This window comes from Salmo trutta, chromosome 12, assembly GCF_901001165.1.
Source record: "Salmo trutta chromosome 12, fSalTru1.1, whole genome shotgun sequence".
Lineage (NCBI taxonomy): Eukaryota > Metazoa > Chordata > Actinopteri > Salmoniformes > Salmonidae > Salmo > Salmo trutta.
Window position 1 is genome coordinate 15358397 of NC_042968.1, and position 70535 is coordinate 15428931.

At 44.2% G+C, this 70535-nt stretch overlaps 2 protein-coding genes across 4 annotated transcripts; one reads left to right on the forward strand and one right to left on the reverse strand.

The window, feature by feature from the left end:
* Window positions 1–8435: 8435 nt before the first annotated feature.
* Window positions 8436–12934, forward strand: LOC115203004 (eukaryotic translation initiation factor 3 subunit J-A). Its single transcript, XM_029767253.1, has 8 exons — window positions 8436–8562; window positions 8702–8793; window positions 10073–10124; window positions 10375–10466; window positions 10550–10655; window positions 10748–10924; window positions 11171–11244; window positions 11503–12934. Exons 1-8 carry the CDS (start codon window positions 8541–8543, stop codon window positions 11632–11634), a joined length of 747 nt encoding a protein of 248 aa, XP_029623113.1. The 5' UTR covers window positions 8436–8540; the 3' UTR covers window positions 11635–12934.
* A 166-nt stretch (window positions 12935–13100) lies between these two features.
* LOC115203003 (cartilage intermediate layer protein 1) lies at window positions 13101–25263 on the reverse strand. Of its 3 annotated transcripts, none has more exons than XM_029767250.1 (10): window positions 25133–25263; window positions 20460–20658; window positions 19172–19336; window positions 17937–18002; window positions 17395–17673; window positions 17024–17221; window positions 16553–16867; window positions 16353–16461; window positions 16080–16237; window positions 13101–15885 (listed from the first exon to the last, which is right to left on the reverse strand). In XM_029767250.1, the coding sequence occupies exons 3-10, from the start codon at window positions 19230–19232 to the stop codon at window positions 13535–13537; spliced, it is 3537 nt and encodes a 1178-aa protein (XP_029623110.1). In that variant the 5' UTR covers window positions 19233–19336; window positions 20460–20658; window positions 25133–25263; the 3' UTR covers window positions 13101–13534. The 3 variants fall into 3 exon arrangements, with proteins under 3 accessions (XP_029623110.1, XP_029623112.1, XP_029623111.1); XM_029767252.1 differs by having other exon boundaries at window positions 17404–17673; window positions 25133–25262; XM_029767251.1 differs by lacking the exon at window positions 20460–20658.
* Between the last annotated feature and the right edge of the window lie 45272 nt (window positions 25264–70535).

A 70535-nucleotide genomic window follows, 5' to 3' on the forward strand; every position in this document is an offset into this window, starting at 1 on the left:
AAATAGGCTGTTCTATGTTCTGAACACACACAGTGTATCTGTGACTGTCAACACACACACACCAGGTCCCAGCTGTCACTATGCGGTGGTGTCTCAGACGGGTGATGGCCCTGCTGCTAGCCTAGCGCTGGTCTGGTCTGTTTCACCACACTGGCCATGAAAGCTGCCCTATAGTCCCGTCTGTTGCTACTAATGGGCCTGAGGGCAGCCTGCCAGCACCATTAAATCACAGCTCCCTCATCCTGCATTTTTATGCACACTGTGAAGTGGCAAAGCACAACAATACCGTGCTACTGAATTACTACACACCTCGAAACACTCAAACCGTATTCCAAAACTGCAAATCACCTCTATAGCACTGCGGGGTATTCTCTCTCTGGCTGTCTCTACGTGTGTTGGGAGATGGTTTGTGATCAATACTAATGATCGCTTCTGGTTTCTTTTCCCAGGCTAAAACTCTTTTTAAAGAAGCAGTGAAGACCATGCCCAATCTTTCCACTGAGACGTTTCTGTGAGCGCATATCTATGTCAACATAGCTGCAGTTGATTTATTACTAACCTCTTGTGAATGTGCTCCCATTCATATTTGTAATCTATTTTGTCTCTATGGTTATACAGTGCCTTTGGAAGCATTGCTCAAGGTGTAAGCTACACAGCCCTGCGACAGCTCTTCCGGGACAAGCCATAATTTTCCTCAATGCGGAGTGTCCTTGCATTCATGAAAGAGCAGTCTGTTCCTCTCCATTCCTCACTGGTAGATGAGCAAATACTTGACCAAATTCCTCTGAGCCAGTTAATTGAGTTAACATCTGGCATGGTTCCACTGTTAGGTATAAAGATATCTGTTATATAAGCGTAACTAACGACCCTCATGCTTTTGTCTTGACTTACAGAAAAAGTGCATCAGCTGTACTACTTTGACTTCTTCTCTGAGCTGCTGGGAGAGCTTGGCGCTCAGATCGCTCTGGCCCTGCCGTGAGTCAGTCTTACTGCCATTAATCATCACTACAGATGGTTTGAGCATCAACAATGCATCACTGTCAACTTTGTGTGTGTGTTCCTGTGTGTGTGTGTGTGTGTGCATGCTCTTGTCTGTGTGCATTTGCGGGGTGAGCACTATTAAGAAGTTCCCTGCTGACATGATGGATACTTTCAGTGACTCCCATCACTTCCTGCTCCTACCCAGTACAAAACAGGATATTCTGGTGGACAAGATGGAGCAGAGACTTGTCAGTACCCTCTCCTGTACCCCATTACTGCCAACACATTAAGCCTGGGGTTTAACTTTGGTGTCTTCGATTTGAAATCTTTATGTTGAAAATAATCTACAGATATAAATTGAAAATGTTCTCTCCCCCAGGGCATGTACACAGGAGAGTTCACTGAGGATGAGTTCCGCTCACTGGGCATCATGGCGACCTATATAGAGGATGGGGTGTTTGTGCAGCTGGTGCCGAGCTTCTTTGTGGAGAGCCTGGAGTTCCTCAGAGTTCTGCTATAACAGCAGCAAGAGGGACATCGTCACACAGATCCTACAGGAGCCAGGCACCTTCGGGTACTGTAGCACCCTCTTAAACAACCACCCCACATCACAGCACACACCCCATTTAACCTTTCGTGCTAACTCCTCTGTTTCCTCAAGTCAAATGAAAAATGAGCCTTTTTGTGCGCTCTTAGCCCCGTTCAAAACTGGACCCCTGAGACACTCAATCAAGTGGACAGATGATTATTTTTCTTCCTTCCCAAAGAGATGCTGCAGCAGATTCCCCAGGTGTTTCCTGCTTTACTTTTCCCTCAGTCTTTAACACATCCATTTCCATTATTTATTCAAGGTCAGTTCCTTTGTAATTGATTTGACCATTGTCATGATTCATTAATTTGGGTGTCCTTAAAGTTATTGAGAGGTGTTACAATTGCTACACGACACCAGGAATCAGGAAAGGATGGATTTGTAAAAGAATCCTGCAGGTGTCCACTGACAGGACTCCTAGAGGTGTCCAGGTGCTATGCTGCCTTGGCCTGTTGGCCCCTAGTCAGGCTGATGACCCAGGGGTGTATAGAGAGGCTGTTTCTGAGTCAGCGCCGGTGGGAGTCGGGTGCTGTCGGAGCCCTCTGCATTCAGGGCCGGGACCAGGTTGAACAGACACAGCTGTTTGAGAGGCAGCAGTTAGTTCTTCAGTACTTCCTGTGTTTTCTCAAAGTGGGGCAGGTCACACGAGAGTGCCACTCTGTCTCACATTGAGACATCTGTCTTACAGTTGAAGTCTGAAGTTTACATACACCTTATCCTGATATAGTTAAACTCAGTTTTTCACAATTCCTGACATTTAATCCTAGTAAAAATTCCCTGTCTTAGGTCAGTTAGGATCACCACTTTATTTTAAGAATGTGAAATGTCAGAATAATAGTAGAGAGAATGATTTGATTTATTTCAGCTTTTATTTCTTTCATCACATTCCCAGTGGGTCAGAAGTTTACATACTCAATTAGTGTTTGGTAGCATTGCCTTTTAAATTGTTTAACTTGGGTCAAACGTTTCAGGTAGCCTTGCACAAGCTTCCCACAATAAGTTGGATGAATTTTTGGCCCATTCCTCCTGACAGAGCTGGTATAACTGAGTCAGGTTTGTAGGCCTCCTTGCTCGCACACGCTTTTTCAGTTCTGCCCACAAATGTTCTATAGGATTGAGGTCAGGGCTTTGTGATGGCCACTCCAATACCTTGACTTTGTTGTTCTTAAGCCATTTTGCCACAACTTTGGAAGTATGCTTGGGGTCATTATCCATTTGGAAGACCCATTTGTGACCAAGCTTTAACTTCCTGACTGAAATCTTGAGATGTTGCTTCAATATATCCACATCATTTTCCTCCCTCATGATGCCATCTATTTTGTGAATTGCCCCAGCAGCAAAGCACCCCCACAACATGTTGCTGCCACCCCTGTGCTTCACGGTTGGGATGGTGTTCTTCAGCTTGCAAGCCTCCCCCTTTTTCCTCCAAACATAACGATGGTCATTATGGCCAAACAGTTCTATTTTTGTTTCATCAGACCAGAGGACATTTCTCTTAAAAGTACAATCTTTGTCCCCATGTGCAGTTGCAAACCGCAGTCTGGCTTTTTTCATGGCAGTTTTGGAGCAGTTGCTTCTCAAGTTAGCGGCCTTTCAAGTTATGTCGTAATAAGACTCATTTTACTGTGGATATAGATACTTTTGTACCTGTTTCCTCCAGCATCTTCACAAGGTCCTTTGCTGTTTTTTTGGGATTGATTTGCACTTTTCGCACCACAGTACATTCATCTCTAGGAGACAGAATGTGTCTCCTTCCTAACCGGTATGACGGCTGCATGGTCCCATGGTGTTTATACTTGCGTACTATTGTTTGTACAGATGAAGGTGGTACCTTCAGGCGTTTGGAAATTGCTACCAAGGATGAACCAGACTTGTGGAGGTCTACAATTTTTTTCTGAGGTCTTGGCTGATTTCTTTTGATTTTGCCATGATGTCAAGCAAAGAGGCACTGAGCTTGAATGTAGCCTTGAAATACATCCACAGGTACACCTCCAATTAACTCAAATGATGTCAATTAACCTATCAGAAGCTTCTAAAGCCATGACATAATTTTCTGGAATTTTCCAAGCTGTTTAAAGGCACAGTCAACTTAGTGTATGTAAACTTCTGACCCACTGGAATTGTGAAACAGTGAAATTATAAGTGAAATAATCTGTCTGTAACCAATTGTTGGAAAAATTACTTGTCATGCACAAAGGAGAATTCCTAACCGACTTGCCAAAACTATAGTTTGTTTACAAGAAATTTGTGGAGTGGTTGAAAAACAAGTTTTAATGACTCCAACCTAAGTGTTTGTAAACTTCCGACTTCAACTGTAGGTAAAGGTGACTCTTTCGGTCAGAAGCATTCGATTTTGCAATGCATACGTTATTTTGGATTTGTGTGCCCATGAAAACTGTTTTTGCCCACAACATAAGGAGATACTAAATTATGTAGTTACACTGCATTTCTGAGATCACTATACAAAAAATTGTCCGACAGCTAGATCCAGGATTCTTACAGGGTTCAAGTGTAATTTAACTGATTAATGCTTAATATATTATGTAACAACAACTTACACTGCCATAAATGCAAGGACAGAAAAGTAATGTTTTATGTTACACTATTTTGGACAAATCAGTCAAGACACCAAGGTTAAACATACAGTAGGTTTAAATAAATGTGTGTATTTTTTTTACTATAGCTATGATCCCCCCTTATCTTAATTAACATAATGACATAAAAAAAATTGGCAGATTATTATTGATTACTTACGAACAGCTGTAACAAGTTGTCCAGTGTAGGAAATCCTCACTGGAACCCTAGTTTATAGAAAAACCCATATAAACCCTGGATTGAAGATTATGTATTGGCCAATGAGCGGCTTTGAAGCCACAGGTCGGCCATATTGGCACTCCCCAGAAGAATCAGTCTGCCAATGGAATTCAAAGGATTTCAATGAAATGTTTCAAATACAAAATTGCATGTATTTTTGTTGTTGTAGTGGGGACAATAAAATGTGTATTTTCTAAAATGTATACTTTAAGGGGAAACTAAACATCTATATATTTTATGTTAAGCTCACATAATATAATTTAAAAGTATGCATTAAGGTGACTAATAGAATAAACATGGAAAAATAAATGTAGACATGAATAAATGTATTTCTATTACTTCCAAAACATTTTTTACTATGATAGGAGTGCCAAGATGTGGGCGCGGTGGCTTCAAACACTATATATAATTCGCTGTAACTCACCTCTCCCCCTCCTGGCTGCAGTAGGCAGTTCTGTGGCTGGGCCATGTGAGGCTGGCCTGTTCAGAAGAGCAGCAATAGGCTTTAACGGGACTGCTGAGCCACAGCCTGGCTTTTGGACCCATAAGCTCCTGGAGCCCTGAGGTCTTCATTGAGGTTGGAGCACTGTGTAATGTACATGAACACACACCTTTTGTAATGTACATTACACGCCTTTTGTTGTTTTGCTACCACAAATATGTCTAGTGCCTGAAATTAGTTTCGACTCCTCTTATAACTGCAGCTGGCCTCCCAGATATGGCCATGTCATCTTTGGTGAAGGTTGAAGGACTTACACCATTCTGGCTGTAAGTGTGCGGATTCAAAATGCCTATGATTCAATAAGACATGTCAGTTTATCTTCCATGTTTTGTATTGCCACCTATCAAATTGTTGTTTTTCTTTGTGTTCATGTGAATTGTCCAGGTGGTATTTGACCTAGTTCTCCTATAAACAGCGCTTGCTTTTGTCACGTGTGCAGCTGACAGTGGTTGGGTAGTTACAGCTGACAGATATGTCTATTTTTTTTAACTAGGCAAGTCAGTTAAGAACAAATACTTATTTTCAATGACGGCCTAGGAACAGTGGGTTAACAGCCTTGTTCAGGGACAGAACGACAGATTTTTCCTTGTCAGCTCGGGATTCGATCTTGCAACCTTTCGGTTACTAGTCCAACGCTCTAACCACTAGGCTACCTGCCGCCCGAAATGGTGCTGAACGTCTGGGGTGACAAAACTGTTGACTTCCGTGGTAAGTAACTTTGACCAGCTGAAATGTTGCGAGTGTACACCATTTTCTTATATGATTTTCATATGTGTGGCGGCCTAGGGAAACCCTAGGAAACCCATATCGTGAAATGTTTATTTTTTTAAAGCTACATTGAACTAATACAATAATTATCTTCTGTCACCTCATCATCTGCAGGTAGTGAAGGCCTGGTAGGTTTTATAAAGTCTAGCTAATACACTGTGTACTTACCTAGCGTAATATACCTTGCTTTCTCCACATTGAAGATGCTCTCATCTCTCCATCCATGATGAGGTGACAGAAGATAATAATTATTGTAAAATAGCTAGCAAGAAATTGGCTGCGGCTCAAAAGGACAGATAATGACGTCCAAACCTACCAAGTTTTAGAATAGGATCTCAATTGCTTTGTTACCTAAAATCAAAATAATTCTGAACGGATGAAATTAAGGCAATACTGTTTATATACTTTGATCCCTTTTCATGTCATTTTGGCAGCGAACAGGCCAACCCACTGATCAAGCAACATCGGAAGAATGTGTGCACTTCTTTTATGAAGGTTCGCTCTGGCGTGGCCTACGGCTACTTATAGACAAAATGAACATCTGACCCACTTGTATTCATAACTACATTGTTTATTGTGAATGACAACTTTATACTATTATATTACTAACTATCTAGCCAATTATTATGTGTCTAAACCAGCCTGATTTCATTGATCTGTTGCGTGTTGTCTTGAATGTGCCAAGTCAACTGGAACACTCTCAGGCAAGTTTAAATTAGCGTTTTTCACATTGGGCACATTGCTGGCTAATGACAAAAAAACAGGGACATTTACATTACAATAAAGTAAAGCGTTTAAATAATCCTAAACAACCAAAATCTCAATTTCCAGATTCGGGCTTTTTCCCAATTATGAGGGCTCGCTATCCGACGGGTTCTCATAGTCAGCCTTACACGTTTCACTGAAGCTAACATTGTCTTGATCTTAGCAGAGGGTAATTAAATTAGATGCGTATTACGTCAGTACATACTTTCAGCATGTATATTTTCTAACTTTGAGTCTGAATAAGAAGAGGAATCAGGATCTAGTGGAAGAAGGACAGCTCAAGGTTTGAGGGAGTGTTGGATGTAGGATGCAATTGTATGCTGCTTTATTGTTGAGTTGATGTTGTTGACTTTGTCTCCATACAGTTAGTGTTGCTTTTGTGTTTGTGTCCCAATGCAGGCAGTTCATCCGGGCTGGCCCTGTGCCCTAGTCCTCTCTGTCACCTTCTGGGACTGCTGATGGTGCTGTTCGTTTCTGCTCTGTAATGGCCTCCCCTTCTGATGTGTAACCCCCTCACCCCCAATGGGCCACGAGGACTCTCTCCCACACAACTACAATGTTAAACAATACGTGTATTATATTTGAGTAGCCCTGCAAGGCTATTGTAATGGATGGCTATTTATTTATATCAAATTGGTCACATACACATATTTATCAGATGTTATTGCGGGTGTAGCAAAAATGCTTGTGTTCCTAGCTCCAACAGTGCAGTAATATCTAACAATACAAACAAATCTAAAAATAAATAAATGTATAAATATTAGGATGAGCAATGCCGGAGTGGCATTGACTAAAATACAGTAGAATAGAATACAGTATATACATACTACATACATGCGATGAGTAAAGCAGTATGTAAATGTAACAGTTTTGCTTCCGTCCCCTCCTTGCCCCGAACCAGGGACCCTCTGCACACATCAACAACTACCTCCCACGAAGCATCGTTACCTATCACTCCACAAAAGCCACGGCCCTAGCATAGCAAGGGGAACGTCACCGATTGAAACGCTTTAAGCGTGCACTCCGCTAACTAGCTAGCCATTTCACACCGGTTACATAAACATTATTAAAGTGACCAGTGATTCCATGTCTATGTATATAGGGTAGCAGCCTCTAAGGTGCAGGGTTGAGTAACCGGCTAGTGATGGCTATTTAACGGTCTGATGGCCTTGATAGAAGCTGTTTTTCTGTCTCTCGGTCCCAGCTTTGATGCACCTGTACTGACCTCGCCTTCTGAAGAGACATATTTGCTATTGACCTATTCTCTGAATGAAGAAAAAAATATTTCTGCATTTATTTATTGCACATTGCCGAGTTGTAGTCTTCAGTTTAGGCTGACAATTATTTTGTTAGGTTTAAGGTTGAATAAAATCTTATTTTAATGATTACATGTAATTGTTTTAAATGGAAAGTGCAGTGATGTTTTCTATTATTTGAGAATGAATATGTTTCTAAATTATGTTTTGAAATTCTTGTCTACCTGTAAAGTATTTTGGCAACAATTTACATGGTGTACTTTATAAAGGGTATGTTAATGGTTTATAAGTAGTCCAGTAGAATACTTTCTAAAGTTGTTAAGGGTTACCAATATTTCTGTAACACCAACATAATCTAGCCTATATAACACTCATTGCAAATCCTTTTGGGGTTTTTATTCCAAGTATTGTAATTGCTGTGAGTTTTGTGTGAATACTCATGCATGTTTTCTAATAAAGAACTTCTACATTGTATTCCTTTAATTTCGATTTTTCTTTTGTCAGCAAAATGTTTAGCTGAAATATGTTTAACATGGAGCTGTCAATCATCTCAGCTTCGTCTACATTTCCTAAACAAAGTGGCAGGGTCACGGTGTTTAAATTACAGATTATGCCTTTAATGAAATATTTAATATTAAAATGTAAGATTGAGGGACAGTGCGATTTTTTTTTTTTTTTTACTCAATAAAAGGCATACTTTTCCATGAAGGGGCTTTCCTTTCTTGAATATTTTTTTTAATTTTTTTTAAGGAGAGCAGCAACTCCTAGCATTGCAGAGCGGTAAAGCCTCGTTGTCTACTCTCTCCATCTGCTTTGCTGCTTTCGGTTCAGAGTTCTGTCAAACCCGCTCACACACACAGCCAAGATGGCGGATGCCGACGATTGGGGTGAGAAGAAAGTTAGAAATGATTTCGTGCGACAGCTATATTTATGGTTTTGGGATAGATGTATAACATTGTGATTGATAATAGCTCGTTTTGAACGTTTAAGATAACTGTTAGTTACCATTACAATGTGTATTTATAGACGCTGACAACTTCGAGCTGGACGTCGCGCCGATCAAAAAGGCGGTAGTGCTGGACAAATGGGAAGGCGAAGACGAAGATGAAGATGTGAAGGTAACCAGACAACTAACTAGCTAGCTAGTTACATGATAAAGGCCATATTTAAGGTCATAATTAACCCATTAGTTGTGTCTAACACAACACGCCTTGCTAGTTAGTCTGTGGACATTAGCTAGCTAGCCGCCAACTAGCATAGCATTATCCACGTTTCTAGCTAGTTAGCCTTAACCGATATATCTTAGCTAGCTCGATATTGTACAAGCTGTGAGGCCGCACATGTGAAACTGTCAGCGTGTGTCACTTGGTTGGAGCTGAGCATAGACTCATTCTCTGGCACTTGTTTTTGAATTGATCTATGTTGGTTCCTTTTTGGGGGGGCTAGTTAGAAGCTAGCTAACGTTAGCTACTGAACTAGCTTTTTAGGTTAGCAGCTAACTTAGCAAGTTAGGTCTGAACTAATGTGTTGACTGGCTAACTTTAAGATAAACAGTAATCATAATCTGACTGCGATTGGTCATTGAAGTCAGTTCAAGGCTTTGTTATGCATTTGATAAATATGCACTTGAATGTAAGTTAGCTGGCTATAACGTTAGTTGCCAACGTCAATCTTCCCTGATGATATTATATGACTGAATTGAGCCTTACTACTAGATGCTTCCAACTATGACATATGCTAAACGTAAAGTGTATTTTCCAGAATCCTCAACAGACTTATCCCGTTGACTCATTTTCACCATGCATATCTAGAAAGTCAACCCGAACGTATAGCGTTACTGTGGGATCATACAGCTGTGGAAAAGGCTACCAAAGCAGTTTCAATTGTTGACAATCGATCCTGTCGAATATAGGTAGTGTTCAAGTCATATGGTGTATTCATGTCCCTAAAACAACACTTGATCAGTACAGTAGGCCTGCAGCTGTTTTTTTTATTTGAAACCTTTATTTAACTAGGCAAGTCAGTTAAGAACAACTTATTTACTTACAATGACGGCCTACACTGAGAGAAACGTTCTGTGTTTTTTTGGATAAGACTTTGTCTAGGTACTTGTCTTATTCCCTTATTAGGGCCTCAGTGGATATGAAACATTTGCCAAATATTGGTTGAAATCCTTTACATAACCACATTTCGTGATATTGTGGCTGTGACTGGTTCTGACACGTCTTCTGATATTTGATAATGCAGTTGGTCTCGACCTCAGATCTTGTTGATTTCCTTGAAAATTAAGTCAAGACCTACTCTAAACAAGTCCCAGAACCAACCACTTAACTACCCAGTAGTTAACTACCCCTCGTCACATAATTTGACTCATTCCTGTCTGTTTTCCTTCTGCAGGATAACTGGGATGATGAAGAGGAAGAGAAGAAAGCAGAGGCAAAGAAATCAGGTGCAGAAATATACAATTTACAACCAATGGTTTGAGAAAGTAGTGGCTGCAGCCTGTTGTCATATAATATGCTGATCTGCACATACCTGTATATACTTTTGTGAATAGATCACAAACATTTTCCTGCATCATACTGGCTGCTGCCTTTTCTTTTTATTATCGGATACTGGCTGAAAATGTGTACTTTCAACTTGATTTGATGGTGGTTTCTGTTCCAGGGGTTTGCTGTAACGTTGCTTTTTTATTTCAGAGGCCAAAGTGTCTGAGAAGAAAAAACTGGCCGAAAAAATAAAGGAGAAAGAAAACCGGCTAAGGAAAAAGCAACAAGAGCTGAAAAAGAATGTGAGTTTTGGAAATGTTGGATTAACCTTACAGTTCTGAATATTTTCTCTCCTATGAATCCTTTACTTTTTTCTTGTTGATAGTTGGATGAAGAGGAAGAGCTTACACCTGAACAACAGCTAGCAGAAAAGTTGAAAGTCCAGAAGATGCAGGAGGAAGCAGACTTGGAGCTGGCAAAAGAGGCGTTTGGTAAGTTCCTGGAATATCCTGTCAGGTTTAACCCACTAGCCGGCCATACTGTTATTGTGTGTTCTCATTAGTATTTGTCCTTGTCATTTCAGGAATTTCAGGGGGTAGTACCACAAACAATGTTTCTGGAATTGAAGCCATGTGCCCGTCTTCTAAAGAGGACTTCACAGAGTTTGAAAAGCTCCTGAAAGTGAAGATATTACAGTATGAAAAATCTGTGCATTATTCAAGCTTCTTGGAGTCGTTGTTTCGAGAGCTTTGTATTTCATGTGAGTTCAACATCCTTCATGAATTAAGATGCATGAAACATGCTTTATTATTTAGTGTTTTAGGTTTGTGCACTTATTACTTTAAAACAAATGCCAAACTACATGTCATAAATACCTCATGTCTAGATATGTTTATATACATAAGCCATTCAACAATGGTTTGACTTGACATATTTGGAGTTCACTAACATTCAGGCTCAACCATTGTATTAACGTGTCTAAGCTGAATGTCCCGTTTCTACACAGTGGAAGTTGAAGACTTAAAGAAAATCAGCTCTTCCCTGACAGTTCTACTTAATGAAAAACAGAAGCAAGAAAAAGTAAGTTGTTGACCGTCTTATTCATGCTGAACAAAAATGATGTCATCCTTCTGGAGTTTTCATGAATAGTAGTTCTCGTTACGTTCAGTGGAGGGAGCCCTCTACCAGTACCTCCATATTGCATTTCATTGGACTCTGCTCAAGGAACTAACTTACACCCTGGTTTCCCCATTTACATGAATATTCACTCAATTCACTTTGAAGAACACCAAGTGTTTATTTGTAGCAATGATTTTAAGTTTTGTTTTGCTTCCACAGGCAATCAAAGGCAAAAAGAAGAAGAAAGGAGTTGTACTTGGTGGCGGTATGAAAGCCAAGGGGAAAGATGACCTTGCAGACTATGGAGAATTCGATGGTGGCTACACCCAAGACTTTGATGACTTCATGTGACGACGGCTATATCCCCACTGCCCTTTCACCCTTTAACCCTCAGAAATGCAGCTGTACTTCTCATGCTATCCGGTGTCATCCTGGAAAAACCTGAACAATGTGTCGCCCTTTCATTTTGCTTCAATGATCCGAGGGACTATACAGGGAGCATCCAGTACCAACACTTCTGTTATTACATAATGAAATGGCCTTTTCTCTCATTCAGCCTCCAAACTTCATAAAGACACAAAACACAGTGAAAAATACTTTACAAGCTGTATGTGATTTGTAGAGCACGTTTTTGATTTAGAGAAATTATATGCTCATGTCAAATTCCAGTTGCTACTGCAGCGACATCTAAATAAAATTAGGTTCTATGCAAATTATTTCACCCAGAATGTCTATAAATATAGGTATTTCACTTTACCTGTCGATGGGTTTCTTACAGGAAAGTATATAGTATCTATAACGTTGGTTGCCAAATACACATGTTATCTTTATCCATCGAAAGTTGCGTTCATGCTTTGAAACTGACACTACATGTTTAGTAGTTGGAGATTTTACAGGGGGCTTATGCATTCACTGTAAAAATGGATAGACAAGTGTAATGCATTTTAGAGTTGGGCTGTATCTAGATTTTCATACCATCATACTGGTCCTGTACGCTCAAAACACATTTTAAGCGGCAGGGATTTATCCAGGAGGGACTTGATTGTCTCTGCTGTAACCAAGAAGCTTGATCTTGCAAGCTAGCCACTGATCTAGTAAGTTAGCAAACCAAATGTATAGCTGGAGATAATTTATTTGGCATGTCTAAGATAGTTGTTGTTCGAAGAAGTTGTATTGAATATCATACCGTCTTTATTTCAAAATTATATGGTTTACCGCCCAAGCCTAATTCATTTTACCATAGATGTGACTCAAACCTCATGGCCATCCTCTGGATACATCTCTTGAATATCCTTGAACAGTTGAAGAAAGAGTGATTTTAGTTAATTTGTGTGCATGACAAATGGAATTTGCTCATCAATTACTACTAATGCAGATAAAATTGTGATCTGGCATGTTCTCACACAACTGGTCTCCTTAACATTGCTTCTGCAGGCTTGTATCAAGTGAGACGAGGAGGGGGTTTATGGGCTGACCTTAGTGTCTTCATACTGGTAGAAAGGGACATGTTTGATCCTATTTTCTAACATTTGATAGTTTTCAAATTGTTAAGGAAATTGGAAATGGTGTACAATATACCATAAAAGATGACCAGCTCTTCAGTGTTTTATATGCATCTAATTTAATAAAATCACTGGTCGAAATGATAAATGATCCAATTTCTTGACTTTTTTTTTTAACCTGAATTCACTGACCGTTATGGCTTTCGTGAATTAGAAGTAGCTTGTCTGTAGTGTGCACTTCACAATGTTGTCAGCTATGTTGTGAATGTGCGCCAACAAAGACCTGTGCAAGCGAATCAGCAATCCAACACGTTCTCAGGTTGTTCTTGTTTTATTTTGGGCGTGGTGCCTTAATCACTGGTTACATTCTTGAATGGCATGTGTAATAAATATCCCATTATTTACAATTTCAAGTAGTAAATATTAATCACACCACAGGTGAAGAAAATACAATATTTGCAGTAACATTAAAATCTCCAAATGTTCCCTGGGTGATACCTGTGTTATAGATAAAATATTTGTTCAGTTATGAATTTATGGTTATGGGCCTTACAATTGATAAACATCTTTCAGTAACAAATCAAATGTTATTACAAACAGTACATTATGAAGACAAAAAACCTGTATCTTTACTAAAGGGCAAAAATATATACATTTGTATCCCATCACCAATACCCACTTTCTTTAGTGATTTGCCAACATGTCTGATGTGATTGTGATGTGGAGACCCTGATCTGTAGTGCTGTGCTTTAGCCTGAGGTGCGCGTGGCAGTGGGATTCCGAGTACTGCGTCTACGGCTGTTGCGGAGTGCATTGGCTCCTGCTCTCTGCTTCCTGCCTCGGCCATCCCTCACTGCGCTCGCCGGAGACTGCCCGGGGGAGTTCTGCAGAGCCTGGAACACGCTTTGACGGGTCACCTCACGGTTGCCACAGGTAAAGGTAAGTGCCACTCCCTCGTTGCTCTTCATGACACGGGAAGTGCCGTCAGAGGTGCCATCAAAGCAGCGTCCCAGTGCGATCTCTTTAGCTGTGCGGGGGTCCTGGTCTGTCACTGTGTAGATGCCATAGTTGTGGCCCAGAGGGTCCAGTGGTGCCAGCATTGTGAACTCATTGGTGTCGTTGTTGACGGCTAGAGGCAGGTGATTAATCAGGTACTCTTGAAGCATGGGGTTAACGTTGTCCCTCTTACAGCTGCCCTGAGGGATCACCTTCACCAGAGTGCGGTCCACTCGGTCCTGGTCGTAGAGCATGCCGCTGCACTTGAACTCCAGGCACACAGCAGAGACGGTGGACTCTGCCATGTCGCGGATGCTGCGGGTGTCACGGAGGCCATACAGTTGACCAACGGTCTTGGGGTGAGTGCCGCCCTGGTTTCGGGAGCGCATGTTGATCTCATGGGGACCATTGATCTTGACCTTGACATAGCAGGCTCGGTACTCCATGGGCTTGGGCCACCAGCTCAGGTAGTCTTCTGTCCAGCTCATAGGATCGTCTTCGTTGAAAGGCACTGTGTTGTAGTCGTAGCGATCTCCCTCCACTCTGGTGAAGCGGAAGTGGCCTGCAGTAAATGGTGCTTCCTCACACTCTTTCAGTTGGTCAAATGAGTACACTGGTCCATTGAGCTCTTCAGCTGTGTTTGGGCTGGGCTTGGCCACATTGATGCTGAAGGCTGTCTTCTTTAACCTGGGGTCATTGTGGTCTGACCGTCTGTAGTTCAGCTTGCCCAGGTATGGCTGAGGGACTCCAATGATGTTGGGGTTAAACTTGGGAGCAGATGGGACTGCCTCGAGTTCTTCTCCTCCCATGTTGGCCATGACGTGGGCAGAATATGCGTCAGCTTTCTGGTCGTCGCAGAAGGCAGGCAGACAGGCACCATTGGGGCCAGTGATGACGCTGTCAAAGCGTCCCCAGGCACGAGGGTTGGAGGAGTAACCTGCAGTGGGCTCCATGTTGATCAGGGTCACCACCACTCCCTCTACCTGCTCGCTGGCCATGAAGCGATCGCTGCGAAAGCCTCGCACCTTGATGTAACACCTCCTGTTCTCTGGGACGTCCAGGTTAAACAGCCTCCTCTCTCTGATCTCCATGTTCCCAATGAGGAAGGTCCTCTCTTCCCTTTTACCACGTTGCTTCTTCTCCATCTGGAAGCTCCCCTCCTCCTCCCACATGCCTGTATCGGGGTTCAAGGACCACAGCTTCATGGTGTCCAGGTGCTCAGGCATTTTCACCTGTGCTGAATCCATTTTCACCTTCACCTCTCCGGCGTTCAGTGGTTCTCCGGCCTCCTCGTCCCTGAAGTCGACTGAGAACATACCGTACGTTCTCAGGGGCAAGGTGTCACCCTCATCTCCTACGAAGTTGAGGTCACTCTGTGCGGCTGCTGCTGTGGACACGTCTCTAGCGTCCAGAAATGTGATGCTAGCCTTCACATTACCCACAAATACTTCTCCACTCTGCTTGTAGAAGGAGTTGGGTGGGATCTGGATCTCAGCAATAGGATCTTGGCCCTCCACCTCTCCCAGCTGAAGAGTGTTGAGCTCTGTTGAGCTGATGGTCACTGGTGCCTTCTTCCTCAAAAGCTTGATCTCATGGTAGACGGCGCCCCCTTTGGTGTTGAATGGAAGAACCTTGGTGGTGTTGACGAACTTATCCATGTTGTCCACAAAGGTCATCACCAGCCTCTCAGTGTCATGGGGGACCTGGATGGAGAAGGTGCCTTTGTAGCCTGTGCGGCTGACTCTGGCTCCATTGATGTAGACGTGACCAAATCTCATGGGCTCCCCAGTGTCTGCGGCCACAGCCCGCCCACGCACAATGGCTTTGGTCTCCACACACTTCTGGCAGCCACATTCGGTCACCACCATGGTGGGGAGCACATAGCCCTGGCATTTCAGTTGTTTCTCCTCCATCTTTGCCACCCCACAGCAGTATGCCACTGAGTCTTTGCACCTGATTCCATTGTCCAGCTGTCCTGCACAAGTCCCCGAGAGGCACTTTCCTACGTCATAATAGAGTGAGTCGGTGCTGTTTTGATAGCAGTCATGAGGTAAGCGAATAAGGTAAGATTCGGGTTTTGGGTTACAAGAAGGTTGATCTTTACCTGTGAGGAGAAAGGGGTAGAAAAAATACCAACCCATATTAAAAGATTTACAATCTGATTATACAATGGAATTATTTTGAGAAAATCTATGCCCTTTCATTCTCCATCTGATCATTGACTGATGTCATGCTAATGGCTGTTCACATAGTAAATATGAATGTGTGAATATCAACCGTGGTGCTTCGGGATCAGACCTAAGACTGTGACTATGGCTGGTTTGGACTTGATGGCCCCAGCCTGGTTGCTGGCTCTGCAGTAGTACTCCCCAGTCTGCTCCATGTTCAGGTTTCTTAAGACCAGCGTGCTGTCATAGTTCAGCTGCTTCCTGTCCAGCAGGCTGCCGTTGTGAAACCTACCGAGTCACAGAAGACTGTTGAACGCTATACCCAGCAAAAACTGTTTGATTTTGCTATGGTATATATATATATAACATTTTTCAAGCTGTCATTACAGATCCATTGGCTTACCACTGGTAATCTTCTGGCTCTGGTGATCCACCCACTTTGCAGCAGAGAGCAGCTGTCTGGCCCTCTCTTCTGGCCTTGTTCTCAGGGTTCTTCACCACATGGAGCTTCTCTGAGGGATCACATTACAGTGTCTGAGACCAATGTAAAACAGAGAAATGTAACAATGTCAGCTTTCATTTCTTTTTTTGTGGCCATTTTACCTGCTCTTTTCAGCATGATACTGAGGACAGAGGTGTGTTCGGTGCTGTGGGGCACGATGACAGTGTGAGGGGCGTGGTTCCGCAGCTGGACGGTCAGTGTGGCGTTGCCGTCGGGACAGATCCCTGGGATGCGGAAGTGTCCATTGTGGTCGGTGAGGGTGAGGAGTTTGGAGCTGGGGCCGAAGCGGAGGATGGTGGCCCCTGGGGCAGGGAGACCTCCAGCACTGCGGACAGAGCCCAGTACAATGTGGTCCTGACACATACAGGCGTCACACTCCGCATTCACCCTACCCATCTCACAGTGCAGTGTGCAACCTGGAACAAAATACAGTTTATCAATACAGTTTAGCATGTCAGACAGTGACTTTGTACATTAGTTTAGATTTCTAGAATAAAATGCTTATGGAACTGTGATTACAGAAGTTTTGATCATATTTAATAGCTGTAATGGAGATGTTGAGAGCAACTCACCAGTCCCAGGGCATTCAGGTCCTTTGCAGGCTCTACCCTCCACTGTAGGTCCGCTGCACTGCTTATCCCACTGCTTAGGCTGGGACTGGCATTTCCTGGAGCGCACCTGCATTGCCACCTGACCACACTTGGCAGAGCAATGGCTCCAGTCTGACCAAGGACCCCAGGCATCCTGAAAGCCTTCTGACCCAGTGTTGCCTGATTGAAAACAGGTTTTTACTCCATTACAAAAGACAGATATAATTGCAGTAGATAGAAATGTTGCTTGGAGAATAAATGAAGCCTTTCACTGTTATAGAACTGTTTTATTTGACGTAATACAGTAGCTACTTCTCAACTGTATTTAAAGTAAGGCTCCCTGCCACACATACCAGACTGACCTTTAGGGCACAGGAAGCGCACAGCGTAGTTGGAGCAGTTGCGGCCAGGGGCCTGCTCAGCGTTGGCACACCAGAAGCCCAGGGTAGGGTCTGCGTGAATCTTCTCCCCCGTGTTGCGAGCGGGTATCCAGTCAGTGGTGCGAGCCTCCAGGGCCCGGGGGACGTCACACACCCGCGCACGGTAGTAGAAACGGATAGCATCCAACTGCTCATAGTCTCCTCGACCTCCAGGGTGGTCCACGTTGAACCAAGTGGTCCACTCATAGTTATCTGGACACAGAATGTCGCACAATGAATACTACTTCAGAATGTTACAGTGTTTCCTCTTTGGCCATAACACAATGGCATTACATTTTTTTTAGCTCTGTTCGCTGCTGCTGTAAACATAACTGGTGCCATTGGGCTGTAATTCTGAAAGTTATAGTATTTCATACCATATTATTACATAGACATTAACCAGGCTGAAAGCCACAATCCGGACTTAAAGCCACAGTAGTGACAATTGTGTAAAGAGATGTATTTTGGGATGTTACCTTCAGAGTGGTACACTGCAGGGTTGTTTTGTCTCGCAACTCTCAAACTGTCTCTCCTCCATGTTCCTGTAAAACATCACACCTCACGATGACTCATGATTGACCTGTTGTGACATCACTGACCAATGCCTTAATGCTGACCAGACTGGCCAAACCTCGGACCAGACAGACCAAACCTCTGGCAACTACTTCCTAGAGTAGTCTGGCCACCGTAAAGCAATGGGCAAGAATCTGTATCTTTCAAATCGTTCAACTTTTCAACTATACTCTGAGTCATGGAACAATATATTACGACTTTGACTTTCTCTTCATGTTATGCCACACTAATCTCTTTCTGGTGATTTGCCCTGTGTACTTTGGAAATAAAATGAATTGCTCAAACACATGAAAGTGCCAATGGCATTTCAAAGTGGTCAAGGAAATATGTTGTGGACCAACAGTGAAAAGGCTACAAGAGTTGATTTCTTTTCCATTGATGTCCCATCGTTACTCTCAGCTGCAAACAATCAACTGCTTTGTGCTAATGTCACTGATCCCAAGAGATTGATACTCATTATTCATTCTCATTGCTGTGTAGTTTACAGACTGACTTTTGTAGTGCACAGTGTTACATAATGCATATTTGGACTTTTCCCAGACCATTGCATTTACAGTACCCACCAAATGCTATAATTGTTCTGAGTTCACATTGGGGCTCAGTAGAAGCATGCTACTGGCACATACTTGTGTGGCCAATTGCAGACAGGTGTCTCCTTAGCCTTGGGCTTATACATATATCCCGCTTACTTAAGGATATAGAGCAGAAACAGAAGCAGTAATGTTTACTTATGGTTTGGGAGGAGCAGCACAGGCTTCTGCGAAGTCAGAAGATCACCAGGCTGCTGTCTATGTCCAAAGGAGACCTCTGTTCTGTCTTCTCAAATTCACATTAGATAATACTCTCAACTGTATAATGGAATTATCAATGATAATCGAATTTCCACATACAGGATATCCTCCTGGTTTACGTTTTGACACAAAAAAAAGTTTTCCAGTTGAAATAATAGTTTCAATTCCCAAGCTGAGCCTTGTGAATGAATTATGGAGTTACAACTCCCAAACCGAGCTGTGTGTGTCTTGCGTGTTCTTGTGTGTGTGTGTGTGTGTGTTAGGGATGTGTGTGTGTACATGTTAGGGATGTGTGTGTGTATTGGGGACAGTAAGAATGTAAATAGTAACTGCTAATGAAGACTAACCTTGTGCCGTAGTGGTGACTCCCAGAGCTAGGAGGAGAGCCCATGTTGACAGGCAGCACATCCTGGCACGCTGCTGTTGCCTCTGACCTCTGACCTTGTGGTAATGACCTTCACACGCCAGGCACGACAGCACTGAGAATAGTCCACCAACACCTCCAGCAACTCCTGGAGTAAAAAATGTAAATACTTAGCCAGAAGCATTGCTGGCAGATTATCACAAACAAAAACAGTAGTGTAACTTTGTGTGCCACAGTATTAAATGTAATTATTTTATTATATATTGCATATGATTCCATGGATGGAATATTAGGTATTTTAAATATCTCAAACATATCAAGTAGAGGACCTCCACCAAAGGAGGCTGGAGGGAGGAGCTATAGGAGGATGGGCTTATTATAATGGCTGGAATGGAATAAATGGAAAGGTATCAAACATATGGAAACTACAGTTGACTCTGTTCCATTAATGGCTTTCCAGCCATTACAATGAGACGGTCCTCCTATAACTCCTCTCACCAGCCTCCACTGATCTACACCCTGGTGACAGTTATTAAATGCATTTTTTTCACTGAGGAGATCAACAGTAATTTAAATAAACATACAGTATATTGGTGGTTAAATATCCCAAGCAGAATGACAGATTTATCAAATAAAACAATCACTATTTTTTTATCCTTCTCACGCTTTGAGGTCTCTCGGAGTGACACTAGAGGCGGGTGCAGAAACATACAAACTGAAAGAACATTATGGAGAACCCCTCTCAAATGACACATCTGTGCTAGCCATCACTTGGTGTCAAGGGAACACAAACATTTCTGCATCCATTGACCAAGCACAGGGCTACACAAGCCAAATAGAAACACACGCACACAAGCACACTTACATACACAAATGATATCCCATGAAAAGCCCCGCACATACTTTTACTTATTTCCATGAACAGGCTACCTCCTTGCACAATCACACACAAACACTCATATCTACACACAGGCAAGCTGAAACCTATTGTCCGTCAATACGTCAAACTTTCTTTCAAGTTCACAAAGACTAATGAGAATGTCTTACAGTATTCTATGAAATGTCTGAACTCACCAATGTGCATCTATTGAACAATTGTATATCATCAATTAGCCAACACTCAAAGAACAGAAGCTGAACTCGCTTCAGCACCCCCAAAACGTCTATAAAAAAATCTGTCTGTTGAAAGAACAACGTTAATAGTAAAGTTCAAAGATGGGTCAACAGGGAACGAGAGGGAAAGAGAAGGTGACTATGGATCTCAGTCTTACCCTGTGCGTATCGCTGTATAGTAGTGTTCAGTAGTCTCTCTCCTCCCTGTATGCAGAGTGCTGTGTGCTGACTGTCCTGCTGCTCTCTCTCTTATACAGCTCAGTGCAGAGCCCAGGGGTCGGATCTGTGCCATTCACAGGAAGCCAGCTGAGAGCGTGAAGACTGGAGTATGACTGAGCCCACTCTCTGCTGCTGCTTCTGGGAAGGTAGGGGGCTTACTGTAATGTTCTGCTGTACCTCTGTCTATAGATGAGGATACCCAGGTCTAGACATAAGTGAGAGTTGACCTCAGTCAGGTGGGTCGTCATTTTAAGTGGACATGGAACCTAGTTAAAGCTGGAATCTGTTGCCCTTTACACTTCTACGGGTTGAAAATGGCAGATTTGGGCACTGATAAACGCCTAAATTGGAACCCAGTATCTTTACAGTAACATGCTATACATGACGTCAGAGCTCTCTACAGAGACTCTGTATTTTGAAAGATGAGACGTTGAGGATGATAATAAATACTGCTTTGATGTCATACAAGCAAGCCAATCAGCTGTGAGTCCAAGTGTGCAGTTCACATTTCCATCAGTGTCAACGTTTATGATCTCTGTGTTTCATGTACAGTTCCAAGATGACATGGAGTCATACTCTCGGTTGTTATGAACATGTTTGTCTATTGTGAAGAAAATGTATCTCAACACGAAAGCACTCATGACCCCTTTCTATGCGCACCAAAATTATGATCTGTTTCCCTGAATTGCATTGTGAAAGCGTAAAACTGTAACATATTTTATAACTTAGCTAGTCATGTTGGCAATAGAATAAGCTTTTAAATTAGGCCCACCTGACCCAGATTACAACAACAGCAGTAATGTGCTTGCTCTAGTTCCTCAATGGCACAGCTAGGAGAGTAAAAAAAAAGCACCTTATAGAAGACTCTTTTTTTAGTCATGAAAGCGCATTGAAATGACTTAGGAACTGTGTACACTTTGGAGAGGTGTGTGACCACGTGGAGACACCAGTTAGTCCTCTGACTCAAACCCTTGTCATTTTGATGTCTTATGTTGCACCTAACCCACATTTTTCAGGAATATTCTTATCATGTTACTGAATGTATCCAGAGTATTTTCAGATGTTGTTATAGACAAGTGCTGTGAGAAGTACAGTAAATGTAAAATGTGCATAAAATCAACAGTGTAATGTTTGGGTTGAGTCTTGTCTGGTCAACTGTTGTGTCCTCACCGTTAGTCTAATCATTTCCCCATAATTTTCTAACTGTTCCCATTTATTTATTTTTAAATGTATTTTTTTAACCAAATACAAAAATGCTATTCCATTTCAATTGCTACCATGGTTATGCATATGGTTTTCATATTTATTCTGTAAGGAACATTTCATTTTAGCACTATCAATATAGGCCAATTCCCACAGGTGATAAAGGTTAATGGTAAAACTGCCCCATCTATTTGGGGTATTACAATAACAAAGAAGCTACTGCAAACAACAAACTTTTTTTGTTTGTTTTAACCATGCTGCGCGAAGCTCCTCAACTCGTCAACAAAAACAACAACAACTGTGCTGGGGCGGCCAGTGGAGCTGTTTCCCCATACTGTGGATTCCATCTTTAACCACCTAATGTACATGCGATGGATGGTCTGGTATTTCCTACCCTTCACATTGGAGTAGGCTCATATCAGTATTCAACTATACAAAAAGAGAGTAGGATACTGCGGTAACTATAGTGAGAAAGAGAGAGTCAAAGACCTTCCAACACAGACAAGAACACAACACACCCATTCCTAAACGATTATATTAATGGTTTCAAGTTGAAATACCATCAATAGCCTCTAATGTGAATTGGTAATTACAATGGCTTCATCCCATGTGGGATTGTCTTTTGATGTGCAACATCAACACACAGTAACATTTCTCTGAAGCTGCTCCCATCAACAGTTTAGATTAGAGGCCATGAAAACAGTTATTATGAACAACACCACATTAGGACAGTAAACAAACAGATTCATGCCCTTTATTATTTGTATTCATTTATCCAGACTTCGATCTGTTGATAAACAGTGTCTTTGTGATTTTTCGTAATGGCGTGCCAACAGCATTATACTGACTTACGATAGCACTAAAAGCTATAAACATGTGTAGCCCAACAACATGAGGTCGTAGCGATCACACATCTAGCTAGTTTGGAGAGAAGACGTGACAGACCGGGTGATGGAAAATCTTCCATGACTCACTGCTTAGATTCTGAACAGAGGTTGCGGTTAACTAAGAATTCTGTGATTATATATATATATATTTTTTAAATGTAACCTTTATTTAACCAGGAAAAGCCCATTGAGACCCTGAGTCTATTTTTCAAGGGAGACCTGGCCAAGAAGACAGCAACAATCAGTACATTACAGAATTAAAACATTCAACAATGCAATACAACATGAGCCAGCCTAAAAAAAAAAGCATTTACACTCCTCTGTAACAGAGTCTCCCATCAATATTTTAAATTCATTCAGTGTCACTAACATATCTAGATGAAGCATGGATTGTAGACTATTCCATGCCTCTGGTGCACAAGACGAAAAGGAAGTCTTGCCTAATACTGTGAATGTCCTGGGGACTTTAAGTAGCAACCACTTAGCAGACCAGGTATGGTAACTGCTTGTGCTGAAGGAGACCAGACTACAGCGGTAAAGAGGGAGTTTATCCAAAAGGGCTTTGTAGATGAACACATACAAATGCAGCTTTCTGCACATATAAAGTGAGGTCCAACCTACCATTTGGTGCAAGGTGCAATGGTGACTTGGCATTTGTAATAAAGTGCAAGGATGCATGATAAACAGAGTCCAGTCTCTGTAAGACGGAGGCGGCTGCATGCATATACAACAAGTCACCATAATCAATTACAGAGAGAAAAGTGGCCTTAACAAGCTTTTTTCTAGCCATAAGCGGGAAGCAAGCCTTATTACGAAAATAAAAACCCAATTTCAATTTAAGCTTCCTCACAAAATTATCCATAGTCATCCAACCTAGGTATTTGTAGGATGACACTTTTTCAATGGATAAGCCACCAGATGTGACATTGCTAACTTTCTCTGGCAGAGTGCGAGCTCTGGTAAAGGTCATTTTTTTGTACATTCAAGACCAGTTTGAGACCATAAAGGGAGGCCTGCGGTGACTGAAAAGCAGTATAGAGCTCTTCAACAGCCTGAACCAGAGATGGACCACATTAATATATAACTGTATCATCTGCATATAGATGCAACTTTGCTGGTTGCATCCCATTTCCCAAATTATTAATGAACATTGAGAACAACACAGGAGCTAAAATGGAACCATGGGGCACACCTCTATTAATCTCAAGAAAGCTAGACTTGTGATTGTCAGTATATACATATTGTGTTCTGTCAGAAAGATAGTTCCTAAACCAATTTACTGCCCCTTCACTGAGGCCAATGTTACTGAGTCTAGCTAGAAACAATTCATGGTCAACAGAATCAAATGCCTTTGATAAATCAACAAACAGAGCAGCACAATGTTGCACCGATCAGTATGTGCTTTTCAATGAAGATGTTTTTTAACTGTGAGTTCACTAGGGATTTATAGACTTTGTCCAGGATAGGGAGTTTAGCGATAGGGGGATAGTTATTAGCATTTGTGGGTCCACCCTTTAGCAGTGGGAGGAATTAAGCTGATTTCCAAATGCTTGGTATCGAATTGGTCAAGAGACTCAAGTTGAAAATGTGAGCCACAGGTTCAGTAATAATACAAGCTGCCTTTAAGAGGTAGGGATCCAGGTTGTCTGGACCTGCAGACTTTTTAGTGTCTATTGCCTTTAGTGCTTTACAGACCTCAGTATAAGAAACTGGCTCAAAGTTAAAATGGTTCACATGAGGGCCTATATCATAGTTTACTGTAACAGAGCTCCACCATTATCAAAAACTGAACCAGCATATGAAGTTCTTGTTAAAAACCCCTACAATGTTGGCTTTATCCTTCACTTCATTAGAATCCATCATTAAATGGTCAGGAAGGCCAGAAGACACTGATTTGATTAGCATCCAGAACTTGGTAGGGTTGTTCAGGTTCTCTGTGACTGCATTTAAATAGTCATCTGATTTGGACTTCCTGATCAATCCTGTGCATTTGTTTCTTAGTGCTCTGAAGGAGGCCCAGTTAACAGGGGCAGCTTGAGCTCAAGAGACATTTCTCTTTCTAATGAATTCTACCAAGTTATCTGAAAACCAGGGATTGTCCCTTCCACTGATTCTACATTTCTTCACTGGGGCATGCTTATCACAAATCGACACAAATTTCATATAAAAATAGTCCCATGCAGTGTCAACTTCGGGAATCAGACTTACTCTGATGAACGTCAACGTATTATTAGTGTTCATTTATCCAGACTTCCATCTGTTGATAAACAGTGTCTTTGTGATTTTTCGTAATGGCGTGCCAACAGCATTATACTGACTTACGATAGCACTAAAAGCTATAAACATGTGTAGCCCAACAACATGAGGTCGTAGCGATCACACATCTAGCTAGTTTGGAGAGAAGATGTGACAGACAGGGTGATGGAAAATCTTCCATGACTCACTGCTTAGATTCTGAACAGAGGTTGCGGTTAACTAAGAATTCTGTGATTATAATGATGAGTGTAAATGTAAATACTTACCAATTTAGTAGTCTGTTGCTACTATATACGAGTAGGACAACATTCAACTTTTGTGAGAAGGTAGGTCAGAACAGAATACCCCCTCATCAGTTTAATCATGTGAATCCCATTCTACTAACATCCCTCTCACCACCAGACTAGCCTGCAATGTTGACACCTTAGACCCGTCTCTTAGCACCTGAGCACAGTGCGGCGTTAGTGTGACATTTTACAACAGCTGAATCCAATTGAACGAGTTTGTTCCTTTACCTAATGAGAATTTAAGAGACTCGTGGTGTCTTTAAACAAGATAAATTAACTTTCAAATCCACTATAAAAAAAACTATTCATAGACACAATCTCATTCAGTTCAGAAAATGTAATTGTAGGAACATTAGATCAAAGCCAAATAAAATGCTGTATTAATACAACTTATCGACTTGTCATCATGCTGTCACTCACTCTTCATCATCCACTAAATCACGGCGAAACCAAACATTAACCCTTAATAGAGATTAATGTTGACCGACGCTGCATCATCAGGGATCCTGTATGAGACATTTAACCCTATATTCTCAACCACATTATAGCAGGCCTGCACAATCTTGGAAATGGAATGGCAGTAGTCTTCACGTTAGTCATTTACATTCATAAACAACTTTATAGATAGGGTTCTTATGAAATGAAAGTCTATTTCATTATGTTTGCTTCGTGCAATCATTGCGTCCACTCATCAGTTATTGGTCATCAGTAAAAGGACACGAGGTTTTCTGGGATTGATGAAGTCATTAAGATCCTCCACTTGGCTGAAAAGGCTGGTTGGTAGACTGGCATTTTAAGGAACTGTGGAAACCTACTAAAAATACCCGGTCAGCGTGACTACTAAACGGTCCTGGACAGATCTCAGTCTGATGGTTTTCCACACGACCCTCATTAACTTACCTCATCATGTAAATGACAAGGTGCGGTGTGCACAGCAGGAGGCGTGGACGGATGCCACTCCCCCGCTGGCATACCAACAGAACTGGAGTTCAAATGGACACCAAATCAAATCAAATGTTATTGGTCACATACACATGGTTAGCAGATGTTAATGCGAGTGTAGCGAAATGCTTGTGCTAGAACCAGAGGGTTTCTCCCGGAGATGTCTACACCTAGAGCTGGGTAGGGGGCCAGTCTTACACACCACAGGGGAAGTGACAGAGAGAAACCACAGCTCTTTTGATGCATGCTGTTCTTTATATCCCTAACCTCACTGATAAATACTGATATTAATGAGAGCTCTGTGTTTGATGTTCACCGATGGTTTTAGAAGTTGACATTGATAGATTATAGATTATGTCTAAAAAAAAAAGAGATGCAGACCAAAGCTTGTCGAAGTCGAAAAGGAAATTCCTACGGAGTGGCGCCGAGAGCCATGTCCAAATGGAAAAGCCTGCACTGTCCTTAAGAAAAATCTTACCTCATGTTTACCTGCCACCAATTATTGCATTTCCTGTGCAGTGATTTGGTTTGGTGTGAGGTCATTAGAATAGTGAAATCAGTAAGTAGTTTGGAGCGGGGCTCCGAGCCAGACACATGGTCCCAGGGAGCTGAAGCTCTTTCCAGACAGTGTTCCACTAGAGTCCTAAACTCTCCTGTACTTTTCACTGATAGCAACTAATGAAAGGGAAATACAGAGGAGGGACCATTAATTAGCAGGAAAATGCCATGGTAGGCACAGACCAGTACAGTAGCTTGGTGGACTTCACATGGTGTGTTTATATGGAAAGCATGTTTCAACGTATAATACATCATGTATTATTTAACATTATGAATGTATCCTGTGGTGTGATTATGCATTTTTGGATTGCAGTAAACTGGGACCTGAAGGAAGAGGACCTCACTGAGCATTATGCCCTTAACAGTGGTGGTCTTAGATGGACTCTCACAGGGCTGGATGACATGCCCCCATCAGTCACCTAGCTACCTACCACATTTCCCATGCCACTGTACTGCCAGCTAAAACACTCAGACAGCAATTTTCTATAAAGGTGTATTTTACTAACTGTACAATTTACAGGCTGTTAAGAGGGGACAACTTTATGACATTCTGTCGGTCTTCAAAGGCAGTTCTTTCTCACTAAATGAGGAGGACGGGCTGGAGGGGAAAGGAAGTGGGAGAAGGACAAAAAAACATAAGCAAACACGCAACGTTTCCAGGCAACAGTCTGGGGCATAGGACACCGTGCACCACATGGTGTGTCCTTCAGTTGGACTCCAGACAAGTAATGTTTATAATGACATCGCACAACACTGTCCAGTTTTCCAAAGCTGTGTCCAGTTTTATTTGTTGTTTTATGTTATTCTGGTTTAACAGGGTGACAGTCATTATCTCATTGTATGTATGAAGTCATCATGTAGAAGTCAAAGGCTGGGATAATTCCTGCAGCTATACAGTTCCTGATAAGGAAGTGTTCCAACAACAGTATGAGAGTAAACATTGTTTCTGTTATGGCAGGATGGAAATATACTAATTGAAATTGGTCTGTATGCTTTGTTTTACGGCCAACATAACCATAATCTCCATAATCTGGATGGAAAATGATATGGCTCCCATACAATTACCTAAGTATAAATGACAACAAGATAATCAGATCCTTAAAAATACAATCTGGCAGCATGGTGAAGGATAAACTTCCAACTGGATTTGTGAACCAAAACATGATCCATGACTCCTGCTTTTACATAAAGACGTTAAGAGATGAATCATTTTCCCAGGATACGAGCGATATAATCAAAATCCGTTCAAGTAATACGTTTCTTCAAGAGTTTCTTCAATTTATAGTCTGACCCCATTTTCACAGTGAAATTCACCTCCAAGATCTAGTTCTGCTGAGGCCCAGCCAAGCATCAACAGTAGACGTCTTCCTGAAGCGTTGTGGAGTTGAACCTATACCTAACCAGAGCAGACAGGAAACTCCAGTGGTTTGTATTGGTGTAGACTGGGGGGTTCATGGGGATCCTGGGCTTAATGACTCCACCAGAGCAGACAGGAGACTCCAGTGGTTTGTATCGGTGTAGACTGGGGGGTTCATGGGGATCCTGGGCTTAATGACTCCACCAGAGCAGACAGGAGACTCCAGTGGTTAGTATCGGTGTAGACTGGGGGGTTCATGGGGATCCTGGGCTTACTGACTCCACCAGAGCAGACAGGAAACTCCAGTGGTTTGTATCGGTGTAGACTGGGGGGTTCATGGGGATCCTGGGCTTACTGACTCCACCAGAGCAGACAGAATAATCCAGTGGTTTGTATCAGTGTAGACTGGGGGGTTCATGGGGATCCTGGGCTTAATGACTCCACCAGAGCAGACAGGAAACTCGAGTGGTTTGTATTGGTGTAGACTGGGGGTTCATGGGGATCCTGGGCTTAATGACTCCACCAGAGCAGACAGGAGACTCCAGTGGTTTGTATCGGTGTAGACTGGGTGGTTCATGGGGATCCTGGGCTTAATGACTCCACCAGAGCAGACAGGAAACTCCAGTGGTTTGTATCTGTAATGACTGTCGTAGGGAGGGGACCAAAGCGCAGTGTGTTGAGGGCTCATGATGAAATTTATTAACTCAAAAACACTAAAGACAAAATAACAAACAGAAAATGATCAGCTCACAGTTCTGTCAGGTACAAAGATTAAACAGAATGCAACTACCCACAAACACAGGTGGAAAAACCCCCTACTTAAGTATGATCTCCAATTAGAGACAACAAGGACCAGCTGCCTCTAATTGGAAATCATCCCCCCAAAAAACAACATAGAAAAACTAGAAACTAAACTTAGAAATACAAAACATAGAAAAACACAAAACACCCCCTGTCCTACTCTACCATAGAAAATAACATCTTACTATGGTCAGGACGTTACAGTACCTCCCCCCCAAAGGTGCAGACTCCGAATGCCACTAAACAAACAAAACAAAAAAGGGAGGGTAGGGTGGGTGGGTAACTCCTATCTATGGCGGCTCTAGTGCAGTCCACATAACCTTATCCTCCAGCAGAGGAGGCGGCTCCGGTTTGGGGCGTAACCCAGGGGCGGAAATCCCGGGGGGGACGGGGGACACGACCCCCCCACCCCCCAATATATCACTGAAACATAACTATGTAATTTACATAATATTAATAATACGCAATGAAAGCAATTGTGCTGATTATAGACACTTAATAGCGCGTTTTTAAGTTTCAAAAGATTGCGACCCCCCACCCTCTGCCTCACAATGGTTTGATCCACTGCCAGTTCCTTAGTTGGCAAGGTAACAGAGGGGTCGTATCTACTGTCTGAAAGGCACTCAATGAACGTAACTGACGTGAGGTTAATCTAGTCAATCGCGCACACACACTAGCTGAATATGCAGAGCTAGCGCGCAAATATTAACTATTAAGCTAGCTAGTACCTATTCCATTTCTGTGGCGTCGTCAAAGATGGAATCTTTGCTATCGTCAATTTATTCCAAGATCAGCATGCAAATGATGTAAGTTAGTGCTTCAAAGTCCCTGTGATAAGGTTAGCGATAAACTGAAGTCCAAACTGAACAGAACTACACTCTCTTCTACCATTGTCTTTAATATATTTAATGGTCTCGTTGCAAAAGCTAAATTGTCACAACTTTTATTTATTTATTTTATTTCACCTTTATTTAACCCGGGTAGCAAAGATTATAGCAAACACCACTGAAACTGAATTGGTGCTCGCTAGCTTTGCAAATTCAGCTATTGTTGGAAGCCAGCCAATATGAAACAAACTATTAAAATTACAAAAGGTTGCAGCATATGTTGTGTAAATGGTGAACTCATACAGCTGTCAACTCTTGTCATTTTAATCCGTTTCACATTTGCTAGCTACCTTTTAGATCGAAGCCCAAATAGAATGATAGAAGATGATAGAAGCCCATCTCCTACTGTAAATAACCTACACACTGTGTGTGTGTGTGTAGCCAGCCAGCCAGCCTGTCAGGTAGAAAAATGGCAGAAAAATAAAAGACGGACATCAGAGTATTTTTCAATACACCAAAACGCATAGTAAGAACCCTAGTAGCCTAATATCTCAAAGACTAGTTGATAAAATGTTCATAAGAAAGAAATGAAATTCTAATGGAAATGTTTCACAATGATGTCATTAGGCAGAGCAGGCAACAGATGGCACACAGACAGCAGAGTTGGGGACAGATATGCAGGGACAGACTGGCAGAGACAGGGAGTCTCAGGTAAGTTTGTTGAGTCTTTGTTTGGCAACATTATGAAAGGTTCTCAATTTTTTGGACTTGTAAAATAGGAACATAATTGGAAAATGCCATGGATACCCCCACTCTCAACTTAAACTGGTGACTGAACTAAGATTTGTTAAAGGCAATGGTATTGCTGTTGTGATTAGTTGTGTAGTTTTGGGTACCGGTAGTTAGGAGTACGGCAAACACCTTATTTCTTTGGTTCCTCAATATACATTTACCATATTACAATGTAGGCTATGTGTTACAGCACTACTTTTGGTGTCCCCCTCAGGAATTGCTCTTGAGAAAATTTCATGTAATTGTCCCCTCCAAAGTTGATATCAGATTTTCGCCCCTGGCGTAACCCCCGCTCCACCCGCTGATCCCTCTGCTTTAGTACCACCGGACCGTGGATCGTCATCAAAGGAACCGGACTGTAGATCATCGCTGGAGGTTCTGGGCTGCAGACCGCCGCTGAAGACTCTGGGCTGCAGGCCGTCTCAGGAGGTTCCGGGCTGCAGGCCGTCTCAGGAGGTTCCGGGCTGCAGGCCGTCTCAGGAGGTTCCGGGCTGCGGAGCGTCGCTGGATGCTCCGGACTGGGGAGCGTCGCTGGAGGCTCCGGACTGGGGAGCGTCGCTGGAGGCTCCGGACTGGGGAGCGTCGCTGGAGGCTCCGGACTGGGGAGCGTCGCAGGAGGCTCCGGACTGGAGGGCGTCGCTGGAGGTTCCGGACTAGAGGGCGTCGCTGGAGGTTCCGGACTAGAGGGCGTCGCTGGAGGTTCCGGACTGGAGGGCGTCGCTGGAGGCTCCAGATTGGGCAGGTGCCCTGAAGGCCTAGTGCGTGGAGCCGGGACAGGTGGCACCAGACTGGTGACACGCATTTCAGGGCGAATGCGAGGAGCAGGCACAGGACGTACCGGGCTATTGAGACGTACTGGAGACCTGGTGTGTATAGCCGGTATCACTTGTTCCGGAACTTCCACACACTTCTCAGGATGAGTACGGGGAACTGACTCAGGTGGCACCAAACTGACGACACGTTCCTTTGGGAAAAACCCGTGCATCCTCCACCAACTCAATAACTCTCCCATTTCTCCCTTCTCCAAATTTTCCCTCTTCTCCCGGATTGGATCTGGTTTGCTCCTCGGCTCCGCCGACTGCTCCATATGCCCCCCCCCCAAAGAAATTTCTTGGGGTTTCTGTAGCCTCTCGTGCATCCCCGGCAGGCTTCTATATCTGTCCAGTACTTGGCCCCAAGTCCAGTTTACCCTCTCTAGCCTCCAGTTCTGTCATGTACAGAGACTAAACAGAATGCAACTACCCACAAACACAGGCAGAAAAAAAACTTACTTAAGTATGATCTCCAATTAGAGACAACGAGGACCAGCTGCCTCCAATTGGACATCATCCCAAAAACCAACAACATAGAAATAGAAAAACTAGAAACTAAACATAGAAATACAAAACATAGAAAAACACAAAACACCCCCTGTCACGCCCTGACCTACTCTACCATAGAAAATAACATCTTACTATGGTCAGGACGTGACAGTATCGGTGTAGACTGGGGGGTTCATGGGGATCCTGGGCTTAATGACTCCACCAGAGCAGCTTCTGTTTCTGTCGTTAGGGGAAGAAGGACATGGAGGAGGAGAGAGACTTTCTTCTTCTTCCTGACATGTTCAGAAAGACATCGCCATTTGCGGATGTCAATGTGTGCACGTTTAACTCTTGGAAGGAAATGGATGGAGGTAGGCTACAGAAATTACGTCAGTAATGTAAATGGACAACGTCTCCAACTGTGAATGTTTTTCTCATTGTGTTCTTTGTAGTCTCCCCATTGGTTTAAATATTAGAAGTGAAAAGCCAATGGATGGGGAGGTTCAGCTTCATACTCTAGGCCCAGCAGACTCCTGTTTGATGCTTTTGATATTTTAAATTCCATACACACCCACAGGTACGTCAAGATGATGTGTGCTGGATAAGTTATCTCTTAGCCGTTTCACAAAACACTGAATAACGTTATCTTGGCTCGTACACAATCATCCTCATTTCAGACTAAATCAACGCCTGCTATTAACACTGACAGATCTATAAAACAAAGTCTCTTGTCTACTCGTCAATGGGAAAAGACTTGCTGGAACCCAACAGTTGGGACAGTCTGTGTGCCGCTGAGAGACGTGCATAATTAAGAGCTGAGCGGAGACAGGGTTGAGAGGGCAGTCTCCAACTGCCATGTGATGAAGCGGGTCTGTTCTTTGACAACAGTCCCTCGGATCTTTCAAGATTTCTCTTAGATTTAACAGGCTGCTTTTATTAAAGCGAGGAAAAAGTAACTGTTTAAAAAATGTGTACTTAAGCACTTACATAATAGGGCAATAACGTTTTGAAGATGTCATTCAGTTTAAGCCTGTCAAAAGGTCAGGCGAAAAACAACGCCATATGAATTGAAAGCATTAAAAGGTGTGATGAAATAGGAAACAGAAGGAGTCAGAAAGGAAAACGCTGTGGTAAGAGTGAGAAAACATGAAAAAGAAAATGGAAAGCTTTTGGTAATTAATGCTCCTAGGGCTAAACAATGATTGATTCAAGACATAAAACAATCTCATCTGATGTAGCCTTTACTATCCCAGTGCAAGTGGGTCTCATTGTGACTTTCAGATTTCATAGTATTTTGAGAAAAAAAACAAAGGTGAAATACATTACTGGACCCTAGTTTCTAAGGTTGAAATCATTGAAGACCTGGTATTCCCTTGCCAACTGTGGACCTAAGCACGTCAACTCTTCATGCGTCAGAGATCCCCGTCCGCAGCTGTGTAGGAAACGGAAGTGTAGGTGACATCTGCTCTCCTACAGGTGCCTGATCTCTTCAGCAAACATCACATAGATTAGAAAACCTGTAAAGGAGTTACGGTGAAGTCATTGGCATGCACATACACCACCAAGTGCAAAACTAGTAACTTACACCACTATAAAGACTCTTAATCTGAGCACGTAGTTGAGAGGACATATGTTTCACTTTCCCACACGAGTAACACGTACACCCACACATCATTTAAAGACCACAAGTAAAGGCTCATCCTCTATGGTGTTAGCCAACCCGGGCCTGGCTCACAGCTATAAACCATGGAGGCATGTTGAATGGATGGCCAGATTAAAAACATGTGGGGTGACCTGAAAGACGGATGGTATGTGTTTCATGAAATCAGCAGGACGAGGTCATCCATCTTTTGCCCGCGCTTGTTTGCCGGAGACCCCTGAGGCCTCCAGCTAAAGGTCAGGAGGGATTGACTCACTCCGGAGAAGAAAAACAGAGAAAATGTTTTGTTGAAAGTACGACATTGCACAGGTTTCTCATACTGCATGTTTTTTATTTGATCCTATTCCTTACAGATATTAAAATAACACTCTTACATTCTGAAGCTCTCAGATAGACTTTCCTCAGAAGCAGGGAATAAAGGAAAATCAGATCCCAGAGCAGCGATGCATACATTTAAAATGTGTCTTATCTTTAGGAGAACTATAACTCATACATCAATAAAATAAGAATAGAAGAAAAAATTATATTTCTGATAGAACACAGATGATCCATACACCATAAAGTGCCCAACCTACACCATGACGAATCCTTTACTCTGTCTCCATTCCAAGACCTCTGAAGACAGGAGCTTTAGACAGTTTGAAGACATGGGAAAGAGTTGCGAATGGTTTCATGCTGCTCAGTCTAGAGCCTCATCTAGGCTTGAAAGAGCCTTGAGTAAGCAGGAAAGAGAAGGATCCTCTTAGGGAGCTGGTGAACCCTGTTCCCCGAATCAGATGACTCACTCTCACAGGTCCTTATGAAACCTGGTCTGGAGGGAGCACCCTATCAAATGTGTCTGTGTGTCTCTCTCAGGGCCCACTGCTTCTCCAGCTTAATGCTTTTACAATACCTGTATTGTCTGGTGATCTGAGCCTGAAAATATGAGCACAAAGACAATGACATAAAGATTGGGGTAAATGAGGTTTACAATGCTGCTATAGTTGACCTCCCTACAGTTGAATGTATTTCAAGTGGACTCCTTTAGATAAAAAAAATTAAAACACTGTACCAGAGAAAATAACATTGAAAGGAAAACAATTACCTACCGAAATAAAAAGTGATATGTACACAGTGCTCTCGTACTAAAATGCGACCATAAAAGATGGTCTGGATTCTTCGAAGAACAAAACTGCAAATACACTTATAGCTTTTCAACTGGCTTCCCTGGCAAGGCAGCACACATAATGACAAAGAAGAGTGGTGAATGTTGTCAAAGGGCCTTGGCCAATGTTTTAATGTGGAACAATAACTGTTATTACAGGGTAGTCTGTGAGGAAGTGATGGAAGCGTGCTATAACACAGTGTCTTATCCAACAGGGATAACCACTATCATAGGCATATTATTAAGGAAGCAGTGTCTCAAAAGTATTATTTACAATCTATCTAGATTAGTATGTTCATGACAAGGAGCAACAATGAAACAACAATTCCTCAGACACTTTTGGGCTGGGATTCAATCCAATGTTGCTTTGTTGACAATACCGTTTGAAGGCAACGTTCCTGTTTTTTGAAAGTGTTCAACATTTAACTCTGTTGCAATGTTCCCCATTCAACTCTTATAGTGTTCAAATAAACTTGATTGTGGTGTTTGCATAGCTCTACTCTACATAACACCTACATTGTAAAACATAACACTTGATAAAGAGTAAACTGGAGTCACTTTGCTTAGTGCTGACCCTATTACACTTTCTCAGTGTAAGAAATTAACATCTGTAATGTTACAGTAAATCGTTTTTGGGTGTTGTTTTAACACTGTATGGTGTAAAGCCATATTTGCATATTTCCCACAGTGCCTTTTCTTTTCGAGTGAGTTGTAGAGTTACCACCCATGACTGTATTTGTTAGTGACAGAGACATGGTTATCAGATTATCCTTTTAAAGATCTGTGGCTTTCACCAAGTGGGTACCTAGGCAAATGCTATCATAAAAATGTAACTATGACAATACAGACACCATAAGGCCTAACTTGATGGCCTCATTTTACCCTTACCCAAAGTGCTATGTAATTCCTACTGAAACCCAGCCAGTTAGGATATCCAACAGTTGGAATTTTTATTCACCCACAACCTGCATTTAGAATAACTGTCAGGGTTTGGAAAGTTTGTGGACGAGAAGACTACTTAAACCATTTAAACTGGAACAACCATTTCAGTAACGGGTGCAATGAATCTAACTAACTGGATTACTTTAGAAAAATGAATGTTATTTATCTTTGTTGCAAGATATTATCCAATCAATGTACATGCAAAAACACAGATATTAAAAACAATCCCAAAAAAATCTACCTGCAGTAGAGCATGCTGGGAAATATGATAATGATGGGTGTGGTTTTGATGGGACTGTTTTACTTTCCAAAGTGTAACACAATAACTCTGGTTATTAACACCAACACTGGGGGTTATTTTACACCACTGAGTCTTACAGAGTGAATTTAAATCCTGAATCAACACTAGAAATGATACACTGAAAAATGTACACTGGCCAATTTGCTGTGTAAGACTTCTGTGGTTGCTCAATATAAACAGGGTAGAATTAAGATCTTGGATCTTAGTTCACTTTCCCATAGATGCGGTAAAGAAGTCAATGGAACTTCCAAAAACAATGGAAATGCCATGGAAACGTGTGGGGGAAAGATGCCTTGGGGGACAGATCACGAATCTCCTAATTTCTCCCCAACAAAATGAGCCTGTTGTTTATATGTGTATTTCACACTATGTGGAGGTAAAAATCTGAGTACGGATGTCAATCCCAATATTCATGTCATCTTGACTACCACCACCGGTTTCTCTATGCTAGCTATGCTATGCTACCAGCTTATACGAACGGGAGTTAGCATTTAGCAGTCATATCTTCTAAACTGTAAAATGGACTACTTCTAATTATAACGCAGCAAAAACAGCCAAATATATCAAAATGGGACTTTAGTAACCACATTGTAGGCCTGTTGCAATACATCAATCATGACGGATTTGATTAATATCCACTTTGTTAGATCAGATTTGTTCAATGTGTACCAATCCAGCGTCCTTCTTCTATCCCCACAGTCTGCGTTCCATTGACCTCTTTACCGCATCTATCTGATTTGATATAAGATCTCTCACATCATTTATGCCTTTCCTACGCACTTTTCAGTAGTTGGCATTTAGACTTGCCCTATGCAGGTGCGTGAAGGGCTTTGCAGGCGTGGTTCCGTTGTGCGCGCTGAATACATTTTATTAGACCACTGAAAAGCCTCCCACTTGCTGGCCAACAGATTTTCTCATTGAGTTTTCATTCAATACATTATTCTAGAAATCCTAAATGAACTTGGTAAGTCTGGCGCTATACTGTCATTTGCGCATGGCTACAGAAGCTTGGGTCTCCACATTTCATCCCACATTATGAAGCCAGCATTTCATAAATTTCACCGTGGAAAAGGTGGCATGTTGATACTGCTTCAGTTTGCTGTCATATGACTGTTTTCACATTTGTCTCCAGTGATCATAAGGTCAAATAGATCTAAAACAATTGTCATTTATATTTACAATCCCCTTATTCAAACGGCTTACACTTTTACCTTCCACTGGGCACACACTGGTTGAATCTACGTTTCAGTTCAATGAAATTAGGTTGAACCAACGTTGAATTGACGTCTGTGCCATGTGGGCTAGCTCTTATCAATAGCTCTTATCAAGTTGTAAATGACAGTGCATGGAGAGTGGTGTTATTTCTATCAGAAAATAAAAGTAGATGTTGTTTCACTTGGAACCGACTGGTTGCTCGACCTTATTCATCGTTTCATAGCGCGTCAAGGTGGTGGGATTATGAGGGTCAAGGTCAGAATACGGTGTATCTGTAGACACACCCTCTGCCACACCTTCATTTCGTTGATCTCCACCTCAAACGAATAGCGGGTGAATAGCATGCTATTCTCATGCTTAAATTCAAGATCAGAATACGCGTAGAGAGAAAAGTGCATAAAAGGGTAATTCAATTCAATTTACGCTAACTTAACTCGGGCTGGAATTCCCACACACTGCACTAGCTGAGAAGTTTATCTCACTTTAATAGGATAGTCACCTATGGATGGTACAGCTCAACTAATAAGAAACTATCAACTACAACTCTGTTGACCTGCAACAGTTTGCCTGGGATCTGGGTTATGGCTAGGGTTGTTGAGCCAGGGTGTGGACATAAAGCTAGGGTTGGGGTTAGAGTTAGGGCTGGTCTATAGTTAGTTAAACAGTTTGTTGATTTTTAAACCATCTGTAGTGGAATATCCAAATATATACAAGTGTTACTGAGAATATTCTTCATTATACTGCCATGATCCTTACATTAAAAAACAATAATATTAGACCTTTTAAAAAAAACACTAAAGCATTGAGTCACACCACCACAGTCAGGCAACTGTCATGTCACGGATCTTGACCTTTAATGGGTCAACCTGCTGGAGGTTGTAATTCAAAGGATCTCTCCATGTTCCATGAGAGACAACCAGGAAGATTGACCACAGCGCCCTATGGGTTACTATGATGCAACATAATGTGGAGTGGGAGGGATGGAGATAAATCGGGCTAAAAACAGCAGCAGCAGAGGAAATTCCATGTGGTTCGGTAAAGAGAGAACCAGTCTCCCACAAAATGTGACCCCGATGGGAAGTAGGTGTTGCAATCACTTTTTTGTTTTTGAGAAACACATGACATCACTGTCTAGAACCTCCTGGCCAGCCTCAGTCCCAGTTCCTTCCTTCTCCTTGCTCACCATCTTATCACGCCAGCCACAGGGACAACTGGAAAACTGATATTCCCCATCAGACTGGGATTATTCACCTTCACTGGCTAAAGCAACACAAATGTTATCCTGGAGTCACTTACAGAGAAAATACATCAAAATAAAGCGAGAAATGCATAACTGGTACTTATTTCCAGAACAACATCTGTTTGTAATTCAAATGAAGGTCTTGGCTAGTGGACTGAGATCATGTACTGAGTGAGTGAGTGAGTCTGTGGTTCAGGTCCTGTTTGGCTGAAGAAGCACAGCTTCTCCACTCTGTAACCATGGCACTCCTGTGTGTGGTGTGGCTTCTTTTGGAGCTCTCAGAAAAGCATTGACCCCACATCACCCATTTGTCCATTGTCTCAATAATTCATAGATTCATTACTTTATGGAGACAAAAATATCTGCTGGGCTGGGATCGCCCCATTCCATCTCTATCTCTAACCTCTTCCCCTCGGCTTTGAAGCCAGGATAGACTCGAACACCAGGGAACGAGCTGATGGATGCCTGAAATGAACTGAGAACAGAGACAAGAACCACTTTTTAAAGACTCTGGTGTGGTAACATAATGTTATATGATAAACCTGCTGTCAGTAAAGCAGCTTTGGCAGGAAGTGGTGCTCCCCCAGTTCCAGTGGGGCTGGAAAAATCATCAGAGTCCACCTCATCCCCCTCTCTCCTCCTCCTTTCCCTTTACACCAAACGTATCCTACTAGAAGAGGAACATGAACAACACAAACCACACGAGTGACAGGTCTACTCAGCCAAGACAAAACACCCATCCACCTCAGAATTCTTTGTACATATTGTCATAGAACAACATCATTATGCGGGTAAAGGGTTTTAAAGTAAATACTGAACTACTGAAAACTGATAGGAGTAAGAACAACTGTTATCTGGACAGTTGGACAGTCAGGCAGCTCTATTGGCAAACGTACAGAAATGTTCTGAATCATTACAGAATAATGAATCGGATGAACCACTCTAGTCTTGGCCAGTGATTTACCATCTTTCAGAGAGCTGCTCTGTTAGCCCCACAGTGCAGACACACAGAGATTCTGTCACCTCCTTCTCTACCACTCTCCCTCTCATCACTCCATCCATTTGCTCTTTACTGGAACAATGATCATCATAAACTCTGCTCGTGTATGCAGAAAAGAGGGAAGGGAGCGCACAGTATGTTCCTTAACTTTTTTTTAAAGTATTGTGTTTTGTGTAAATTTATACCACTATCATGCGCTGATGGTTTTGGACTGCAGGTTGAAAAATTTTATTGAAAAAGTAAAGCATTATTGCCACCTTGTGGTTAAAGGCTACTCTCACCTGTGCTTGCACATTCACCCATTTTTATTTAACCGCAGGACCAAAAAGTAAGTGGGGACAGCATAAGGTACAGCGATCAAAGACTGATCTTGGGAACACTCACCTATGCTTTATTTACTACAAACTCCTCAATTTATATTGAGACCAACTAAAGAATCTCTTTCAAATGATCACCATAATGTAAATCAAAAAATCGAAATGTGAAATGGCCTGTTGACTGTGTGTTAGCGGGAATCCGTGTGGATTGTGTTGCTGTGCCACATGGTGTCGCTGTGAGGCAGTGGATGACTGCCACATGTATCCATCACCATTGTAACACAGCTGACAAATGAATGGTGAGATGAAATCCATCAGTCAAGCAAAAAGCCGTTTCCAGATACGGCAATGAAATAAAGGACAGGACGAGAGGAAAACACAAAGCCATAGCCTCCAGAAGCCCATTAAAATGAATGGCACCATCTGAGCTAACAGCCTCACATTAAGCCATGATAGCTTTCTAAAGGGTGGGCTGGTCCGAGGCGTTTCCTACTAGGAATAGGTGATGGCGTTGTGTCTTTAAATCCTCACTCTGTAAGGTTGTTTAGCCCAGCAGTAAAACAAAACCAATCCTGTTACTGGTCCAATGGCCATTATCACCCATTTCTCACCCCAAGACAGGACAATAAAGAGTAGGTGTGGAAAGAGCCATTGATGACATGTTAAACAAGCATCAACTATATGACTCAACGTGTGTGTGCTTGAGTGCGTGTGTTTGTTCCTCCAGGTGTGGCCTGCCCAGCTAACCCGCAGTAATGAGTGTAATTTGCTGGTCATGGTCCAGGCTTGTGACGGGCGGCACTAAGCAGAACAGACCCTTTGCTGCATACCATAAGTAATAGTCACACAGGCAAAAGACAATCACTGGGTAACGGCCGATTCACTTCCCATTAGGACCTCTAAATGCCTCATTCCCACTTTGCCTAATTACCCAATTAAAGCTTACTCTGCAGATTTCTCTCTCTCTCTCCTCTTCCCCTTTGGACTACGCATGTGGTGTCATGCTTAGCAATGCCATTTGGAAATAACAGAGGACATGAGGACAATCAGGTTTGGTTTAGTATTCAATAAGAATCAGTTTATATTTTATGAAATTTTAGATTGGTTCATTTGGCTCTTTTGATGGAGACTGTTGAAAGCGTGTGTCCAGCTCTAGTGTATTACAGTAAGAGTACATAATCAGTCCTTTAGCTAGTGAACATTAGTGTGTGAACCAAACAGGTGACAGCAGAAAGACCTGGAGCTCATTCTGGACAGACAATCTTAGCCGTAAATTAATTGCAGCTGTCTTACAATGATTGAAGTCCCATTGAGGGGGGCATCCCAGGCCAAGCTTTCTGCTGATGTGTGTGAGAGAGAGGTGGTACGCCTCTGTTGCTGCCGAACAACTGTCACAAGGAAACATTCCTTTCCTGATTCTGACAGAAATGTCTGACCGATTAATCTCAACTAGAGCTTTTATTAAATTCTTTCCAATGCTATGGGTGTGAGTCAGTTTCAGGAGAACAGCTAACTTCCTACAATTCTACACATTTTGCCATGGGGAAAAGATAAAGCATTTCAGTTTAAGAGCTAATATTATGCTATTCTACACATTTTGGCATGAAATGTTTTTATTTGGTATTTATTTAACCTTTATTTAACTAGGCAAGTCAGTGTCACGGATCCCTCCGGAACATTCATTTGGCACACCTGGCCTCTATTCCCAGTGATTAGTAATTGTATAAGTGTGCCCTTGGTTTACCAGTGTCCTGTCGATTATTGTTACAATGTCCGTTGGTTGTGTGAGTACCTGTGCTGTGTGTTTTGGCTTTCGTGCCCTTGTGGATTGCCAGATGATTACGGGTCTCGTCCCGTGTGATAATCATTGTGCGCTTGTGTTATTTATTTGAGGTACTACTCACTCTTTTGTTTGGGTTTCAACCCTGTGTTTTGTATGGTGTTTGTTTGGTCTTCGCCCCGTGCCTTTACACGGCACGCTGTGATTTAGGTAAATAAAAAACCCTATTACGCATTCCTGTGCCTGTCTCCCGACCCTTTATACCGATGTGACAGTCAGTTAAGAACAAATTCTTATTTACAGTGACGGCCTACCAGAAGGCAAAAGGCCTCCTGCGGGGACAGGGGCTGGGATTAAAAAATAAAATATATATATATTGGACAAAACACCCATCGCGACAAGAGAGACACTACAACACTACATAAAGAGAGACGACAACATAGCATGGCAGCAACACATGAAAACACAGCATGGTAGCAACACAACATGAAAACAACATGGTAGCAACACAACATGGTAGCAGCACAAAACCTGGTACAAACATTATTGAGCACAGACAACAGCACAAAGGGCAAGAAGGTAGAGACAACAATACATCACGCAAAGCAGCCTTGATTGAGTCTTTGAATGAAGAGATGGAGACAAAATGATCCAGTTTGAGTGTTTTTTGCAGCTCGTTCCAGTCGCTAGCTGCAGCGAACTGAAAATGTTACAGTTTTACAGCTAATTTCCTGTCATTCAAATTTTTTTTGCCATGGCTTATGACATGTTCATATGGTATTATTTCTATTTTAGGGGGTTGGGGAGCCTCCAGAGCCTGTGCTTTTTTAAAAACGGATTGGTCTTTTGACCAATCAAATCAGCTCTGAAAAAGATATGATGTGAAAAGATCTGATGTGATTGAACAAAAGACCAATTAGTGGAAGAAATATCAGAATTGGGCCATGACGGTAGACTGTCATTGTAAATAAGAATTTGTTCTTAACTGACTTGCTTAGTTAAATAAAGGTTAAATAAATAAAATAAAAATAAATGTAACTCATCATTATCCCACCCTCTAAAATCATTGACAGGTGGCACTATTGACTTATGGTATTAATGTGTCTTAAAATAAATGAATAAATGTTATTTAGAACAAATATCTGTAAAATAATTAGCATACAGGGATATCTGATCACAATGCGGACACAGTGGATGGATAAGAGAAACCTTTTAATACCATGTGTAGATGCATCGGCTAATAAATTGGCACAATCAGAACATAGACAAGATCGAGACAGAGGACGCATGTTAGCACCAGGTATGAACGAGGCTTATGTATTAGGGCCAGGACAATACCAGTATCGCAATACGTGTTAGTATTGTGGCAAGGAAACAAAAAAACGAAGCAGATTTATCTTCTTTAGGAAAACAGTCCTAATGTTGGAAACATACATCATTATGTTGTCATCCAGTCACATTTCTCCAAGCTATAGCACACTATATTTTACATACAGCAGATTTTTAAAGGACCAAAGAGTTTGGTCTGTTTTGTGCTTACATTTTTGCCATGGAAAAAATATTGCAGTTACTGGTATCGTCCTGGCCCTATTATGCCTATGTAAAGAACATATGTTCGTTAGGGAGAAGAACGTAGACAGAGATTAGGGAGAAGACCATGTAGATTAGACCATGTAAATTAGACCATGTAGATTAGACCATGTAGATTAGGGGTAGGCAACCATGGTCCTGTTTTTGATTGAACCAACCTGGAAGACCAGGTGTGTTGAATTTAGGCAATCACTGAACTGATCAATTAGCTCAGTTGGTAAAGGTGTGGTGCCTAGTTGGAACAAAATACCTGTGGCACTCCAGGAACACGGTTGCTTACCCGTAATGTAGAGCGATATACAGTTTCGGTATACAAATGAGGGTGTGGAACATTGTGTTTTTTTTTGTTTATCTTGTACTTGTGGGAGTACACAAATACAGTGTTTATGAGTTGGTGGTGCCACATCTTGCTCAAGGACAAACACTGTACAGCTGTCATCGAGCCACATAAATGATAGAAAGCACTTAGCAGTTGCTCTGTTTGAAAATGAAATATTTACTAGATTGAAACCAGCTTCTAAAAAGCTATTTGCTATCTTTACTCACCACACTCCCTTAAACTGCTCAGGTGGGGAGAGAGAGCGAGATTGAGAGATTGAGGGAGAGAGAGCGCTGGAGAAAGTGTGAATGTGATTGCTTAGAGGTGGGTGGGTGAGAGAGCGGATCCCATGTGCTGGTTCTAGCTTGTTACCGCCTGTGAAGTGAAGTGTGCAGCCTGTGTGTCAGAGATAATGGAGGCGCGTTTTACCTGCAGGGTAGAGGGGGCGTTACCGCTACGGAGAGGCTCCTTGGACCTTGAGACCTACCTCGCAGCTGCAGGCAGGGCCCTCCTGAGAACAGCAGCGAGGCAGGATGGCGGACTGGGAGGGCTGGACTCCTGCTGGGGGTCCAACCAGGGATCCTACAGGCCCTGTGTTGTCTCTCCACATCAGGTGGTGGACTCCAGTGGTACTGTGGGTGGCTGTAGGGAGAACAGGAGAACAGGCCATCTGGACTGGGCTGCGCTGTAGTGGCCACAGAGGATTCAGCCACAGCTCGACTGTGAACTACTACAATAAGAGCCTGTGTGGGCAAAACTAGAAACAAGTAAACAAAGAATGGCATGGGAGAATTTCCCTACACTCTTATCTATCTATTTAAAGTAGTTATTCCTCCTCTTTCCTCCGCCTTTCTCTCCCTGTATTCTGTATCTCACCCTTTCTGCGGCCCACTTGGGATGGCTCTGCTTACATGAGTTTCTAAATCCTTTTTTGTGTTGCTTCATTTATTCATTCTTTGTCTTTGCGCTCCTGGCTTTGCCCAATTCAAAAGGAAAGCCGTGGGTCTACAGAGAGGAGAACATTGGGAAAAGAGCCTTTTGTTGTTCATTTGAAAGAGCAGCTTCCAGTCTGACAAATGGCAGCCCTCTGATAGGGAACGACAGGAGTCTGAATACACACACGGCTCTGAACACACTCCAACTCTGATCCTGCCAATGTTCTGATCTCAAGTGTGTCTTGCTGTGTGGTGAGGATAACTGGCAACAGTCTCAGCACTCCACCTCTCCCGTCAAACTCCAAATGAGAGCAGAGAAAGACAGGAGGGAAATAATGTAATTCCACACAAAACACAAAACCACCTTTTTCCTCATTCATTTCCATGACATTGGAACAGTTGCTGGAACAATAAACCTCTCTCCATTCCTCAACAGCCTATTGGCCATTGTGGTGGTTCTGAATGAGAGGATGTCTGGGTGCTATGAATGCTTATGTTGTGCTGTGTGTCCAACACTCTTGACCTGTATTCTAGTAGCAGTTTCCATGCACTTGTGCCCCTTGACCCTCTCCAGTGCAATAAGAGCTCAGGGCTGTGCCTGGGATCCCCATGGACTCTGGGTCCCCATGACCATTCCCTGTTCTTCCTCTGTTCAACAAGGGGCATCGTAGGGGAGCGTCACCTCCATGGAGAACGGCCACGTGTTCCAGGCAGCCCATACTGTCCTAATGCAGCGTGTGAGGACATGAGGAGATGGGGAGTGGAGGGGCAGACTGAAGGACCGTTGGGAGGGAGTGACACCATCCTCCTGCACAATTGCTCCACACCTCTATTGTCCAGCCAACTGTTAGGTATTGTGGACGGGTCAGGTTGGATTCAGGCCTGGGTGATAATATGCAGTGTTCCTGTGAGAGTGCTCCTGTCTGCAGTGTGTTTTACAGGCTGAATGAGGGCCTCTCTATGTACAATGCTGTGGGACAGACAGGGAGAGAGGGAGTTGTCTCGTGTGTCTTTCTCCAGGTGTTTCAAGTTTCAAGTTTTCATGTCACATGCACAAGTACAGTGAAATGCCTTTCTTGCACGCTCTAAACCCAACAATGCAGTAATCAATAACAATGTAATACTAAAAATAACATACGGTAGAACAATAACACAACAAGAAATAAAAATAAGAAATAAGAAGAACACAAGAGGGTAAGTAAGCATACTATATACAGGGTCAGTTCCAGTACCATATTTACAATGTGAAGGGATACTGGATCTATACAGGTAGGTATGTATATGGGTAAGGTGACTGGGCATCAGGATATATTATAAACAGAGTAGCAGCAGCGTATATGATGATTGTATGTGAGTGGGTGTGCGTGTGTGTAGAATCAGTATAAATGTATGTGCATATTATGTGTGTGAGAAAATGATGAATTGAGTGTTTGTGTGTGTGTTGGAGTGTCAGTGTGTGTGAGTGTGTAGGGCCCTGTGAGTGTGGACAGAGACAGAGCAATATTAATAATAAAAGGGTTGACAAGGGTCAACTCAGATAGTCTGTGTTGCTATTTTGTTAGCTATTTAGCAGTCTTATGGCTTGGGGATAGAAGCTGTTCAGGAGCCTGTTGGTGCCAGACTTGATGCACCTGTACCGCTTGCCATGCGGAAGCAGAGAGAACAGTTTATGTGTGGAGGGCCGTCTGGGACAGAGGCCCTCTGTGTGTGGAGGTAGATCAGGCTAGGTGGGGTGGACGGACGAGGGTGACTGCAGCTGGTAAGGATCCTGTTTGGACATGAGATCCAAAGCACTCTCATGGATAATACTCTCCTCTCCTATGACTTGCAGCTTTGGGGCAATGCATGTCGCCATTTCCCTAGTCTACAGAGAGCAGAATGTGGATAACAAACTCCTTTTACTCTTCTATATGAGTTCTATCCTCCCATTACCCCTGGAGTCCTGGAGTGCAGAGGGACGGACATATTCAAATGTAGTTACAGTATATAGTAGATGTAGTTACAGTATATAGTAGATGTAGTTACAGTATATAGTAGAGTAGTTACAGTATATAGTAGATGTAGTTACAGTATATGTAGATGTAGTTACAGTATATAGTAGAGTAGTTACAGTATATAGTAGATGTAGTTACAGTATATAGTAGAGTAGTTACAGTATATAGTAGATGTAGTTACAGTATATAGTAGAGTAGTTACAGTATATAGTAGATGTAGTTACAGTATATAGTAGAGTAGTTACAGTATATAGTAGATGTAGTTACAGTATATAGTAGATGTAGTTACAGTATATAGTAGAGTAGTTACAGTATATAGTAGATGTAGTTACAGTATATAGTAGATGTAGTTACAGTATATAGTAGATGTAGTTACAGTATATAGTAGATGTAGTTACAGTATATAGTAGAGTAGTTACAGTATATAGTAGAGTAGTTACAGTATATAGTAGATGTAGTTACAGTATATAGTAGATGTAGTTACAGTATATAGTAGATGTAGTTATAGTAGATATAGTTACAGTATATAGTAGATGTAGTTACAGTATATAGTAGAGTAGTTACAGTATATAGTAGATGTAGTTACAGTATATAGTAGAGTAGTTACAGTATATAGTAGATGTAGTTACAGTATATAGTAGATGTAGTTACAGTATATAGTAGATGTAGTTATAGTAGATATAGTTACAGTATATAGTAGATGTAGTTACAGTATAGTAAAGCCAGTGGAGAGGAATCACCATGATTAGTTCATTCTGACAATCTCTGGCTTTGTGTAGATTAAATTTTCTCTGCCACTCGCTGATTATAAGAGCTCTCAGAGGAGGAGAGTGAATGGCTCTTTCATACACTGTCCTCTATCTGTCTGTGTCTATGGGTGATGCCATAGAGACTTAGTGAGAGAGAGAGTCATTCCATAATCCACACAGAGAGTTGAGGAGGTGGTCAGGGAGCTGCAGCTGGGATAAAGGCAGTGATTGTAGCCCCCTCCCCCTCCACCAGTCAACTGATGATGGACGAGGGGCTGGAGGTAGAGGCTCTCTGGTCCCTGGCAGAAGAAGGAAGAGAATCTCTCTCTAGTAGTAGGAGTTCCCCCCAGCATTGATCCCCACTGGCCAGGACTCAGCAGGAACCTATTATCTGGGAGATTACGTTTAAAGCCCTTCATTTTGTACACATGGCTTTTTGAATGGCCCAGGCACAAAAGACCTGATTGAGTTTCCATTGGCCATCTGAGCTGGACAGTAGCTCCCACCCCGCTCCACCCTGACCTGGATAGAGACTGTGCATCATCCTGAACAAATTACAACATCCTCTATCATGTCCTTTACCCTCTAACCTATCCCCTGTTCTCTTTCTCTTTCCTTTCTACTTTCCTCTTTACCTACCAAGATAATTCTCATCAGTTATAGTCACAGTTGTGTACATTCCCCCTCAAGCAGACACCAAGACGGCCATCAAGGAACTTCACTGGACTATAAGCAAACTGGAAACCATACATCCTGAGGCTGCATTTATTGTAGCTGGAGATTTTAGCAAAGCAAATTTGATAACAAGTCTACCTAAATTCTTCCAGCGTATTGATTGCGCTACGGGCATGCGCAACACCCTCATCCACAGCTACTCTAACTTCCGCGATGCATACAAAGCCCTACCCCACCCTCCCTTCGGCAAATCCGACCACGACATCATCTTGCTCCTTCCGTCTTATAGACACAAACTTAAAAAGGATGTACCAGTGACGAGAACCATTCAGCGCTGATCCGACTAATAGGAGGCCACGCAAAAGATTGTTTTGATCATGCGGACTGGAACATGTTCCGGTCAGCCTCAGAGGACAACATTGACCTATAAGCTGACTCAGTGAGTGCATTTATAAAGAAGTGCATTGGAGATATTGTACCCACTGTGACTATTAAAACCTACTCTAACCAGATACCATGGATGGATGGCAGCATTCGCGCAAAACTGAAAGCACGATCCACTGCATTTAACCATAGAAAGAGGTCTGGGAATATGTCTGAATATAAACAGTGTAGCTACTCCCTCTGCCAGGCAATCAAACAAGCGAAATGCCAGTACAGGGACAAGGTGGAGTCACAATTCAACGGCTCAGACACGAGATGTAGGTGGCAGGGAAATCATGGACTACAAAAATAAATCCAGCCACGTCACGGACACCGACGTCACGCTTCCAGACAAACTAAACACCTTCTTTGCCCGCTTTGAGGATAATACAGTGCCACCGTTGCGGCCCGCTAACAAGGACTGCACCCCTCTCCTTCTCCATTGCTGACGTGAGTAAAACATTTAAACGTGTTAACCATCGCAAGGCTGCTGGCCCAGACGGGATCCCTAGCCGCGCCCTCAAAGCATGCGCAGACCAGCTGGCTGGTGTGTATACGTACATATTCAATCGCTCCCTATTCCAATCTGTTGTCCCCACATGCTTCAAGATGGCCACCATTGTTCCTGTACCCAAGAAGGCAAAGATAACTAAACTAAATGACTACCGCTGTAATGCGTCTGTTTGTAGCTGGTGTAGAAGAGTCAGGCGTAGGACAGCAGATATGAGTAATGTACGCAATTTTACTCAAATAATAACAATACACGTCAATAAATCCAAGCCCACAAATATGGACCTCAATACAATAAACAATCACTCACAAACAAACATGGGGGAACAGAGGGTTAAATAATGAACAAGTAATTGGGGGATTGAAACCAGGTGTGTAAAACAAAGACAAAACAAATGGAAAATTAAAAGTGGATCGGCGATGGCTAGAAGACCGGTGACGTCGATCGCCGAACACCGCCCGAACAAGGAGAGGGACCGACTTTGGCGGAAGTCGTGACAACCGCCCCGTAGCACTCACTTCTGTCATCATGAAGTGCTTCGAGAGACTAGTCAAGGATCATATCACCTCCACCTTACCGGCCACTTCAGTTTGCATACCGCCTAAACAGGTCCACAGACAATGCATTTACCATCACACTGCACACTGCCCTATCCCATCTGGACAAAAGGAATACCTATGTAAGAATGCTGTTCATTGACTATAGCTCAGCATTCAACACCATAGTACCCTCCAAGCTCATCATCAAGCTGGAGGCCCTGGCTCTCAACCCCGCCCTGTGCAATTGGGTCCTGGACTTTCTGACAGGCCGCCCCCAGGTGGTGAAGGTAGGAAACATCATCTCCACTTCACTGACCCTCAACACTGGGCCCCACAAGGGTGCGTTCTCAGTACTCTCCTGTACTCCCTGTTCACCCACGACTGCGTGGCCATGCACGCCTCCAACTCAATCATCAAGTTTGCAGACGACACAACAGTAGTGGGCTTGATTACCAACAACGAAGAGACAGCCTACAGGGAGGAGGTGAGGGCACTCGGAGTGTGGTGTCAGGAAAACAACCTCTCACTCAACGTCGACAAAACAAAGGAGATGATTGTGGACTTCAGGAAACAGCAGAGGGAGCACCCCCATATTCACATTGAAGGGACAACAGTGGAGAAGGTGGAAAGTTTTAAATTCCTCGGTGTACACATCACAGACAAACTGAAATGGTCCACTCACACAGACAGTGTGGTGAAGAAGGCGCAGCAGAAGAAATTTGGCTTATCACCCAAAACCCTGACAAACTTTTACAGATGCACAATCGAGAGCATCCGGTCGGGCTGTATCACAGCCTGGTACAGCAACTGCGCCGCCCTCAACCGCAAGGCTCTCCAGAGGGTGGTGTGGTCTGCACAACACATCACCGGGGGAAAACTACCTGCCCTCCATGACACCTACAGCACCCGATGTCACAGGAAGGCCAAAAATATCATCAAGGACATCAACCACAGAGCCACTGCCTGTTCACACCGCTACCATCCAGAAGGCGAGGTCAGTACAGGTGCATCAAACTGAAAAACAGCTTCTGTCTCAAGGCCATCAGACTGCTAAACAGCAATCACTGCCTACATTGAGACCCAATCACTGGCCACTTTAATAAATGGATCACTAGTCACTTTATATAACGCACTCTAAATAATGACACTTTAATAATGTTTATATTTCTTACATTACTCATTTCACATGTATATACTGTATTTTATACCATCTATTGCACCTTGCCTATGCCGCTCGGCCATCGCTCATTCATATACTTATATGTACATATTCTCATTCACCCCTTTAGATTTGTGTGTATTAGGTAGTTGTTGGGGAATTGTTAGATTGCTTGTTAGATATTACTGCACTGTCGGAACTAGAAGCACAAGCATTTCGCTACACTCGCATTAACATCTGCTAACCATGTGTATGTGACGAATAAAATGTGATTTGATTTGATTTTACTGTATATAGTTGATATATTGTGATAATCGACAAGCAGTGTTGTCGGGCAAAAATAGAATAACCACATTCATGCCATTATCTTCTTGTTGTCATGTATGTACTGAATAATTCAGACCCCATCACCCCAACACTAATGACTGCAACATATCTTAGATCCCAATTCCCATACCTAGCAACAGTGCCATGATTACCGGCCACATCAGCATACATTCAAGTATCTCTTCATATATCATTATATTAAAGCACACAGATGGCTGTCCACAGAGAAAGAGAGCGCGTTCCTCCCCTCCAGCTAACTCCATCAGGGTAAACATCCTGTGTCAGAGGAGCATCCTTTTCCCTCTCTCTCAGTGAGCCACTCCTGCTTCAGGACTAGTCTGCTCCCAGGGGCCAGTAAAAGTAAAGATAGACAATGACTGAAGTAAAAGTCAGCTGTTAAAATACTACTTGAATAAAAGTCTAAAAGTATTTGCTTCTAAATATACTTAAGTATCAAAACTAAATGTAATTGCTAAAATATACTTAAGTATCAAAAGTAAATGTAATTGCTAAAATATACTTAAGTATCAAAAGTAAAAGTAAAAGTATAAATCATTTCAAATTCCTTATATTAAGCAAACTAAACGGCACAATTTCTTGTTTTTTTTTATTTACGGAGAGCGAGAGGCACGCTCCAACACTCAGACATCATTTACAAACAAAGCATTTGTGTTGAGTGAATCTGCCAGATCAGGTAGCAGGGAAGACCAGGGACGTCCTCTTGAGAAGTGTGTGAACTGGACCATTTTCTTGTCCTGCTAAATGTAGGTATGTAGTGAAGTACAAGTAAAAGTTGTCAAAAATATAAATAGTTAAGTAAAGTACAGATACAAACATTTTTTTTTAGTACTTATTAGGTATTTTTACTTAAGTACATTACACCACTGCCCCCCCCCCCCCCCCACCACCACCACCTCCCATCACCTAACTAGCACCCCCCATCGTCCCTTTACATCACTGGGTGTCATTACTATATACAACAGCAGAGCCATGGTAACTAGAGGAACAGGCTAGCTAGGAGAATCCCCTCAGCCTTTAACAATTTATTCATCTATTTTTTTACCCCCATCAGGGGTGGGCAACTCCAGTCCTCGGGGGCCTGATTGGTGTCACACTTTTTCTCCATCCCTAGCAAACACAGCTGATTAATCAGATTGCATTCTAAACTGAATTAGTTGATTGCATTCATGATTAGTTGATTATTGGAGTCAGGTGTGTTGGCTGGAGCTGGGGCAAAACTGTGACACCAATCAGGCCCCCGAGGACTGGAATTTCCTACCCCTTCTTGATGATCGTTCTTTTCTTTCTTCCTTCTTTCTTTCTTTCTTTCTTTCTTTCTTCCTTTCTTTCTTTCTTTCTTTCTTTCTTTCTTTCTTTCTTTCTTTCTTTCTTTCTTTCTTTCTTTCTTTTCTTTCTTTCTTTCTTTCTTTCTTTCTTTCTTTCTTTCTTTCTTTCTTTCTTTCTTTCTTTCTTTCTTTCTTTCTTTCTTTCTTTCTTTCTTTCTTTCTTTCTTTCTTTCTTTCTTTCTTTCTTTTCTTTCTTTCTTTCTTTCTTTCTTTCTTTCTTTCTTTCTTTCTTTCTTTCTTTCTTTCTTTCTTTCTTTCTTTCTTTCTTTCTTTCTTTCTTTCTTTCTTTCTTTCTTTCTTTCTTTCTTTCTTTCTTCCTTTCTTTCTTTCTTTCTTTCTTTGCAACTCAGCAGTCCAGAGGTCAATATTATGTTGGTCAAATCTCATCCTAGGCTGGCAGTGGGCAATTGATTCCCCCTACAAGGTTATATTCCCTGGATGATATTGATCAATTAATCATGATGGATTTCCAATGGTGACGGTCCTTCCTTACCTTTAAGGCCTCTATTCAATCAGATCCGCTGTAGCTAACATCTGCCTAGGGTTGTTTTGACGTTGTCAGAAGGGGAACTGCTTTAGACCTGTTAAATCCACAAGTGGCTCCCGGCATTACACCTAAAGCGGACATCGCCATTGGCTGCACGGAGTCGCATTAACAGAAATCCCATGCAACCCTGTTTACAAGTTGGAACACTGGAATGTGAGATCTACACCTCGATTAGGCTGATAGAAATCCTCATTATTTAGTTGAATGATTTTTCAATTTGAGAGTAATTATGTCTATATAGCCTACACTTTCTCTTTCTGAACTGGTAACAGGAGTGGGATGGGCGTGGCTTCGTGACCATGATGGCAAGAGCAGCTGCTCACCATTTTACGACTCCAATGCAGTTCCACCTCCTACACCGCCAAAACATCCGCTATGTGGGTGTCTGCTATCCCCGGTTAACGGTTGAGCTGATTGAATCTAGGCCTAAAGCTGAGATCCACTGGCCGCCCCAGGCATTTACGTTATTGTTTTTGTTTTGTTTATGAAATGGAGGAGAGGAGCTGCAGCATCAAAGTAAAACAGCTGTGTGGTAAATACTCTGCTGTTCTATAACACGTGCAATGATGTCCGTCTGTACGTTGTTTGAAGTAACGTCTTCGCTGTTGTGATATCACAAACGAACATGGCAGCTTCACTGCTACGGATTCCAACTTTAATGCCCAAGACACAGATGAAATGACCTCTGCCGGACTTGACAAGGTGCAACACAATCAAGAATAACAAGTTATAGTGGATGTGTTAGAAAAATACACAATATAAAAATGACTGGGAGAAAAAAACACCATCGCCTCCCATAAGAGGGTGAAACTTTTCTTAGTTTTCCACTTGTTCTCTACAGCACACGGTCTTGACATGTGACCTGAGATTTGCAAACACTATTGTGGTGATGAAATTGTGATTGAAAAAACTAAAAATGTCCATTGTCTTGCAAACCAGATTCTCTGCGAGCTAATGTGAATCATTGTCACTGTATTGGCACTGTACTGGCTTCGAGCACAACAAAAAGACCTTTGTGAATTTGTGACAAATCAGATTATCAGAAATCAAGGTAAGACCCAGATGCAGACACGTTGAATTGACATTGGTTTAATATTCTAACAGGGGCAGGCAATAGATAGGTCAAGGCAGGCAGGGGTCAGTAAACCAGAGTTTGGGCAAAGGTACAGGTCGGCAGGCTCAGGATCAGGGTAGGCAGAGGTCAACAATCCAGAGGTGGGGCAAAGGTACAGGTCGGCAGGCAGGCAGGCTCAGGGGTAGGCAGAGTGGTCAGGCAGGCGGGCTCAGAGTCAGGACATGCAAGGGTCAAAACCAGGAGGGCGAGAAAAAGAGAGACTAGGAAAAGCAGGAGCTGATAACAAAAACGCTGATTGACTTGACAAACAAGACGAACTGGCAACGGACAAACAGAGAACATAGGTATAAATACACAGGGGATAATGGGGAAGATGGGCGACACCTGGAGGGGGTGGAGACAATCACAAGGACAGGTGAAACAGATCAGGGTGTGACAAATCAGATAGGTCATGATTCTTCTATTTTTAGATTTTAAAGAATCATCCAGCATCTTCTAATCAATCAATCAAATGTATTTTATAAAGCCCTTTTTACATAAGCAGATGTCACGGTGCTTATACAGATACCAAGCCTAAAACCCCAAAGAACAAGCAATGCCGATGTAGAGGCACAGTGGCTAAGAAAAGGCAGGAACCTAGGAAGAAACCTAGAGAGGAACCAGGCTCCGAGGTGACCAGTCCTATTCTGGCTGTGCCAGATAGGAATTCAAGAAGTTGCAGCATTGACACTGGGGACTGAGACGGGGGGGCCGGGGGACACTGTGGCCCCATCCAAAGTTATCCCTGGACAGGGCCAACCAGGATGAGTTGAGTACACCATGCTAGTGTATGAGTTAAGCTTTATGAGAGAGTGTACCATCCAGTGGCACCCCTCCCCCTCCTCTTTGATTATTGTCCGAACCATTCAATAAAGGGCACAAGGTGAATTGATTTGAGAGGTGTCTTATTCCTCGGAAAAGGTATTTGATGAAAGACAGGAGGGGAAGGGCTGGTGGCAGAACAGAGCAGAGCAAAGTGTGCCGAATGACATTGATTTTCAGTTGGGGGAAGAAGAAGAGGGGTGTGGGGGAGAGAGAGAGCGAGTAGGCAATTTGTTGCTAAGCCTGGTCTCGTCCTTTATTAGACCTTGAGAGATAATAATAAGCCTGGTTGTCACGCCTCTCTTTCAGCTCCTGTAATTTCCGTGACTCACTGCATTTCTCCCCTTCGTCCTGTTTTCACAAAGGGCAGTTATCATTTCCAATTAGGCCGGTGTACATATGAAGCTCAGGGACCCAAAGGCATTTCATTAAGGGCCCAACCTCCATTTGGAGTCCCATTGTGGGAATTATTCTGAGGGCTATTGGTTGGAAGAATGAGGGCACACAGGACGAAGCACCTGAACAAAGACAGCTGGAGAGGAGATGTCAACATTGACTGCACACACCCATCACTGCTGGAGCGTGCGCACGCACACACACATGCACACGCACACGCGCACACACACACACACACACACACACACACACACACACACACACACACACACACACACACACACACACACACACACACACACACACACACACACACACACACACACACACACACACACACACACACACCTACCTACGGTCCTTTACTATTTCTAAGGCATATGCAAATTAGGCAAGCACAAAACCCCACCACGCATTTGTCACTAATTGAAGACATGTCAATTATGAATGTAGGAACATACAGAGCAGTGCCACTGTTAATCCCTGTGTGGTTGTGGTTTATAAAGCTGCTCTGGCTGTAAGTGGCAGGACTCATATGGGAGACAGGAGGGAGGGGGAGGGAGGGAGGGAGAGAGGAGGGAAGGAGAATTCTTCATTCTCTGTTATCGCAACATGCTTGACAGGCATTATCTCTCACCAAACAAAGTGGCATATTAAAGCTGGCTGGTAAACTCTGTCTCGTAGTGCAATATGAAAACTGTTAGATCTATACCCTGCTGTGCTCACTGCTTGAGATGAAACACAGAGGAGACTGGTTTAAATCAATGCAGAACAACTTCTTACGTTGACACACATTTCCGTGTGTGTGTGTGTGTGTGTGTGTGTGTGTGTGTGTGTGTGTGTGTGTGTGTGTGTGTGTGTGTGTGTGTGTGTGTGTGTGTGTGTGTGTGTGTGTGTGTGTGTGTGTGTGTGTGTGTGTGTGTGTCAGTTTGAAGGTGAGGACACGCCTGTCAAATCTCGAGTGAATAGAAGCCCACCACATCACCACATCCACCGGGCAGTAATCAGGTTGCTGGCTGATTCTCCTGGTAATACTCTGTGGAGATCACAACAATGATACATTCCACCACCGACACATTGTTTGCAATCTCAAGGAGATGTATACACAAACAGAAACACAGACTCCGAACACACACACACACACACACACACACACACACCTACCTACGGTCCTTTACTATTTCTAAGGCATATGCAAATTAGGCAAGCACAAAACCCCACCACGCATTTGTCACTAATTGAAGACATGTCAATTATGAATGTAGGAACATACAGAGCAGTGCCACTGTTAATCCCTGTGTGGTTGTGGTTTATAAAGCTGCTCTGGCTGTAAGTGGCAGGACTCATATGGGAGACAGGAGAGAGGGGGAGGGAGACAAGAGAGAGGTGGAGGGAGAGAGATAGGAGAGAGGGGGAGGGAGGCAGACAGGGGAGAGGGGGAGGAAGACAGGAGAGAGGGGAGGGAGGGAGACAAGAGAGAGGTGGAGGGAGGGAGACAAGAGAGAGGTGGAGGGAGAGAGATAGGAGAGAGGGGGAGGGAGGAAGACAGGAGGGAGGGAGACAGGGGAGAGGGGGAGGAAGACAGGAGAGAGGGGGGAGGAAGACAGGAGGGAGGGGGAGGAAGACAGGGGAGAGGGGGAGGAAGACATGAGAGAGCGGGAGGGAGGAAGACAGGAGGGAGGGGGAGGGAGGAAGACAGGAGGGAGGGGGAGGGAGGGAGACAGGAGAGAGGGGGAGGAAGACAGGAGGGAGGGGGTGGGAAGGAGAGAGGGGGAGGGGAGGGAGCAAGACAGGAGGGAGGGGGAGGGAGACAGGAGAGAGGAGGAGGAAGACAGGAGAGAGGGGGAGGGAAGGAGACAGGAGAGAGGGGGAGAAAGACAGGAGTGAGGGTGTGGGAAGGAGAGAGGGGGAGGGGGAGGGAGGAAGACAGGAGGGAGGGGAGGGAGGGAGACAGGAGGGAGGGGGAGGAAGACAGGAGGGAGAGGGAGACAGGAGACAGGAGAAAGGGCGAGGAAGATAGGAGAGAGGGGGAAGGAGGGAGACAGGAGAGAGGGGGAGGAAGACAGGAGGGAGGGGGTGGGAAGGAGAGAGGGGGAGGGGGAGGGAGGAAGACGGGAGGGAGGGGGAGGGAGGGAGACAGGAGAGAGGGGGAGGAAGACAGGAGAGAGGGGGAGGAAGACAGGAGGGAGGGGGTGGGAAGGAGAGAGGGGGAGGGGGAGGTAGGAAGACAGGAGGGAGGGGAGGGAGGGAGACAGGAGAGGGGGGGAGGAAGACAGGAGAGAGGAAGACAGGAGAGAAGGGGAGGGGGGAGGGGGGGAGGGAGAGGGGGAGGTAGGAAGACAGGAGGGAGGGGGAGGGAGGGAGACAGGAGAGAGGGGGAGGAAGACAGGAGAGAGGAAGACAGGAGAGAAGGGGAGGGGGGGAGGGAGGGAGGGAGAATTCTTCATTCTCTGTTATCGCATTATGACAGGCATTATCTCTCGCCAAACAACATGTCAGACTGCAGTTATTGAAAAGCAAATTAGAATAATAATAGAAGAGGTCGCAAACATCAGCAGATTTTTCATATTAAAGCTGGTAAACTCTGTCTCGTAGTGCAATATGAAAACTGTTAGATCTATACCCTGCTGTGCTCACTGCTGGAGATGAAACACAGAGGAGACTGGTTTAAATCAATGCAGAACAACTTCTTACGTTGACACACATTTCCGTGTGTGTGTGTGTGTGTGTGTGTGTGTGTGTGTGTGTGTGTGTGTGTGTGTGTGTGTGTGTGTGTGTGTGTGTGTGTGTGTGTGTGTGTGTGTGTGTGTGTGTGTGTGTGTGTGTGTGTGTGTGTGTGTGTGTGTGTGTGTGTCTGTCTGAAGGTGAGGACACGCCTGCCAAATCTCGAGTGAATAGAAGCCCACCACATCACCACATCCACCGGGCAGTAATCAGGTTGCTGGCTGATTCTCCTGGTAATGCTCTGTGGAGATCACAACACTGATACATTGTTTGCAGTTTCACGGCTACCCGATGACAAGCAGTATGTATACACAAACAGAAATGCAGACAACACACACACACACAGATCTGGATTGCCTGGGATTGCAATGAGATGTTTTTCCATTTCCCAGCACATTTAAACCAATACAATTCCTCAGTCACATGTCCATTTTAAAATGCAATTGTATGCCTGCAACCTCACTGTTGATATGTTACATCAGGATATAATGTAACACAGATGACTCCCGAGGTCTCATCCCATGTATCGAGGACAGATTGCTGTGCACTGCTTTGTGGCAGCAGTATATGGATATCCATTATATATTGTATACTGTGAATTAGTGAGTAGGGATGCTTTAAATTCCTATTTTCCATCTCCAGGAGTGATGGTTAAGTTATGCATAATGTATAATTCAAGGTCTCCGTCTGTAAGGGCTGTCTGAAGAGAGAGTGGACCAAGGTGCAGCGGAGTTAGTGTTCATCATTAGAATATTTAATAAAGAAAGAACACCATACAAACAAAACAAGAAAACTGACAGCCAAACAGGCCCGTCAGGTGCAAACACTAACAGAAACAATTACCCACAAAACCCAAAGGAAAAACATGCTCCTTATGTGTGACTCCCAATCAGCAACAACGAGCTTCAGCTGTGTCTGATTGGGAGCCACACACACACACGGCCCAAAACAAAGAAATACAAAAACATAGAAAAAGGAACATAGAACGCCCACCCAATGTAACACCCTGGCCTAACCAAAATAAAAAACAAAAAAACCCTCTCTATGGCCAGGGTGTTACACCGTCTGAAATTACAGTAGATTGTGATGATAATTCCTAGGCCGTCATTGAAAATCAGAATATTTTCTTAACTGACTTGCCTAGTTAAATAAAGGTAAAATATGTATATATTTTTTTAAATGAAAATAATTGAAGGAAGGTATCCAGTGCCCCGCTGCTTTATGTGCGTCGGTGGCGAATCAGAGGGGAAATAAATAACAGCTTGTTTGGAGTGAAGTTCCAGGATTCTCATTACCAAACACAGTCCCCGCGACCTCACCACCCCAGCACGCTAATGCTGAGAGACACAACAGGAGGGAGGGAGGGAGGAGAGAGGGAGTAGAAAGGGAGGGATGGCCTGTACTAGGCAACCATCCCCTGCTTCTTATTAAATCAGTCAGACACCAGGCAGGCTGAGCCATCAGCCAGCTGTGGCTGTTGGAACAGAGCAGGTGATGTGATGAGGCCAGGCCAGAGAGATAGCTGAATGGTTCCTCTCAGGAGTGTTGACAAATCCCCAGCTATTGATTTGGTGCATGGGCTGGCTGAGCACACATCTCAAATGATCTCCATCAAGCCCTGTGAGTGTCTGTTAACCAATACCAGCTGCAGCCAGCCAGGTAAAGAAGCAGGACCAGACAACTGTGGTGACACAGACGTGTATTAGGGTGTCCTCCGGCTCAGAACAGAGTGGATAGTTTCCACAGGTGCTGGGTTAGGAAGCTGTACTGTGTACCGTCTAACATTTGGATACCTCATTTCTTGAGAACAGGAGACTGTTCCTCCTGTTTGTTTGTACGATGAAGGGGTGGTTGTATACTGTATGTGTTGAAGGGGTGGTTGTATACTGTATGTGTGTGTATGTGTGTGTGTGTGTGTGTGTGTGTGTGTGTGTGTGTGTGTGTGTGTGTGTGTGTGTGTGTGTGTGTGTGTGTGTGTGTGTGTGTGTGTGTGTGTGTGTTTGTGTGTCCGGCAGAAGCCATTGTCCAGGCTCCTTGGCCAGTGATTGACTGCGCCGCTGAGTATAGCTGACAGTCCTCTGGCGTTGCCCTGAGCCCCGCGCATCGATAAACAAGCCCAGCTAGGCTTGTACTCCTCTAATCAGGCCTCCGTTAGCAGCACAACACACTCTGAATCACAGCACAGGGACAGACCTACAGAGAACAAAGACTACGGGACCTCTGGGGAGCTCAGTGTGGGTTCCTTAGGTGTGTGAGTGGCCGTGTTGCTACCTTTGCATGGAGCAGATTTGTAGCAGAAGGGTAGGGGAAGGATGTTCAGCAGAGAATTAAACAGAGAATCACTCTGCATGACTGACCCAAGAGAGACGCGACAGTGAGAATTATGAAAAGAGTTGTTCAAAGCCTGTGCGATGCCAGTCAATCATTTGCAATCATGCAAGACAATAAGAGATACTCTCTCTAGGAGTGTGAACACTGTAAAGCTGAGGAAAGGTCTGTATTACAGTAACTCAAGTTTTGGGGAAAGGGGAAGAGAGTGAAAATCATCCTGCCTGCTAGTGATGAGTCTTGAGTACGGTGTCTGCTAGTGATGAGTCCTGAGTACGGTGTCTGCTAGTGATGAGTCCTGAGTACGGTGTCTGCTAGTGATGAGTCCTGAGTACGGTGTCTGCTAGTGATGAGTCCTGAGTACGGTGTCTGCTAGTGATGAGTCCTGAGTACGGTGTCTGCTAGTGATGAGTCCTGAGTACGGTGTCTGCTAGTGATGAGTCCTGAGTACGGTGTCTGCGGTTAACCGTCCAGCAGATGGCAGTGTCTTTCTTCCCTGTCTGTCCAATGAGCAGCTCCCGCTGGTATGAACCGCTGGTCATTCATCGACAACCACCACCATGCAAACGGGAGACTATCAGTACAGGTTAAAACCATCTAAAGAGAAACTCTATTCATCTCTTCTCCTCTGCTGGTCTAACAATAGGGGCAGGTTAGGAGGCTTATTACCAATCTGCACAGTAGCAGAAGATGGATAGTGCTAGCCATAGAGAAAGGTTGTTATAAAAGCAATCCACCACTCAGCTACATAAGCGCTGACCCTGAGTGCCCTTCCTGTCCTTCCTCTTGTCCCCAGGTCAGTTAGTCAGCCCCATGTCCCGGCCCGGCACCAGGCATAAGCGACATAAGCTGTCGCTTAGGGCCCCAGGCTGCTAGGGGGCCCCGACCCAGTGTGTAGCATTGCAGGAAATTAGCTTTAAAACTGAAAAAGAATTCACTCTGCCCCATGTAAATATTTGTAGAGTAGCATGAAATGTGTTCGACAATTGCAAAATTTTCTCTCCGCCCCATGGTAACGTGTAGAACTGCAGAAAATATACTTTCAAATGAAAAAGAAAATGATCTGCCATCAAGAGGGGTCCTCTAAAAGGTTTTGCTGTGAGAAGTGGTGCAGTGCTATTTTTATAGATGAAGGACCGAGAGAGAAAAAAGTAAATGAAGTCATCATTTCATAGTTTCATATTTCGTAGCTTGTACCGACAGATGTAGCCTATTGAACTTGATTATAGAATATGCATAAAATGCATCCTCCAAATCTCCAAGGGCCCACTGTGCTTAATTACAGGGATTCAATTAGCGCTACCTCCTCTTAACTAATACCATCCCTGTGTTGTGTTCCCTGGTATTTTGCCCCTTGACCACCTGGTCATGGTCACCAGACTGGAAGCTCAGGCTGGAGAGGGAGATGGTCATGTTAATGAATTATGGAGAGGTCTAGAGATCACCAGATCACCCTTCCTCTATAACAGGATTCCACAACTGGAGGCTCCGTGCCGAATTTGGCCCGTGGGTGGTTTTATTTGGCCCCCAAATAAATCATATTATTATTAAATATATTTTTTTAATTGCTGAATTTTCAATTGTTGGACATAAAAGACTGTAAAAACACCAAGAAATCAGCTCCAACTGATTTTAATTTTGGAAATCTGTTCCCAACTATTCCCACGCATAATAGAAAGATATGTGATTGTATACAAATGTAAGCGAGGTTTGAAATGATTGTTATAATCAAATATTATATCTGTTTGGGCGTCTTACGGTCAATTTGCAGTCTACAAATGATTTGCAATTATGTTCTGATGCCCTGAACATCCGATCAAGAAATATTTGGCCCGCGGCTGAATCTAGTTGATGATCCCTGCTCTATAATAACATCATAACCCCCTATCCAGCCCTCACACCGCACCACCGCCCTGTGGATGTGGATGATGCAATCAGCAGCAATAACATCACTCCACTGATTCATGGGTAAAGCCATGGGATTAAACACAGAACCCAGGGCAGAAGGGTTCTCCTTCTCCTTACCTCATCGTCCAACAACAACAGCTCCCCTCCAGGCTCTCACCAGTCTCCACTCTTCAGTCCCAGGCTGGGGATTAGCTCTCTGCTCTCTGGGATTCTCTCAGACCCCCAGGACTGGACCCCCTGCCTCTAGACAGCGAGAGAGAGATGGAGACACACAACAACAACACATTCTCACATTCTCATTCCATCACTCTGGAGGACATCTACAGACTACTGTAAGTCTATGACAATAAGTGGAAAGTCTAAATAAACCAAGAGTCACGAGATAGCCATAGATGAGGTGAGTAACGCTGGCTTTTATGGTTAATGTGTCAGTAAAATAAAAAAGGAGTAACAGTCACCAGCATGTATCATATTATCTAGCATGTCAGTGACTATGGGTGTTTATTGTATGTTCTGTATATGTTTATACACAAAACCCTGGAACCTACAGTGGAAGTCATGTTGGCTTGGTTTTATTCAGCAGCGCTGGTCCCACTAGTAAACATCCATGCGACCTGGGGCTGAAGAGAGGATGCATAATGTAGAGAGAGGGAGGGAGGGATGGGGAGAGAGAGAGAGAGAGAGAGAGAGAGAGATGGAAGGAGGGAGGGACTACGGGATGAGGGAGGGAGAAATAGAGGGATGGATTGAGGGAAGGATGGAGGGAGGGATGGAGGGAGGACTGGAGAGAGGGAGGGAGAGATGGAGGAATAGATGGAGGGATGGAGGGAAGGATAAAGGCAGGGAGGGAGGGAGGGAGAAGGAGGGATGGAAGGAGGGAGGGACTATGGGATGGAGGGAGAGAGAGATAGATGGATGGATTGAGGGAAGGATAGAGGGAGGGAGGGAGATGAAGGAATGGAGAGATGGAAGGAGGAAGGAACTACGGGATGGAGGGAGAGAGAGGGAAGAATAGAGGGAGGGAAGGAGGGAGATGGAGGGATGGAAGGAAGGATGGAGGGAGGCAGTGCTTAAATTGTAAATCGCGAGGTCCCGGAACACATAGTGGGGGGGGAGTATCCGGGGGGCTCTGAGGTCCCGGAACACATAGTGGGGGGCGAGTATCCAGGGGGCTCTGAGGTACTGGAACACATAGTGGGGGGGAGAGTATCCAGGGGGCTCTGAGGTACTGGAACACATAGTGGGGGGGGAGTATCCGGGGGGGCTCTGAGGTACTGGAACACATAGTGGGGGGGGAGTATCCGGGGGGCTCTGAGGTACTGGAACACATAGTGGGGGGGAGAGTATCCAGGGGGCTCTGAGGTACTGGAACACATAGTGGGGGGGGAGTATCCGGGGGGCTCTGAGGTACTGGAACACATAGTGGGGGGGGAGTATCCGGGGGGCTCTGAGGTACTGGAACACATAGTGGGGGGAGTATCCGGGGGGCTCTGAGGGTACTGGAACATATAGTGGGGGGGGGGGGGAGTATCCGGGGGGCTCTGAGGTACTGGAACACATAGTGGGGGGGGGAGTATCCGGGGGGCTCTGAGGTACTGGAACACATAGTGGGGGGGGAGTATCCGGGGGGCTCTGAGGTACTGGAACACATAGTGGGGGGGGAGTATCCGGGGGGCTCTGAGGTACTGGAACACATAGGGGGGAGTATCCGGGGGGCTCTGAGGTACTGGAACACATAGTGGGGGGGAGTATCCGGGGGGCTCTGAGGTACTGGAACACATAGTGGGGGGGAGTATCCGGGGGGCTCTGAGGTACTGGAACACATAGTGGGGGGGAGGATCCGGGGGGCTCTGAGGTACTGGAACACATAGTGGGGGGGGAGTATCCGGGGGGGCTCTGAGGTACTGGAACACATAGTGGGGGGGAGTATCCGGGGGGCTCTGAGGTACTGGAACACATAGTGGGGGGGGGAGTATCCGGGGGGGCTCTGAGGTACTGGAACACATTGAGAAAAAAGTGTCAAACACAACGTAGCAGCCAAGTAGCCTACTATCTATGGAGGTGAAACGGACAGCACTCTCCAAGGTGCTAATTAATTCAAAGCATTTCAGACGTCACTGCACACATACTTGAGTATAGCTGCGGGACTTACACAAGTCCCAAGTTCTTATGTCAATGTACACATTTTAAGACGACACTGCAGAACACCCACCATACGCACACATACTCAGCTGTGGGGTTTATAAGACACAAATTTCATAATTTTCAAGACATCAATGTAGCAGTAAAACAAATATCACAATATCGGAATATAACTTCAAATAAAATAAATCAATGTAGGCTACAGCAGAACACACATTTAAGAATACACTGCTCAAAAAAATAAAGGGAACACTTAAACAACACAATGTAACTCCAAGTCAATCACACTTCTGTGAAATCAAACTGTCCACTTAGGAAGCAACACTGATTGACAATAAATTTCACATGCTGTTGTGCAAATGGAATAGACAACAGGTGGAAATTATAGGCAATTAGCAAGACACCCCCAATAAAGGAGTGGTTCTGCAGGTGGGGGACCACAGACCACTTCTCAGTTCCTATGCTTCCTGGCTGATGTTTTGGTCACTTTTGAATGCTGGCGGTGCTTTCACTCTAGTGGTAGCATGAGACGGAGTCTACAACCCACACAAGTGGCTCAGGTAGTGCAGCTCATCCAGGATGGCACATCAATGCGAGCTGTGGCAAGAAGGTTTGCTGTGTCTGTCAGCGTAGTGTCCAGAGCATGGAGGCGCTACCAGGAGACAGGCCAGTACATCAGGAGACGTGGAGGAGGCCGTAGGAGGGCAACAACCCAGCAGCAGGACCGCTACCTCCACCTTTGTGCAAGGAGGAGCAGGAGAAGCACTGCCAGAGCCCTGCAAAAGGACCTCCAGCAGGCCACAAACGTGCATGTGTCTGCTCAAACGGTCAGAAACAGACTCCATGAGGGTGGTATGAGGGCCCGACGTCCACAGGTGGGGGTTGTGCTTACAGCCCAACACCGTGCAGGACGTTTGGCATTTGCCAGAGAACACCAAGATTGGCAAATTCGCCACTGGCGCCCTGTGCTCTTCACAGATCAAAGCAGGTTCACACTGAGCACATGTGACAGACATGACAGAGTCTGGAGACGCTGTGGAGAACGTTCTGCTGCCTGCAACATCCTCCAGCATGACCGGTTTGGCGGTGGGTCTGTCATGGTGTGGGGTGGCATTTCTTTGGGGGGCCGCACAGCCCTCCATGTTCTCGCCAGAGGTAGCCTGACTGCCATTAGGTACCGAGATGAGATCCTCAGACCCCTTGTGAGACCATATGCTGGTGCGGTTGGCCCTGGGTTCCTCCTAATGCAAGACAATGCTAGACCTCATGTGACTGGAGTGTGTCAGTAGTTCCTGCAAGAGGAAGGCATTGATGCTATGGACTGGCCCGCCCGTTCCCCAGACCTGAATCCAATTGAGCACATCTGGGACATCATGTCTCGCTCCATCCACCAACGCCACATTGCACCACAGACTGTCCAGAAGTTGGCGGATGCTTTAGTCCAGGTCTGGGAGGAGATCCCTCAGGAGACCATCCACCACCTCATCAGGAGCATGCCCAGGCGTTGTAGGGAGTTCATACAGGCACGTGGAGGCCACACACACTACTGAGCCTCATTTTGACTTGTTTTAAGGGCATTACATCAAAGTTGGATCAGCCTGTAGTGTGGTTTTCCACTTTAATTTTGAGTGTGACTCCAAATCCAGACCTCCATGGGTTGATAAATTGGATTTCCATTGATTATTTTTGTGTGATTTTGTTGTCAGCACATTCAACTATGTAAAGAAAAAAGTATTTAATAAGATTATTTCTTTCATTCAGATCTAGAATGTGTTGTTTAAGTGTTCCCTTTATTTTTTTGAGCAGTATATATCAGCCTCCTGCCTATGTGATAAAATGAAGCACATATTCAGATTCCAAACTTGTTCTGTGCTGTGAAGGTAAAGGAAACAAAATGTCCTACCTTAGTTTTCAAAACCTCCCAAAATGACTCACCCCATGTCAAGTCATGCCGCCAGAGGCACCGGATCTGGGAAAATAGGTGCCGGAACAAACAAAGTAAAATCTGAGAGGTGACAGATCTGGCTCAAATTAAGCACTGGAGGGAGGGATGGATGAAGGAAGAGATGGAGGGAAGGATAGAGGGAAAGAGGGAGATAGATGGAAGGATAGAGGGAAAGAGGGAGAGGGAGGGAGGGGCGACTGGAGAGAGGGAGGGACGGAGGAGTGGAGAGAGGGAGAGATGGAGGGATGAGAGCAAGTGTCCAGAGGTCACCCCGTGACTGGGGGGGTAAATAAATATATAAATGAGATGTGTAAAGCACATCTCTGTTGGCATCAGAACGCAGCCTAAATCATCATACCACTGGTGAGCCCCGCCTGCCAGGCCATGCTAATGCCTTCACACTCCTGGGGACCAGGGTCTTCATCGGTTGGCAACGGCCAACAAAGTGATATGTCACCGCAACTGAGGTGGTGGACTTAAGTTTTCAATTCCGCATTCTGGAGATGTGGGTGGAAAATAAAAGAAGGGAGACAGGGGGAAATTTGCCGGGCAAGATGACCGGGGGGGCTTTGTGGGGATTATAGTGTCTGTGGATGAGGAAGGCATTAGAGTGGAAACACAAGGCCAGGAGCCCCTGCAGGACAGGGAACAGTGGAGGAGGGTAAAGAGAGGGTGGCCACGCTCTGAAACTGATACAGCTGCATTCTCCTCTAAACATCACAGGGCCAGCTAACCCCTCCACACATCCCCCCCAACCCCCTCCCCCGTCGTGATGTAAGACAGGGGCCTCATCCCTACCACTTTGTCTTCTGTGATTTATCAGAGAAAAGGCCACTCCCTGTCCACCTCCAACCCCCCCATCCCCCTCTGTCCTCACCCCTCTAACTATTCCTCCCTACACCCCCACCCCCACTAAACCCCCCTCCGTCCTCAACCCTCTAACTATTCCTCCCTACACCCCCACCCCACTAAACCCCCCTCCGTCCTCACCCATCTAACTATTCCTCCCTACACCCCCACCCCCACTACACCCTCCTCCATCCTCACCCCTCTAACTATCCCTCTCTACGCCCCCACCCCCTCTACATCCCTCCTCTGCCTCACTCCTTTAACTGTACCCCTCCACACCCCACACCCCCCTATGTCCTCGCCCCACTCCGTCCTCACCCCTCTAACTATCCCTTCCTATGCCCACCACCCTCCTAAACCCCCTTCCATCTTCAACCCTTTAACTGTCCCTCCCTCTTCAACAGGCCCTGGAGACAGCTGGGCAAACACTGACTCGTATCGCCCATTTATCCCCATGACCCCCAGAATCCCTGCTCGCTTCCCAGCCTCGCCCCCAGCTTTGGCCCCTGGCTCCAGCCTCTACCTCACCAGCCTAGCAACTGGGACAGTGGCCCACCCATGGCACCAGGGCTCTCTGTGGGACTATACATGTGAGACTGTGGAATTCTAAACACCCTAAGAGCTCTGGCAAACAGCAAAGGTCAGGCAGAGACACAGACACTGAAGCAGTGTCCGGAATCTGAATGTGTGTGAATCTGGCTGAAAATTCCATTCAAGCTACCGCTAGCAATAGGCAAAGATAGCAAGGGAGTGTGAGTTCTGCCAGAGACAGTGAGAAGAAGATAGAAGGATGAGAGAAGACAAGCTGCTCTCTTTCCTCCTTTGTGGGAAGATGGGAAGATGAGGCGCTCCATTGAGAAAGGTTATGCGTGGTGTTCCTGTGGTGGTGTTTATCCAGTGGTGTGGAGACAGAGCTCAGAGTATGGACAGCCTGGCACCATGTCCTCTCCCCCAGGGCAAGGTAGAATGACACATTTTCATGACAACTACACATGTGCACACAGTGAAATAGGATGACTGGAAGAAAAACATTACACCCTCTCATCTCCCCTCCCACCCACCCACCCTCCCTCTCTCTCTCTCTCTCTCTCTCTCTCTTCCCTTTCTCTCTCTCTCTCCCTCCCTCCCTCCCTCCTCCCTCCCTCCCTCCCTCTCTCTCTTCTCTCTCTCTCTCCCTCCCTCCCCATCTCTCTCTCTCTCTCATTCTCATTCCTCCCCTATCATCCTATGCTCTCTTTGTCTGTACACATTCCCCTACCTCTCTGCATCGCTCTTCTCCTAGTATAGCTGTATGTTCTCTTTGTCTGTACACATTCCCCTACCTCTCTGCATCGCTCTTCTCCTAGTATAGCTGTATGTTCTCTTTGTCTGTACACATTCCCCTACCTCTCTGCATCGCTCTTCTCCTAGTCTAGCTGTATGTTCTCTTTGTCTGTACACATCCCTTTTTATTCCAGCATCTCTCCCTCTCCCTTTCTCTCTAATGCTGATACATGCACACATTATCCCTGTAGAGAAATGAAAGACAGAAAAGGATAAGGAGGGTAAATGGTAAAGGGCTAATGATGTGCAGTACTATACCTGCAGTAGTCATTATCTAAAGTGTCAGTAGATAAAAGAGCTGAGGCTTGACCAAGACGTTACTTAGTCAAGTAGAGTTCCACAGAGCTTTGTTTCTGTCAGTGACTAACATGGCGCATGGCTTAAACTCATACACATCTGAAGAGAGAAACGCTAACACACACACACACACACACACACACACACACACACCCACACACACACACACACACCACACACACACACACACAAACACACACACACACACACACACATCACACACACACAAACACACACACACACACACACACACGCCCCCCCTTGCTCCATCCCCCAGTTGTTTCAGTAATTAACCCCGCGCAGTGCTTATACAGGCTTATATAATCTGTGAAGTACACATTTACATACATAATACTTGGAGCTCTGCATCGGTTTCACCCAATCAAAAACAGTCCTGATGCTTGTCTTTTAAGCCTCATGAGCATTAAAGTGAGAGAATAGGGCTCAGAAATGCCTGCCATGGCTACAGTGCTCTGGCAATGCAAACAGGAAACAGGCCAGTGTAGAGGCTTAGGCTAGTATAGTACAGACTAGCAGCCTGCCTGCCGTCCCCATCTTCTAACTGACAGCAGGGATCATTAGCGCCATGGACGAGTCTGAAGGAGACACGAAAGGGGCTTAATTCGAGACACTGACCTGTAGTCAGGCACGATTGCAGCAGAAGAAGAACGGGACCGATCGACGACCACATCACAGCACCTGACAAAACAGGCCACCGTCTAAATATAGACCTGTTGACATTAGGGCTGTCTCTGTGTACATTTTACTTCTATGTTAATTATAAGGCTCACACACAGATCGAGGGCAGTATAACCCCATATTGGACAGGATCTGAAGCAGTCTAGGAAGTCGTTTGCGAGCAGAGACTTGTATTTTTCATTAGACATAGAACACGAAGGCACTGGTTATAGTGTCTAATTAGACTAACACACAGTGAGACTTCTAAGGAATGGATAATTATTAAAAAAATGATCATTTTTAATCAATGTTCTGCACCTTGAAGCCAGAAGCAAAATTGTACTTTTTCAACTAGCTAGATTACAATAATAGGTACCTTCCCATTTCCCCCCAATATTTATGATTTTAATTAGAAAAGGAGCCCACCCAGCAGTAAGATCAGATCAAATCTGTTGCTTCCCTCCAAGTCTCCCATGTGCAACCAGCACACCATCACACAAACTGAGCCAATTGTTCAACCAAGCACAGCGGCTTTCACAACACAGCTGAGGGGTGGGGTGGTGGTGGTGGTGGTGGTGATGGTGGTGGTGATGGTGGTGGTGGTGGTGGTGGTGATGGTGGGGATGGTGGTGGTGGTGATGGAGGTGATGGTGGTGGTGGTGATGGTGGTGTTGGTGGTGGTGATGGTGATTATGGTGGTGGTGGTGGTGATGGTGGTGGTGGTGATGGAGGTGGTGATGGTGGTGATGGTGGTGGTGATGGTGGTGTGGTGGTGGTGGTGTGATGATGGGGGTGGTGGTGGTGATGGTGGGGGTGGTGATGATGGGGGTGGTGGTGATGGTGGTGGTGATGATGGTGGTGATGGTGGTGGTGATGGTGGTGATGTTGGTGGTGATGATGGTGGTGATGGTGGTGGTGGTGATGGTGGTGGTGATGATGGTGATGGTGGGGGTGGTGGTGATGGGGTGGTGGTGGTGGATGGTGGTGATGGTGGTGGTGATGGTGGTGATGTTGGTGGTGGTGATGGTGGTGGTGGTGATGGTGGTGATGGTGGTGATGGTGGTGTGATGGTGGGTGATGGTGGGGGTGGTGGTGATGGTGGTGGGTGATGATGGTGGTGATGGTGGTGATGGTGGTGGTGGTGTGGACCATGATCTTGCTCAAAACAAAGCTGCTCCGTCAGGTGAAACTAGGTCAGGTAGCCATTTTCTCCTGGGTGGGACGGTAGACTCTCTCACATTGCCTATCCTCTCCTCACCGGTTCTAGCCCTAGCGAGCGTGTCCAGTGGTGAGCCGCCTGCTCTAGGGTTAATTAATTGCAGCACATGTGCACCCATATGGCTACATGTGATTAAACAGATCGAAAAGAGAAGAGAGAGAGTCAACCACATGGGTCCCCATCTCCCTCTCTCTGTCCATGCAGCCCCTGGATTGCTGCTGTTAGCATATTTTCTCTTTCTAACTCTCTCTCGCTCTCTCTCTCCTCTCTCTCTCTCTATCTTTAAGACCAGTGATTTGGACCTTGACCACAAAAGGAGTTGATAGACCCAGGGAAATCAATACTG

Bases quoted from the DNA above. Each gene is read 5' to 3' on its own strand.
- LOC115203004 (XM_029767253.1), top strand. From the start codon at position 8,541: ATGGCGGATGCCGACGATTGGG. The intron at 8,563-8,701 runs GTGAGAAGAAAG...GTGTATTTATAG, and splicing joins GGCGGATGCCGACGATTGGG to ACGCTGACAACTTCGAGCTG. The intron at 10,125-10,374 runs GTGCAGAAATAT...TTTTTATTTCAG, and splicing joins AGCAGAGGCAAAGAAATCAG to AGGCCAAAGTGTCTGAGAAG.
- LOC115203003 (XM_029767251.1), bottom strand. From the start codon at position 19,232: ATGTGCTGCCTGTCAACATGGGCTCTCCTCCTAGCTCTGGGAGTCACC. The intron at 17,222-17,394 runs GTATGTGTGGCA...GTTTTCAATCAG, and splicing joins GTGCCCTAAAGGTCAGTCTG to GCAACACTGGGTCAGAAGGC. The intron at 16,868-17,023 runs GTGAGTTGCTCT...ATTTTGTTCCAG, and splicing joins ACCTGAATGCCCTGGGACTG to GTTGCACACTGCACTGTGAG.